The sequence below is a fragment of the Tachypleus tridentatus genome, chromosome 7 (genome assembly GCF_004210375.1).
Source record: "Tachypleus tridentatus isolate NWPU-2018 chromosome 7, ASM421037v1, whole genome shotgun sequence".
Classification (NCBI taxonomy): Eukaryota; Metazoa; Arthropoda; class Merostomata; order Xiphosura; family Limulidae; genus Tachypleus; species Tachypleus tridentatus.
Window position 1 is genome coordinate 103,012,948 of NC_134831.1, and position 72,089 is coordinate 103,085,036.

Genomic DNA, 72,089 nt, shown 5'->3' on the forward strand with positions numbered 1-72,089 from the left:
AACTATTGATAATAACAAATATTATTATGTGTTTTCATAAGTAACTATTGATAATAACAAATATTATTATGTTTTTTCATAAGTAACTATTGATAATAACAAATATATTATGTGTTTTTCATAAGTAACTATTGATAATAACAAATATTATTAACTATTGATAATAACTATTGATAATAACAAATATTATTATGTTTTTCATAAGTAACTATTGATAATAACAAATATTATTATGTTTTTTCATAAGTAACTATTGATAATAACAAATATATTATGTTTTTTCATAAGTAACTATTGATAATAACAAATATTATTATGTTTTTTCATAAGTAACTATTGATAATAACAAATATTATTATGTGTTTTCATAAGTAACTATTGATAATAACAAATATTATTATGTTTTTCATAAGTAACTATTGATAATAACAAATATTATTATGTTTTTTCATAAGTAACTATTGATAATAACAAATATTATTATGTTTTTTCATAAGTAACTATTGATAATAACAAATATTATTATGTTTTTTCATAAGTAACTATTGATAATAACAAATATTATTATGTTTTTTCATAAGTAACTATTGATAATAACAAATATATTATGTTTTTCATAAGTAACTATTGATAATAACAAATATATTATGTTTTTCATAAGTAACTATTGATAATAACAAATATTATTATGTTTTTTATAAGTAACTATTGATAATAACAAATATTATTATGTTTTCATAAGTAACTATTGATAATAACAAATATTATTATGTTTTTCATAAGTAACTATTGATAATAACAAATATTATTATGTGTTTTGATAATAATAAGTAACTATTGATAATAACAAATATTATTATGTTTTTCATAAGTAACTATTGATAATAACAAATATTATTATGTGTTTTCATAAGTAACTATTGATAATAACAAATATTATTATATGTTTTTTCATAAGTAACTATTGATAATAACAAATATTATTATGTTTTTTCATAAGTAACTATTGATAATAACAAATATTATTATGTTTTTTCATAAGTAACTATTGATAATAACAAATATTATTATGTTTTTTCATAAGTAACTATTGATAATAACAAATATATTATGTTTTTTCATAAGTAACTATTGATAATAACAAATATTATTATGTGTTTTCACAAATATTATTATGTATTTTCATAAGTAACTATTGATAATAACAAATATTATTATGTAACTATTGTTTTCATAAGTAACTATTGATAATAACAAATATTATTATGTTTTTTTCATAAGTAACTATTGATAATAACAAATATTATTATGTGTTTTCATAAGTAACTATTGATAATAACAAATATATTACATAAGTAATATTAATAACAAATATGTTTTTTCATAAGTAACTATTGATAATAACAAATATTATTATGTGTTTTCATAAGTAACTATTGATAATAACAAATATATTATGTTTTTCATAAGTAACTATTGATAATAACAAATATTATTATGTGTTTTCATAAGTAACTATTAATAATAACAAACATTATTATGTTTTTTCATAAGTAACTATTGATAATAACAAATATATTATGTTTTTTCATAAGTAACTATTGATAATAACAAAATATTATTATGTAACTATTTCATAAGTAACTATTGATAATAACAAATATTATTATGTTTTTTCATAAGTAACTATTGATAATAACAAATATATTATGTTTTTCATAAGTAACTATTGATAATAACAAATATTATTATGTTTTTCATAAGTAACTATTGATAATAACAAATATTATTATGTTTTTTCATAAGTAACTATTGATAATAACAAATATTATTATGTTTTTTTCATAAGTAACTATTGATAATAACAAATATTATTATGTTTTTTCATAAGTAACTATTGATAATAACAAATATTATTATGTTTTTTCATAAGTAACTATTGATAATAACAAATATTATTATGTTTTTTCATAAGTAACTATTGATAATAACAAATATTATTATGTGTTTTCATAAGTAACTATTGATAATAACAAATATTATTATGTTTTTTCATAAGTAACTATTGATAATAACAAATATTATTATGTGTTTTCATAAGTAACTATTGATAATAACAAATATTATTATGTTTTTTCATAAGTAACTATTGATAATAACAAATATTATTATGTTTTTTCATAAGTAACTATTGATAATAACAAATATTATTATGTGTTTTCATAAGTAACTATTGATAATAACAAATATATTATATTTTTTCATAAGTAACTATTGATAATAACAAATATTATTATGTGTTTTCATAAGTAACTATTGATAATAACAAATATTATTATGTGTTTTCATAAGTAACTATTGATAATAACAAATATATTATGTTTTTTCATAAGTAACTATTGATAATAACAAATATTATTGTGTTTTTTATAAGTAAATATTGATAATAACAAATATATTATGTTTTTTCATAAGTAACTATTGATAATAACAAATATTATTATGTTTTTTCATAAGTAACTATTGATAATAACAAATATTATTATGTTTTTTCATAAGTAACTATTGATAATAACAAATATTATTATGTTTTTTCATAAGTAACTATTGATAATAACAAATATATTATGTGTTTTCATAAGTAACTATTGATAATAACAAATATTATTATGTTTTTCATAAGTAACTATTGATAATAACAAATATTATTATGTTTTTTCATAAGTAACTATTGATAATAACAAATATTATTATGTTTTTCATAAGTAACTATTGATAATAACAAATATATTATGTTTTTTCATAAGTAACTATTGATAATAACAAATATTATTATGTTTTTTCATAAGTAACTATTGATAATAACAAATATATTATGTTTTTCATAAGTAACTATTGATAATAACAAATATTATTATGTTTTTTCATAAGTAACTATTGATAATAACAAATATTATTATGTGTTTTCATAAGTAACTATTGATAATAACTATTGATAATAATATTATGTTTTTTCATAAGTAACTATTGATAATAACAAATATTATTATGTGTTTTTCATAAGTAACTATTGATAATAACAAATATTATTATGTGTTTTCATAAGTAACTATTGATAATAACAAATATATTATGTTTTTCATAAGTAACTATTGATAATAACAAATATTATTATGTTTTTTCATAAGTAACTATTGATAATAACAAATATTATTATGTTTTTCATAAGTAACTATTGATAATAACAAATATTATTATGTTTTTCATAAGTAACTATTGATAATAACAAATATTATTATGTTTTTCATAAGTAACTATTGATAATAACAAATATATATTATGTTTTTCATAAGTAACTATTGATAATAACAAATATTATTATGTTTTTTCATAAGTAACTATTGATAATAACTATTGATAATAACAAATATTATTATGTGTTTTCATAAGTAACTATTGATAATAACAAATATTATTATGTGTTTTCATAAGTAACTATTGATAATAACAAATATTATTATGTTTTTCATAAGTAACTATTGATAATAACAAATATTATTATGTGTTTTCATAAGTAACTATTGATAATAACAAATATATTATGTTTTTTCATAAGTAACTATTGATAATAACAAATATTATTATGTTTTTCATAAGTAACTATTGATAATAACAAATATTATTATGTTTTTTCATAAGTAACTATTGATAATAACAAATATTATTATGTTTTTTCATAAGTAACTATTGATAATAACAAATATTATTATGTGTTTTCATAAGTAACTATTGATAATAACAAATATTATTATGTTTTTTCATAAGTAACTATTGATAATAACAAATAATTATTATTATGTTTTTTCATAAGTAACTATTGATAATAACAAATATTATTATGTTTTTTCATAAGTAACTATTGATAATAACAAATATATTATGTTTTTTCATAAGTAACTATTGATAATAACAAATATTATTATATGTTTTTTCATAAGTAACTATTGATAATAACAAATATTATTATGTTTTTCATAAGTAACTATTGATAATAACAAATATTATTATGTTTTTTCATAAGTAACTATTGATAATAACAAATATATTATGTGTTTTCATAAGTAACTATTGATAATAACAAATATTATTATGTTTTTTCATAAGTAACTATTGATAATAACAAATATTATTATGTTTTTTCATAAGTAACTATTGATAATAACAAATATTATTATGTTTTTTCATAAGTAACTATTGATAATAACAAATATTATTATGTTTTTTCATAAGTAACTATTGATAATAACAAATATTATTATGTTTTTCATAAGTAACTATTGATAATAACAAATATTATTATGTTTTTTCATAAGTAACTATTGATAATAACAAATATTATTATGTGTTTTCATAAGTAACTATTGATAATAACAAATATTATTATGTTTTTTCATAAGTAACTATTGATAATAACAAATATTATTATGTTTTTCATAAGTAACTATTGATAATAACAAATATTATTATGTTTTTTCATAAGTAACTATTGATAATAACAAATATTATTATGTGTTTTTCATAAGTAACTATTGATAATAACAAATATTATTATGTTTTTTCATAAGTAACTATTGATAATAACAAATATTATTATGTTTTTTCATAAGTAACTATTGATAATAACAAATATTATTATGTTTTTTCATAAGTAACTATTGATAATAACAAATATTATTATGTTTTTTCATAAGTAACTATTGATAATAACAAATATTATTATGTTTTTCATAAGTAACTATTGATAATAACAAATATTATTATGTTTTTTCATAAGTAACTATTGATAATAACAAATATTATTATATTTTTTCATAAGTAACTATTGATAATAACAAATATTATTATGTGTTTTCATAAGTAACTATTGATAATAACAAATATATTATGTTTTTTCATAAGTAACTATTGATAATAAGAAATATTATTATGTTTTTTTCATAAGTAACTATTGATAATAACAAATATTATTATGTTTTTTCATAAGTAACTATTGATAATAACAAATATATTATGTTTTTTCATAAGTAACTATTGATAATAACAAATATTATTATGTGTTTTCATAAGTAACTATTGATAATAACAAATATTATTATGTTTTCATAAGTAACTATTGATAATAACAAATATTATTATGTTTTTCATAAGTAACTATTGATAATAACAAATATTATTATGTTTTTTCATAAGTAACTATTGATAATAACAAATATATTATGTTTTTTCATAAGTAACTATTGATAATAACAAATATTATTATGTTTTTCATAAGTAACTATTGATAATAACAAATATTATTATGTTTTTCATAAGTAACTATTGATAATAACAAATATTATTATGTTTTTCATAAGTAACTATTGATAATAACAAATATTATTATGTTTTTTCATAAGTAACTATTGATAATAACAAATATTATTATGTTTTTTCATAAGTAACTATTGATAATAACAAATATTATTATGTGTTTTCATAAGTAACTATTGATAATAACAAATATATTATGTTTTTTTCATAAGCAACTATTGATAATAACAAATATTATTATGTTTTTTCATAAGTAACTATTGATAATAACAAATATTATTGTGTTTTTTATAAGTAACTATTGATAATAACAAATATATTATGTTTTTTCATAAGTAACTATTGATAATAACAAATATTATTATGTTTTTTCATAAGTAACTATTGATAATAACAAATATTATTATGTTTTTTTCATAAGTAACTATTGATAATAACAAATATTATTATGTGTTTTTTCATAAGTAACTATTGATAATAACAAATATTATTATGTTTTTTCATAAGTAACTATTGATAATAACAAATATTATTATGTTTTTTCATAAGTAACTATTGATAATAACAAATATTATTATGTTTTTTCATAAGTAACTATTGATAATAACAAATATTATTATGTTTTTTCATAAGTAACTATTGATAATAACAAATATTATTATGTTTTTCATAAGTAACTATTGATAATAACAAATATTATTATGTGTTTTTCATAAGTAACTATTGATAATAACAAATATTATTATGTTTTTCATAAGTAACTATTGATAATAACAAATATTATTATGTTTTTTCATAAGTAACTATTGATAATAACAAATATTATTATGTGTTTTCATAAGTAACTATTGATAATAACAAATATTATTATGTTTTTTCATAAGTAACTATTGATAATAACAAATATTATTATGTTTTTTCATAAGTAACTATTGATAATAACAAATATTATTATGTGTTTTCATAAGTAACTATTGATAATAACAAATATTATGTTTTATTATGTGTTTTCATAAGTAACTATTGATAATAACAAATATTATTATGTTTTTTCATAAGTAACTATTGATAATAACAAATATTATTATGTTTTTCATAAGTAACTATTGATAATAACAAATATTATTATGTTTTTTCATAAGTAACTATTGATAATAACAAATATTATTATGTTTTTTCATAAGTAACTATTGATAATAACAAATATTATTATGTTTTTTCATAAGTAACTATTGATAATAACAAATATTATTATGTTTTTTCATAAGTAACTATTGATAATAACAAATATTATTATGTTTTTCATAAGTAACTATTGATAATAACAAATATTATTATGTGTTTTCATAAGTAACTATTGATAATAACAAATATTATTATGTTTTTTCATAAGTAACTATTGATAATAACAAATATTATTATGTTTTTTTCATAAGTAACTATTGATAATAACAAATATATGTGTTTTTTATTATGTTTTTTCATAAGTAACTATTGATAATAACAAATATTATTATGTTTTTCATAAGTAACTATTGATAATAACAAATATTATTATGTGTTTTTCATAAGTAACTATTGATAATAACAAATATTATTATGTTTTTTCATAAGTAACTATTGATAATAACAAATATTATTATGTTTTTTCATAAGTAACTATTGATAATAACAAATATTATTATGTGTTTTTCATAAGTAACTATTGATAATAACAAATATTATTATGTTTTTTCATAAGTAACTATTGATAATAACAAATATTATTATGTGTTTTTTCATAAGTAACTATTGATAATAACAAATATATATTATGTTTTTTTCATAAGTAACTATTGATAATAACAAATATTATTATGTTTTTTTCATAAGTAACTATTGATAATAACAAATATATTATGTTTTTTCATAAGTAACTATTGATAATAACAAATATTATTATGTTTTTTCATAAGTAACTATTGATAATAACAAATATTATTATGTTTTTTCATAAGTAACTATTGATAATAACAAATATTATTATGTTTTTTCATAAGTAACTATTGATAATAACAAATATTATTATGTGTTTTTCATAAGTAACTATTGATAATAACAAATATTATTATGTTTTTTCATAAGTAACTATTGATAATAACAAATATTATTATGTAACTATTTTCATAAGTAACTATTGATAATAACAAATATTATTATGTTTTTTCATAAGTAACTATTGATAATAACAAATATTATTATGTTTTTTCATAAGTAACTATTGATAATAACAAATATTATTATGTTTTTTCATAAGTAACTATTGATAATAACAAATATTATTATGTTTTTTCATAAGTAACTATTGATAATAACAAATATTATTATGTGTTTTCATAAGTAACTATTGATAATAACAAATATTATTATGTGTTTTCATAAGTAACTATTGATAATAACAAATATATTATGTTTTTTCATAAGTAACTATTGATAATAACAAATATTATTGTGTTTTTCATAAGTAACTATTGATAATAACAAATATATTATGTTTTCTCATAAGTAACTATTGATAATAACAAATATTATTATGTTTTTTTCATAAGTAACTATTGATAATAACAAATATTATTATGTTTTTTCATAAGTAACTATTGATAATAACAAATATTATTATGTGTTTTCATAAGTAACTATTGATAATAACAAATATTATTATGTTTTTTCATAAGTAACTATTGATAATAACAAATATTATTATGTTTTTTCATAAGTAACTATTGATAATAACAAATATTATTATGTTTTTCATAAGTAACTATTTATTATAAAAAATATTATTATGTTTTTTCATAAGTAACTATTGATAATAACAAATATATTATGTTTTTTCATAAGTAACTATTGATAATAACAAATATTATTATGTTTTTTCATAAGTAACTATTGATAATAACAAATATTATTATGTTTTTTCATAAGTAACTATTGATAATAACAAATATATTATGTTTTTTCATAAGTAACTATTGATAATAACAAATATTATTATGTTTTTTCATAAGTAACTATTGATAATAACAAATATATTATGTTTTTCATAAGTAACTATTGATAATAACAAATATTATTATGTTTTTCATAAGTAACTATTGATAATAACAAATATTATTATGTGTTTTCATAAGTAACTATTGATAATAACAAATATTATTATGTTTTTTCATAAGTAACTATTGATAATAACAAATATTATTATGTTTTTTCATAAGTAACTATTGATAATAACAAATATATTATGTTTTTTCATAAGTAACTATTGATAATAACAAATATTATTATGTTTTTTCATAAGTAACTATTGATAATAACAAATATTATTATGTTTTTTCATAAGTAACTATTGATAATAACAAATATTATTATGTTTTTTCATAAGTAACTATTGATAATAACAAATATTATTATGTTTTTCATAAGTAACTATTGATAATAACAAATATATTATGTGTTTTCATAAGTAACTATTGATAATAACAAATATATTATGTTTTTTCATAAGTAACTATTGATAATAACAAATATTATTATGTTTTTCATAAGTAACTATTGATAATAACAAATATTATTATGTGTTTTCATAAGTAACTATTGATAATAACAAATATTATTATGTGTTTTCATAAGTAACTATTGATAATAACAAATATTATTATGTTTTTTCATAAGTAACTATTGATAATAACAAATATTATTATGTTTTTTTCATAAGTAACTATTGATAATAACAAATATTATTATGTGTTTTTCATAAGTAACTATTGATAATAACAAATATATTATGTTTTTCATAAGTAACTATTAATAATAACAAATATTATTATGTGTTTTCATAAGTAACTATTGATAATAACAAATATTATTATGTGTTTTCATAAGTAACTATTGATAATAACAAATATTATTATGTGTTTTCATAAGTAACTATTGATAATAACAAATATATTTTTTCATAAGTAACTATTGATAATAACAAATATTATTATGTTTTTTCATAAGTAACTATTGATAATAACAAATATATTATGTTTTTTCATAAGTAACTATTGATAATAACAAATATTATTATGTTTTTTCATAAGTAACTATTGATAATAACAAATATTATTATGTTTTTTCATAAGTAACTATTGATAATAACAAATATTATATATGTGTTTTCATAAGTAACTATTGATAATAACAAATATTATTATGTGTTTTCATAAGTAACTATTGATAATAACAAATATTATTATGTTTTTTCATAAGTAACTATTGATAATAACAAATATTATTATGTTTTTTCATAAGTAACTATTGATAATAACAAATATATTATGTTTTTTTCATAAGCAACTATTGATAATAACAAATATTATTATGTTTTTCATAAGTAACTATTGATAATAACAAATATTATTATGTTTTTTCATAAGTAACTATTGATAATAACAAATATTATTATGTTTTTTCATAAGTAACTATTGATAATAACAAATATTATTATGTTTTTTCATAAGTAACTATTGATAATAACAAATATTATTATGTGTTTTCATAAGTAACTATTGATAATAACAAATATATTATGTTTTTTCATAAGTAACTATTGATAATAACAAATATTATTATGTTTTTCATAAGTAACTATTGATAATAACAAATATTATTATGTTTTTTCATAAGTAACTATTGATAATAACAAATATTATTATGTTTTTCATAAGTAACTATTGATAATAACAAATATATATTATGTTTTTTCATAAGTAACTATTGATAATAACAAATATTATTATGTTTTTTCATAAGTAACTATTGATAATAACAAATATTATTATGTTTTTCATAAGTAACTATTGATAATAACAAATATTATTATGTTTTTCATAAGTAACTATTGATAATAACAAATATTATTATGTGTTTTCATAAGTAACTATTGATAATAACAAATATTATTATGTTTTTCATAAGTAACTATTGATAATAACAAAATATTATTATGTTTTCATAAGTAACTATTGATAATAACAAATATATTATGTTTTTTCATAAGTAACTATTGATAATAACAAATATTATTATGTTTTTTCATAAGTAACTATTGATAATAACAAATATTATTATGTTTTTTCATAAGTAACTATTGATAATAACAAATATTATTATGTTTTTTCATAAGTAACTATTGATAATAACAAATATTATTATTGATAATAACAAATATTATTATTTTTCATAAGTAACTATTGATAATAACAAATATTATTATGTTTTTTCATAAGTAACTATTGATAATAACAAATATTATTATGTTTTTTCATAAGTAACTATTGATAATAACAAATATTATTATGTGTTTTCATAAGTAACTATTGATAATAACAAATATTATTATGTTTTTCATAAGTAACTATTGATAATAACAAATATTATTATGTGTTTTCATAAGTAACTATTGATAATAACAAATATTATTATGATAATTTTTTATAAGTAACTATTGATAATAACAAATATTATTATGTTTTTCATAAGTAACTATTGATAATAACAAATATTATTATGTTTTTCATAAGTAACTATTGATAATAACAAATATATTATGTTTTTTCATAAGTAACTATTGATAATAACAAATATTATTATGTTTTTTCATAAGTAACTATTGATAATAACAAATATTATTATGTGTTTTTCATAAGTAACTATTGATAATAACAAATATTATTATGTTTTTTCATAAGTAACTATTGATAATAACAAATATTATTATGTGTTTTTCATAAGTAACTATTGATAATAACAAATATTATTATGTTTTTTTTCATAAGTAACTATTGATAATAACAAATATTATTATGTGTTTTCATAAGTAACTATTGATAATAACAAATATTATTATGTTTTTTATAAGTAACTATTGATAATAACAAATATATTATGTTTTTTCATAAGTAACTATTGATAATAACAAATATTATTATGTTTTTTCATAAGTAACTATTGATAATAACAAATATTATTATGTTTTTCATAAGTAACTATTGATAATAACAAATATTATTATGTTTTTTCATAAGTAACTATTGATAATAACAAATATTATTATGTTTTTTCATAAGTAACTATTGATAATAACAAATATTATTATGTTTTTCATAAGTAACTATTGATAATAACAAATATATTATGTTTTTTCATAAGTAACTATTGATAATAACAAATATTATTATGTTTTTTCATAAGTAACTATTGATAATAACAAATATTATTATGTTTTTCATAAGTAACTATTGATAATAACAAATATTATTATGTGTTTTCATAAGTAACTATTGATAATAACAAATATTATTATGTTTTTTCATAAGTAACTATTGATAATAAGAAATGTTATTGTGTTTTTTTCATAAGCAACTATTGATAATAACAAATATTATTATGTTTTTTCATAAGTAACTATTGATAATAACAAATATATTATGTTTTTCATAAGTAACTATTGATAATAACAAATATTATTATGTTTTTTCATAAGTAACTATTGATAATAACAAATATTATTATGTTTTTTCATAAGTAACTATTGATAATAACAAATATTATTATGTTTTTCATAAGTAACTATTGATAATAACAAATATTATTATGTGTTTTCATAAGTAACTATTGATAATAACAAATATTATTATGTTTTTCATAAGTAACTATTGATAATAACAAATATTATTATGTGTTTTCATAAGTAACTATTGATAATAACAAATATTATTATGTTTTTTCATAAGTAACTATTGATAATAACAAATATTATTATGTGTTTTCATAAGTAACTATTGATAATAACAAATATATTATGTTTTTTCATAAGTAACTATTGATAATAACAAATATTATTATGTTTTTTCATAAGTAACTATTGATAATAACAAATATTATTATGTTTTTTCATAAGTAACTATTGATAATAACAAATATTATTATGTTTTTCATAAGTAACTATTGATAATAACAAATATTATTATGTGTTTTCATAAGTAACTATTGATAATAACAAATATATATTATGTTTTTTCATAAGTAACTATTGATAATAACAAATATTATTATGTTTTTCATAAGTAACTATTGATAATAACAAATATTATTATGTTTTTTCATAAGTAACTATTGATAATAACAAATATATTATGTTTTTTCATAAGTAACTATTGATAATAACAAATATTATTATGTTTTTTCATAAGTAACTATTGATAATAACAAATATTATTATGTTTTTTCATAAGTAACTATTGATAATAACAAATATTATTATGTGTTTTCATAAGTAACTATTGATAATAACAAATATTATTATGTGTTTTCATAAGTAACTATTGATAATAACAAATATATTATGTTTTTCATAAGTAACTATTGATAATAACAAATATTATTATGTTTTTTCATAAGTAACTATTGATAATAACAAATATTATTATGTGTTTTCATAAGTAACTATTGATAATAACAAATATTATTATGTGTTTTCATAAGTAACTATTGATAATAACAAATATTATTATGTTTTTCATAAGTAACTATTGATAATAACAAATATTATTATGTTTTTTCATAAGTAACTATTGATAATAACAAATATTATTATGTGTTTTCATAAGTAACTATTGATAATAACAAATATATTATGTTTTTTCATAAGTAACTATTGATAATAACAAATATTATTATGTTTTTCATAAGTAACTATTGATAATAACAAATATTATTATGTTTTTTCATAAGTAACTATTGATAATAACAAATATTATTATGTTTTTCATAAGTAACTATTGATAATAACAAATATTATTATGTTTTTCATAAGTAACTATTGATAATAACAAATATTATTATGTGTTTTCATAAGTAACTATTGATAATAACAAATATTATTATGTTTTTTCATAAGTAACTATTGATAATAACAAATATTATTATGTTTTTTCATAAGTAACTATTGATAATAACAAATATATTATGTTTTTTCATAAGTAACTATTGATAATAACAAATATTATTATGTGTTTTCATAAGTAACTATTGATAATAACAAATATTATTATGTTTTTTCATAAGTAACTATTGATAATATCAAGTATTATTATGTGTTTTTCATAAGTAACTATTGATAATAACAAATATTATTATGTTTTTCATAAGTAACTATTGATAATAACAAATATTATTATGTTTTTTCATAAGTAACTATTGATAATAACAAATATTATTATGTGTTTTCATAAGTAACTATTGATAATAACAAATATTATTATGTTTTTTCATAAGTAACTATTGATAATAACAAATATTATTATGTTTTTCATAAGTAACTATTGATAATAACAAATATATTATATTTTTTTTCATAAGTAACTATTGATAATAACAAATATTATTATGTGTTTTCATAAGTAACTATTGATAATAACAAATATATTATGTTTTTTCATAAGTAACTATTGATAATAACAAATATTATTATGTTTTTTCATAAGTAACTATTGATAATAACAAATATATTATGTTTTTCATAAGTAACTATTGATAATAACAAATATTATTATGTTTTTTCATAAGTAACTATTGATAATAACAAATATTATTATGTTTTTTCATAAGTAACTATTGATAATAACAAATATTATTATGTTTTTTCATAAGTAACTATTGATAATAACAAATATTATTATGTTTTTCATAAGTAACTATTGATAATAACAAATATTATTATGTTTTTTCATAAGTAACTATTGATAATAACAAATATTATTATGTTTTTTCATAAGTAACTATTGATAATAACAAATATTATTATGTTTTTCATAAGTAACTATTGATAATAACAAATATTATTATGTTTTTCATAAGTAACTATTGATAATAACAAATATTATTATGTTTTTTCATAAGTAACTATTGATAATAACAAATATATTATGTTTTTTCATAAGTAACTGTTGATAATAACAAATATTATTATGTTTTTTCATAAGTAACTATTGATAATAACAAATATTATTATGTGTTTTCATAAGTAACTATTGATAATAACAAATATTATTATGTTTTTCATAAGTAACTATTGATAATAACAAATATTATTATGTTTTTCATAAGTAACTATTGATAATAACAAATATTATTATGTTTTTTCATAAGTAACTATTGATAATAACAAATATTATTATGTTTTCATAAGTAACTATTGATAATAACAAATATTATTATGTTTTTTCATAAGTAACTATTGATAATAACAAATATTATTATGTTTTTTCATAAGTAACTATTGATAATAACAAATATTATTATGTTTTTCATAAGTAACTATTGATAATAACAAATATTATTATGTTTTTTCATAAGTAACTATTGATAATAACAAATATTATTATGTTTTTTCATAAGTAACTATTGATAATAACAAATATTATTATGTGTTTTTCATAAGTAACTATTGATAATAACAAATATATTATTGTGTTTTTCATAAGTAACTATTGATAATAACAAATATATTATGTTTTTCATAAGTAACTATTGATAATAACAAATATTATTATGTTTTTTCATAAGTAACTATTGATAATAACAAATATTATTATGTTTTTTCATAAGTAACTATTGATAATAACAAATATTATTATGTTTTTTCATAAGTAACTATTGATAATAACAAATATTATTATGTTTTTTCATAAGTAACTATTGATAATAACAAATATATTATGTTTTTTCATAAGTAACTATTGATAATAACAAATATTATTATGTTTTTTCATAAGTAACTATTGATAATAACAAATATTATTATGTGTTTTCATAAGTAACTATTGATAATAACAAATATTATTATGTTTTTCATAAGTAACTATTGATAATAACAAATATTATTATGTAACTATTTTCATAAGTAACTATTGATAATAACAAATATTATTATGTTTTTTCATAAGTAACTATTGATAATAACAAATATTATTATGTGTTTTCATAAGTAACTATTGATAATAACAAATATTATTATGTGTTTTCATAAGTAACTATTGATAATAACAAATATTATTATGTTTTTCATAAGTAACTATTGATAATAACAAATATTATTATGTTTTTCATAAGTAACTATTGATAATAACAAATATTATTATGTGTTTTCATAAGTAACTATTGATAATAACAAATATATTATGTTTTTTCATAAGTAACTATTGATAATAACAAATATTATTATGTTTTTTTCATAAGTAACTATTGATAATAACAAATATTATTATGTTTTTCATAAGTAACTATTGATAATAACAAATATATTATGTTTTTCATAAGTAACTATTGATAATAACAAATATTATTATGTGTTTTTCATAAGTAACTATTGATAATAACAAATATTATTATGTTTTTTCATAAGTAACTATTGATAATAACAAATATTATTATGTTTTTTCATAAGTAACTATTGATAATAACAAATATTATTATGTGTTTTCATAAGTAACTATTGATAATAACAAATATTATTATGTTTTTCATAAGTAACTATTGATAATAACAAATATATTATGTTTTTCATAAGTAACTATTGATAATAACAAATATTATTATGTTTTTTCATAAGTAACTATTGATAATAACAAATATTATTATGTGTTTTTTCATAAGTAACTATTGATAATAACAAATATTATTATGTTTTTTCATAAGTAACTATTGATAATAACAAATATTATTATGTTTTTTCATAAGTAACTATTGATAATAACAAATATTATTATGTGTTTTTCATAAGTAACTATTGATAATAACAAATATTATTATGTGTTTTCATAAGTAACTATTGATAATAACAAATATTATTATGTTTTTTCATAAGTAACTATTGATAATAACAAATATTATTATGTTTTTTCATAAGTAACTATTGATAATAACAAATATTATTATGTGTTTTCATAAGTAACTATTGATAATAACAAATATATTATGTGTTTTCATAAGTAACTATTGATAATAACAAATATTATTATGTTTTTCATAAGTAACTATTGATAATAACAAATATTATTATGTTTTTTCATAAGTAACTATTGATAATAACAAATATTATTATGTTTTTCATAAGTAACTATTGATAATAACAAATATTATTATGTGTTTTCATAAGTAACTATTGATAATAACAAATATTATTATGTTTTTTCATATGTAACTATTGATAATAAGAAATATTATTATGTGTTTTCATAAGTAACTATTGATAATAACAAATATTATTATGTTTTTCATAAGTAACTATTGATAATAACAAATATATTATGTGTTTTCATAAGTAACTATTGATAATAACAAATATTATTATGTTTTTCATAAGTAACTATTGATAATAACAAATATTATTATGTTTTCATAAGTAACTATTGATAATAACAAATATTATTATGTTTTTCATAAGTAACTATTGATAATAACAAATAAATATTATGTTTTTCATAAGTAACTATTGATAATAACAAATATTATTATGTTTTTTCATAAGTAACTATTGATAATAACAAATATTATTATGTTTTTTCATAAGTAACTATTGATAATAACAAATATTATTATGTTTTTTCATAAGTAACTATTGATAATAACAAATATATTATGTTTTTCATAAGTAACTATTGATAATAACAAATATTATTATGTTTTTTCATAAGTAACTATTGATAATAACAAATATTATTATGTTTTTTCATAAGTAACTATTGATAATAACAAATATTATTATGTTTTTTCATAAGTAACTATTGATAATAACAAATATTATTATGTGTTTTCATAAGTAACTATTGATAATAACAAATATATTATGTGTTTTTCATAAGTAACTATTGATAATAACAAATATTATTATGTGTTTTCATAAGTAACTATTGATAATAACAAATATTATTATGTGTTTTCATAAGTAACTATTGATAATAACAAATATTATTATGTTTTTCATAAGTAACTATTGATAATAACAAATATTATTATGTTTTTCATAAGTAACTATTGATAATAACAAATATTATTATGTTTTTTCATAAGTAACTATTGATAATAACAAATATTATTATGTTTTTCATAAGTAACTATTGATAATAACAAATATTATTGTGTTTTTTATAAGTAACTATTGATAATAACAAATATATTATGTTTTTTCATAAGTAACTATTGATAATAACAAATATTATTATGTTTTTTCATAAGTAACTATTGATAATAACAAATATTATTATGTTTTTTCATAAGTAACTATTGATAATAACAAATATTATTATGTTTTTTCATAAGTAACTATTGATAATAACAAATATTATTATGTGTTTTCATGAGTAACTATTGATAATAACAAATATTATTATGTTTTTTCATAAGTAACTATTGATAATAACAAATATTATTATGTTTTTTCATAAGTAACTATTGATAATAACAAATATTATTATGTTTTTTCATAAGTAACTATTGATAATAACAAATATTATTATGTGTTTTCATAAGTAACTATTGATAATAACAAATATTATTATGTGTTTTTCATAAGTAACTATTGATAATAACAAATATTATTATGTTTTTTCATAAGTAACTATTGATAATAACAAATATTATTATGTTTTTCATAAGTAACTATTGATAATAACAAATATTATTATGTTTTTTCATAAGTAACTATTGATAATAACAAATATTATTATGTGTTTTCATAAGTAACTATTGATAATAACAAATATTATTATGTTTTTTTCATAAGTAACTATTGATAATAACAAATATTATTATGTTTTTTCATAAGTAACTATTGATAATAACAAATATTATTATGTTTTTTCATAAGTAACTATTGATAATAACAAATATTATTATGTTTTTCATAAGTAACTATTGATAATAACAAATATTATTATGTGTTTTCATAAGTAACTATTGATAATAACAAATATATTATGTTTTTCATAAGTAACTATTGATAATAACAAATATTATTATGTTTTTTCATAAGTAACTATTGATAATAACAAATATATTATGTTTTTCATAAGTAACTATTGATAATAACAAATATTATTATGTTTTTTCATAAGTAACTATTGATAATAACAAATATTATTATGTTTTTCATAAGTAACTATTGATAATAACAATTATTATGTTTTTCATAAGTAACTATTGATAATAACAAATATTATTATGTTTTTTTCATAAGTAACTATTGATAATAACAAATATTATTATGTTTTTTCATAAGTAACTATTGATAATAACAAATATATTATGTGTTTTTCATAAGTAACTATTGATAATAACAAATATTATTATGTTTTTTCATAAGTAACTATTGATAATAACTATTGATAATAACAAATATATTATGTTTTTTCATAAGTAACTATTGATAATAACAAATATTATTATGTTTTTCATAAGTAACTATTGATAATAACAAATATATTATGTTTTTTCATAAGTAACTATTGATAATAACAAATATTATTATGTGTTTTTCATAAGTAACTATTGATAATAACAAATATATTATGTTTTTCATAAGTAACTATTGATAATAACAAATATTATTATGTTTTTCATAAGTAACTATTGATAATAACAAATATTATTATGTTTTTTCATAAGTAACTATTGATAATAACAAATATTATTATGTTTTTTCATAAGTAACTATTGATAATAACAAATATTATTATGTTTTTTCATAAGTAACTATTGATAATAACAAATATTATTATGTTTTTTCATAAGTAACTATTGATAATAACAAATATTATTATGTTTTTCATAAGTAACTATTGATAATAACAAATATTATTATGTTTTTTCATAAGTAACTATTGATAATAACAAATATTATTATGTGTTTTTCATAAGTAACTATTGATAATAACAAATATATTATGTTTTTCATAAGTAACTATTGATAATAACAAATATTATTATGTTTTTCATAAGTAACTATTGATAATAACAAATATTATTATGTTTTTTCATAAGTAACTATTGATAATAACAAATATTATTATGTTTTTCATAAGTAACTATTGATAATAACAAATATTATTGTGTTTTTTCATAAGTAACTATTGATAATAACAAATATTATTATGTTTTTTCATAAGTAACTATTGATAATAACAAATATATTATGTGTTTTTCATAAGTAACTATTGATAATAACAAATATTATTATGTTTTTCATAAGTTTTCATAAGTAACTATTGATAATAACAAATATTATTATGTGTTTTTCATAAGTAACTATTGATAATAACAAATATTATTATGTGTTTTCATAAGTAACTATTGATAATAACAAATATTATTATGTTTTTTCATAAGTAACTATTGATAATAACAAATATTATTATGTGTTTTCATAAGTAACTATTGATAATAACAAATATTATTATGTTTTTCATAAGTAACTATTGATAATAACAAATATTATTATGTTTTTTCATAAGTAACTATTGATAATAACAAATATTATTATGTGTTTTCATAAGTAACTATTGATAATAACAAATATATTATGTGTTTTCATAAGTAACTATTGATAATAACAAATATTATTATGTTTTTCATAAGTAACTATTGATAATAACAAATATTATTATGTTTTTTCATAAGTAACTATTGATAATAACAAATATTATTATGTTTTTTCATAAGTAACTATTGATAATAACAAATATTATTATGTTTTTTCATAAGTAACTATTGATAATAACAAATATTATTATGTTTTTCATAAGTAACTATTGATAATAACAAATATTATTATGTTTTTTCATAAGTAACTATTGATAATAACAAATATATTATGTTTTTTCATAAGTAACTATTGATAATAACAAATATTATTATGTTTTTTCATAAGTAACTATTGATAATAACAAATATTATTATGTTTTTTCATAAGTAACTATTGATAATAACAAATATATTATGTTTTTTCATAAGTAACTATTGATAATAACAAATATTATTATGTTTTTTCATAAGTAACTATTGATAATAACAAATATATTATGTTTTTCATAAGTAACTATTGATAATAACAAATATTATTATGTTTTTTCATAAGTAACTATTGATAATAACAAATATTATTATGTTTTTTCATAAGTAACTATTGATAATAACAAATATTATTATGTTTTTTCATAAGTAACTATTGATAATAACAAATATTATTATGTGTTTTTAATAAGTAACTATTGATAATAACAAATATTATTATGTTTTTTCATAAGTAACTATTGATAATAACAAATATTATTATGTGTTTTCATAAGTAACTATTGATAATAACAAATATATTATGTTTTTTCATAAGTAACTATTGATAATAACAAATATTATTATGTTTTTCATAAGTAACTATTGATAATAACAAATATTATTATGTTTTTCATAAGTAACTATTGATAATAACAAATATTATTATGTTTTTTCATAAGTAACTATTGATAATAACAAATATTATTGTGTTTTTTTATAAGTAACTATTGATAATAACAAATATATTATGTTTTTCATAAGTAACTATTGATAATAACAAATATTATTATGTGTTTTCATAAGTAACTATTGATAATAACAAATATTATTATGTTTTTTCATAAGTAACTATTGATAATAACAAATATTATTATGTTTTTTCATAAGTAACTATTGATAATAACAAATATTATTATGTTTTTTCATAAGTAACTATTGATAATAATATATTAAATAAGTAACTATTGTTTTTTCATAAGTAACTATTGATAATAACAAATATTATTATGTTTTTTCATAAGTAACTATTGATAATAACAAATATTATTATGTTTTTTCATAAGTAACTATTGATAATAACAAATATTATTATGTTTTTTCATAAGTAACTATTGATAATAACAAATATTATTATGTTTTTCATAAGTAACTATTGATAATAACAAATATTATTATGTGTTTTCATAAGTAACTATTGATAATAACAAATATATTATGTGTTTTCCTAAGTAACTAGTGATAATAACAAATATTACTATGTTTTTTCATAAGTAACTATTGATAATAACAAATATTATTATGTTTTTCATAAGTAACTATTGATAATAACAAATATTATTATGTTTTTCATAAGTAACTATTGATAATAACAAATATTATTATGTGTTTTTCATAAGTAACTATTGATAATAACAAATATTATTATGTGTTTTCATAAGTAACTATTGATAATAACAAATATTATTATGTTTTTCATAAGTAACTATTGATAATAACAAATATTATTATGTTTTTCATAAGTAACTATTGATAATAACAAATATTATTATGTTTTTCATAAGTAACTATTGATAATAACAAATATATTATGTTTTTCATAAGTAACTATTGATAATAACAAATATTATTATGTGTTTTCATAAGTAACTATTGATAATAACAAATATATTATGTTTTTTCATAAGTAACTATTGATAATAACAAATATTATTATGTGTTTTCATAAGTAACTATTGATAATAACAAATATATTATGTTTTTTTCATAAGCAACTATTGATAATAACAAATATTATTATGTTTTTTCATAAGTAACTATTGATAATAACAAATATATTATGTTTTTTCATAAGTAACTATTGATAATAACAAATATTATTATGTTTTTTCATAAGTAACTATTGATAATAACAAATATTATTATGTGTTTTCCTGAGTAACTAGTGATAATAACAAATATTATTATGTTTTTTCATAAGTAACTATTGATAATAACAAATATTATTATGTGTTTTCAGTTACTAACTATTGATAATAACAAATATATTATGTTTTTTCATAAGTAACTATTGATAATAACAAATATTATTGTGTTTTTTTATAAGTAACTATTGATAATAACAAATATTATTATGTGTTTTCCTGAGTAACTATTGATAATAACAAATATATTATGTTTTTTGATAAGCAACTATTGATAATAACAAATATTATTATGTTTTTTCATAAGTAACTATTGATAATAACAAATATTATTATGTTTTTTCATAAGTAACTATTGATAATAACAAATATTATTATGTTTTTTCATAAGTAACTATTGATAATAACAAATATTATTATGTTTTTCATAAGTAACTATTGATAATAACAAATATTATTATGTGTTTTCATAAGTAACTATTGATAATAACAAATATATTATGTTTTTTCATAAGTAACTATTGATAATAACAAATATTATTGTGTTTTTTTATAAGTAACTATTGATAATAACAAATATATTATGTTTTTTCATAAGTAACTGTTGATAATAACAAATATTATTATGTTTTTTCATAAGTAACTATTGATAATAACAAATATTATTATGTGTTTTCATAAGTAACTATTGATAATAACAAATATTATTATGTTTTTTCATAAGTAACTATTGATAATAACAAATATTATTATGTGTTTTCACTTACTAACTATTGATAATAAGAAATATATTATGTGTTTTCATAAGTAACTATTGATAATAACAAATATATTATGTGTTTTCATAAGTAACTATTGATAATAACAAATATTATTATGTGTTTTCATAAGTAACTATTGATAATAACAAATATTATTATGTGTTTTCATAAGTAACTATTGATAATAACAAATATATTATGTGTTTTCCTAAGTAACTAGTGATAATAACAAATATTACTATGTTTTTTCATAAGTAACTATTGATAATAACAAGTATTATTATGTGTTTTCATAAGTAACTATTGATAATAACAAATATATTATGTTTTTTCATAAGTAACTATTGAAAATAACAAATATATTGTTTTTTGATAAGTAACTATTAACAATAACAAATATTATTATGTTTTTTCATAAGTAACTATTGATAATAACAAATATTATTATGTGTTTTCATAAGTAACTATTGATAATAACAAATATATTATGTTTTTTCATAAGTAACTATTGATAATAACAAATATTATTATGTGTTTTCAGTTACTAACTATTGATAATAACAAATATATTATGTTTTTTCATAAGTAACTATTGATAATAACAAATATTATTGTGTTTTTTTATAAGTAACTATTGATAATAACAAATATTATTATGTGTTTTTCATAAGTAACTATTGATAATAACAAATATATTATGTTTTTTTCATAAGCAACTATTGATAATAACAAATATTATTATGTTTTTTCATAAGTAACTATTGATAATAACAAATATTATTGTGTTTTTTATAAGTAACTATTGATAATAACAAATATATTATGTTTTTCATAAGTAACTGTTGATAATAACAAATATTATTATGTTTTTTCATAAGTAACTATTGATAATAACAAATATTATTATGTGTTTTCCTGAGTAACTATTGATAATAACAAATATTATTATGTTTTTTCATAAGTAACTATTGATAATAACAAATATTATTATGTGTTTTCACTTACTAACTATTGATAATAACAAATATATTATGTGTTTTTCATAAGTAACTATTGATAATAACAAATATATTATGTGTTTTACTAAGTAACTAGTTATAATAACAAATATTACTATGTTTTTTCATAAGTAACTATTGATAATAACAAGTATTATTATGTGTTTTCATAAGTAACTAGTGATAATAACAAATATTATTATGTGTTTTCATAAGTAACTATTGATAATAACAAATATATTATGTGTTTTCCTAAGTAACTAGTGATAATAACAAATATTATTATGTTTTTTCATAAGTAACTATTGATAATAACAAATATTATTATGTGTTTTCATAAGTAACTATTGATAATAACAAATATATTATGTTTTTTCATAAGTAACTATTGATAATAACAAATATTATTATGTTTTTTCATAAGTAACTATTGATAATAACAAATATTATTATGTTTTTTCATAAGTAACTATTGATAATAACAAATATTATTATGTTTTTCATAAGTAACTATTGATAATAACAAATATTATTATGTGTTTTCATAAGTAACTATTGATAATAACAAATATTATTATGTTTTTTCATAAGTAACTATTGATAATAACAAATATTATTATGTTTTTTCATAAGTAACTATTGATAATAACAAATATTATTATGTTTTTTCATAAGTAACTATTGATAATAACAAATATATTATGTTTTTTTCATAAGTAACTATTGATAATAAGAAATATTATTATGTGTTTTCATAAGTAACTATTGATAATAACAAATATTATTATGTGTTTTCATAAGTAACTATTGATAATAACAAATATTATTATGTGTTTTCATAAGTAACTATTGATAATAACAAGTATTATTATGTGTTTTCATAAGTAACTATTGATAATTACAAATATTATTATGAAAAAGTGCAATAAAGATTTCTTAAATGATTTGTAAGTGTTTGAATAAAACACTATGCTATATAATACGGACAAGTAAATGAAAAACTTTACAACAAAGGAAGTAAACGTATGAAAGGCTGATATCAATCCTTCATAAACAAGATGGTAGCTGTGGTATTTGTATCATGTTTTTACAGAATAGTACAGACACACAGTGTAGTAGAATGTTAACAGATAAAAATAGAATAAATTAAATTCATCTGTGATACCATAGTTATATTATTATATGTTGATTCTTGCCTGTGTAATTATGTAGGAATGACTCACGTAGTATCCCTACTACTTTTGTTGTATTGTTTTTGAGGAACTGATGTTAACCATCTCCACGTTGACTTCGTTTGTGAAAATATTTTCTTCACTTATTTTCTTGCTTTTTAATGTAGAGTTTCAAAAAATATAGGAAGATTATAGGAACTCTGTAATTCCTGTTTCAATATGTTTTTAAGATTTTAAAGGAACATCAAATGTCTTTAAGAAAGCTAACTTTAAAGGGTAATGATAAAACGTTTACATTAGAATTATGTGAAAATTACTACTAGTTATTAATAATGCTTATAAAAGCGCACCCTACGATTGAAACTATGTCATCTTGGTAAAACTGTTTGACATCATTGTGTTGGGTTATTTTTTGTAATCATGTTATAAGAAAGAAGCAGAAGAATCTAAAAGAAACTCAGACTTTTCTCTGTAATATTTACAGACATTACCAGAACTTATAACTCAGTCATTACAGAGATATTGTTATAAGAGAAAATATTATATAGCATTGTAAAGTTACGATGACCTGTTGAGGACATATTTAAAATACCATTTTGATGAAGAATTCGAGCCATCCCAACGGCATGGCCAGGTGGATTAAGGCGTTTGGCTCGTAATCTGAGGGTCGTGAGTTCGAATCCCCGTCGCACCAAACATGCTTGCCCTTTCAGCCATGTGGGCGTTATAAAGTGACGGTCAATCCCACTATTCGTTGGTAAAAGAGTAGCCCAAGAGTTGGCGGTGGGTGATGATGACTAGCTGCCTTCCCTCTAGCCTTACACTGCTAAATTAGGGACGGCTAGCACAGATAGCCATTGCGTAGCTTTGCGCAAAATTAAAAACAAACCAAGTCATCCCTACCAAGGCAATAGTACCGCTTGTTTAAAAGGACCTTTAAAACGCTGCCAGAAATTAAACTTGCAAGTTTCAAATGTATTTTCTATCTTTAACTGTGAAGTTTCGCGTTGTTAGATTCAAATTATTCCACTAGACTCCTAGTCATTTAGTTTGATGACTTGGGCTACTTTTCCCTCACCAGCTTGACAGGATGTAGGTACATTAGGCTTCTTGACTGAAATACATTATATTGACCGTCACATTATAACGCCACCACGGCTGAAAAGGCGAGCATGTTTGGTGTGACGGGGATTCGAACCCGCAACCCTCGGATTACGAGTCGAGTTCCTTAACCACCTGGCCATGCCGGGCCTGTATAAAGAGCAGTCTAAGAGTTGGCGGTGATTAGTTCTAGTTGGCTGGTTTCTCTGTAGTTTATCACTATTAAATTAAGGCCAGCTACCTGAGAGGACATTATTGCTACCATGTAAATTTGCCCGAGAATCACGGATGATACACCAGCATTTAAGATGGCCAACACTCGTAAGCGGCCTCGATACTCAAAAAATATATTCTATACATATTCCAGCATATATAATAAATGTTGCTATGGAAACTGAATCTAACAGTTTTTGTATCTTATATATATATGTATCTTATTTGGATGAAAAATTGGCTACACGCCACTTCAGTTTGAGTGTGTGTGTGTCTTTCTTATAGGAAAGCCATAACGGAATATCTACTGTATCCACTATGAGGAATCGAACCCCCGATTTTAGCGTTCTCCCAGCAGGGGACTCACTTCAGGTAATTAGCATATATATATCATGTATTTTTTACCAAGTATATGAATTATATTATGACTATTTAAATACTTCTCTCTTCTCACTTGAATGTTATTTCATGGAAAAAATGCGTATCTCCCATAAACCTGTTTACATTGATATTAATCATTTTATCTACTCATGCCTTGTTAATTTTAATTTCATTGTTACATATTAACGTGTTTTCTAAGGTTTTATAAAAATCATGTTTCATCACTAGATAACACCTTAAAATTGTCATTTGACTATAGAAATTCACAGGGATTATAATTTTACTATTGTTTTGTCTGTTATTTTTAGTCATGTAGAGATATAACAGTTCTCACTTCGATGAAAATTTTCTCAATAATTTTCAGATTCCTAATAGAATAAAACATTGTTTATAATCAGAGCTAGGCTAACCGCCAGTGTACCAATCTCAACTGATCTTACATGTAAGAATAATAGCAATAAGGACTAGAGGAATGAAACCGAATTTCTGAATATTACCGAACTGGAGAAAGAGAAGCGAAGAATATGAGAGCAAAGTGAAAAACAGTCTTTATTTATTTCCACATATAAATCAAAATAAATGAGTGTACTACATTTAAGACAGCGCTAGTTTTTGAGTATTGAATGCAGTCAATGTCAAAAATAGATCCAATTACAGATGAATAAACTGTGGAGAGAATGTAAATGAGACTGAAAGAATTGGTAAGTACTTAGAGAAAACAATACATTCATCTCTCACAGAGTACATGCTCTGTCCACGTCACGTTAGGCCGTTCCCTAAGCACCAAATAGAGAGTATATAGTTTTAAGACGTCGTCAATCTTCTACATAATTGATCTTACCATAAATACTGCATACGATACCAAATTACACTGTTCTACACTGACATATTCCAAGGGAGAAACTTAAATTACACCAAAAGGAGAATGATTTATGACATCATGTAACCAGTACATTTACCAGTTAGTTGCATACCGTAATCATCTTCTCTGTTCTGAAGCCTATATGCACAAGTAAGAAAGAAATAAAGTATTTGTTATGTGAAATATACTACCCAAACATATATCATTTCTTCGTCAGTGTTTACTATTGATCGCCATTATCTTTTTGATATTTAATTTTTCTTTTGTGACGAGGCTTAACTATTCTCATTCTTTTTCAGTTGTTATATGTCATGAAAATAATGAATTTATTAATAGTCCAGCTTTTTATCATATCAGTCTGATTCTAGAATATACCATTGCTACTGCCTATTTTTGAACCTATTAAAGTCAGAGTTTTTTTTAATAAAGAGTAGTGCTACTACTGCCGTCTATTTGGTATTGGTATTACGTTAGTAACGTTGGAAATTTTGATAAAAGTAGCTACTATTTTTGCCAACTGTTCCATGCATAAGTTATTTCTTAAAGGTTGTCTTACAAATAGCAGGCCAACCCATAAGTAATGTCGAAAATTTTAATACAGAAAGTGCATCATCATTTCTGTCGTTGTAGAAGCTTTAATGACTAAAATATGTAATAGGACGTGTGTAAAATGTTCAGACAAATAAAATAAACTAACCCAACTCCACTTTTCAGATCTATAATCAAATAAACCCTCATGAAGATGGATGTGTCTGAGGAGTACATTAGACATATAATACTTTATGAGTTTTAAAAAGGCAATAGTGCAGCAGAAACTACACGAAATATTCAAGGTGTTTATGGTGCGGAGTCTCTTAATAAAAGAAAATGTCGAAGGTGGTTTCACAAGTTCATTGATGCGCCACATTCAGGTCGTCCTGTTGAGTTTAATGATGACTTGCTGCAGACTGCACTTGATGAAGATTGTGCTGTAACAGTTAAAGAAATGACAAAGAGGCTTAATTCAACCCATTAAACAGTTCACCGTTACTTGCAACAGCTTGGAAAGATGTCAACACTTGGTAAATGGGTCCCCTAATGCTTTGACAGAAGCCAACTTCAGAACAAGAATGGACATTTGCACTTTTCTGCACCCTCGTGAACGTAACTCACCTTTTTTGGACAGGTTAGTGATTGGAGATGAAAAATGAGTGTTTTATAAAAAAATTTAAGCGCCGCAGACAATGGCTCAGTGCAGGTAACCTGACTAAATCACAGCCTCAAATATACCTCCACCCCAGGAAAGCCTTGTTAAGCGTTTGATGGATATTGTTGGTATGATCCATTTTGAGTTGCTGCCACTCAATGTAACGATTACATCAGACTTCTATTGTCAACAGTTAGAGCGCTTGAACGTTGCACTGAAAGAAAAGAGGCCTGCTTTGATCAATCGTAAAGGCGTTGTGTTACACCAGGATAATGCACTGCCCCGTAAAGCAAGGATCACATTTTCAAAGATTGAAGAGCTAGACTGGGAAAAACTTCCACATTCTCCTTATTCTTCAGACCTTACCCCATCTGATTATCATCTATTCCGAAGTTTACAGAACTATCTTTATGGAAAAGAGCTTGGACCATATGAAAATGTCAGAACTACCCTTTTTACATTATTTTCCTCCAAACCCCAAATATTTTATAGAAGTGGCATTCAGAAGCTTGTGAATCGTTGGCAGGAAGTAATTAATAATAATGGAACATACATTATTGATTAAACAACATTAAAAGCGTTTGAAATCCTTTCTCTTTTTCTGAATCTAAAATCGGACATTACTTAAGAGATGACCTGACAGATTGGGAATTACTTTGATAAATTTTTATGCTGCTGTCATTTGTTAGAATAATAATATACTTCAATAAATTTATTATTTTATGCACAAGGTTTAATTAATTTAGTACTTAGCATAAGTACGTCCATTTACGAAATAAAATAATAGAACTGGCCTCACACTTTAATCCGTAAAAGCTCCGACAGAACTGTGTTATTCATAGATAAAAACTGCATTCTACATATAAGCCTAAAATAAAGAAGTAGGAATATTTGAAAGGAAACATTCACAAAAGTAATTAAGTAGAAACTTAATAAATGAAACGAAAACAACTTTTTAAGAGCGTGAACCTACTTTATACCAAATCCTAAGAATACAATAGATTTCAAGGCAGAGAAAGGGAAAAGAAACCGCAACAAATATATTTCAGAGGACAGACAGTTAACTCAGTAAGCAAAAATACATGAGGCTGATCTTACCTGCTTATGAAAAGTTTTCTTTTTCACCTATTTCTTTTTTTATTACATTTCTTAAATTTTTATTTCAATTTCAGATCTCAAAAATTGAAAAGGAAAATTAAGAAAATGAAATGAAGAGAAACTAAATGGGTTAAAAAATACTTTTTAGAAGTAAATTAAGATCAACTATTTAGATTTTAAATTAAGATATTCTACTCCAGTGTCTGAAAATATATGTACTTAACATAGTATTAGCTTGGGACTTCTTAGCGGGAGAGTTATATCAGATAATAATAAATTGTAACCTTATAATACGTAGAACAATCAGTTTTTAAGTAAATACATTTATTCATAATAAAAACTTTATAAGTAATGCCTGGATAAATAAAATTTATTCTTCAACACTGTATATATAATTTCATGTATTGTACGCATCAAAACTCTATAATAACAGCTCCTTTTAACTTTATATATAAATAGAAAATATTTCTAGACCCAAAGTACCCAACCACATACATTGTAACTTTTTCTTTTGACTATAGTCTGTAAAACCAAAATAAAGGATCAAATCACTTTACTTCGTGGGAGCTATCACAAGGTAGTTTTGTGAAAAGTTTCATCCAGATTGGTCGAAGTATAGAGAAACTGCAAGCCAAATAGCCAACACTTGCAAAATAATTTGACCTTTAATCTCTGTAAAATCCAAAGAAAGATACGAATTCCAACGCTGTTTGTTTCAGATTGGTGGAAATATAAAGGAACGTCAGGTCAAAACATTTGATTTTTCGAATGCCTGACCTCTTACCACCTGAAATTATAATGGAACTTAAATCAAGGCATGTGCTTTCCAAGTTCCAGAAGTGACATACACTTGCAACAGTAGGAAAATGAGAAGAAGAAAAAACATGTATAGGAAATACATCATGTTTTTGTGTTTTGTTTTCTAGGCAAGACATAATTACAATAATCGAATAACAGTAGTCATTATGTTATCTTTGCAGCAAAGACAAGCTGAGTTCCTGCTGTATTGACTGCTAATGTGAATACTTCCTTACAAATCCAAGACAAGAGTGATTCTTTTGCATTTCAAAAGAAGATAGGGCGACAATAATTAGTAAACATCACTTTAAATCTTTATAGTTTCGCTTAAATCTCATTAAGCTTATTTGCTTATTAGAGACTAGCACATTAAAATTTATGGGACTGTGTTCCTTCAGATATGCTAGGTATAAATATACACCACACCAACAGGCTAAGCAAACACAATAATACATAGTGTTACTTTTATGGCTGTCTTATGTTTTTCTATGTACCTGTTCTTTAATTAGTTGACTTAAAATCTTAAGCCCCTTACTTTTTGCGTGGCCTTTAACTATTTGTGAATAATACTTAATTTCTTTTATGGATTAATAGTACAGTTTGATGATTCAAACTTTCAAAATAAGAATTATTAGAAATTTAAAATTCTTGCCATCTGGCGGGTGAAAGCAAATTTTCTTCTATAGAGGTCGTCAGATTTGCAGTTCGCGCTGTAACAAATAATCAATTGGAGAGGTATCGCTAACTAGAACTGTTAAAATAGGTTTGTGGTGTCCATAACGCATAATGTGCGTAAAGAAAGTTAGGTTTTTAGACGAAATATTAAACAAATAATAGTTTGAAATTATATAAGTAATTTGTAACATTTAAGTTGACTTAATAATGACGAAGGATCGATTAGCAGCGTTGAAAGCGGTAAGGAACGTCCCATTTTTTGAATTAGAAAAAATGATTTACCGCTGTTTCGACGGTTTCGAGTCACTCTCTTTGCCTTTGGTCTGCAGTACAGACGTATTGCAACACCGTGGGTTTAGAGAGATAACAGTAACATTAAGCCTAACGTTTGATTATCAAATCAGATCTGTTGTTACTATAAAGGAGAGTAAATTAAACTTAACTCCGTACAAGAAATAACTGTTCAGTGGATACTGTAAAGTGTAATCTTCATTAGATCCATTTACATTCGTATCACGTGCTTGTCTTTAGCTTAGGCTTATTTAGACATACAGTCAGACCATATTAATTTTACTATAACTTATAAACTTGTATCAGGTATTTAGATGAATTATATTTTTAGTGGAACATTGTTTATCAGTACTAGATTGGAAGTTTTACTGAAACTTATGATATACTGTTGTAGTGGAATTAAAAGCTCTCTCGTTTACATTAGTGACATTGGGCAGGAATTAAAATATAAAAATCGTAGAATTTAAAACTAGTGTTTCACACTTGAGCAAGATGTGGTCGGGCAGGTGAAAACAAAACACCCTTAGATTATCTCTTTTGTTTCTCCAAAATGATGTAATACAAAACTTTGTAAATGTTTTTACTTTTAGTATATATTTCATCTTATGAAACCCATTTTAAATGCTTTATGTAACTCCCTTTAGTTTTATTTTTAGGCTAGTGATAACTAAATAATAGAGCTAAACTTTGTTATATTTTACAATTTATTTTACAGATAAATTCAGTGTTATCTTTATTGAAATATTGAACAAAAATAATAAATTTTATTTCACAACAATACAAGTGTCATGCTCATTGGAAATCTGTTTTGTTGCTTCCAGTGCTAAAATATAAGTTCTTAATTGACGTTAAAATGTGATTTTGAAAATGTAGGCAGAGAAAAATAGAATAATTTTAGTTTGTACAAAATAGGTTTTGTATAATTATTTGTTACATGATTGCAATTCAACATGACAGAAATTTTTCTGTGACTTATCATAAGATTGTTAATACTTTTGAGTAAATTTGGGTTCTTAATGGATCGGATATTTAGTTTATAAAATAACAGTTGAAGGTGTTGTCTGTGTGTGTATTGTGATGTTACATTATAAAGAAAATATTCATAAACTGGCTATTTTATTTCACATAATATTCAATTTGTGCAAGTTTTTAGAAGTGATCCAACCATTTCAAGTAGAATGAGCAAGAAAACAGTTTGTAAGCATGTATTTCATAGTGTAACTAGTTTTCTTTCAACAAATTGTACTTACAAGTTAATTTGTAGGCTTATTAACAATATAGAAAATTCCAAAATCGTCAGGTATTAACTTATGGCTACTTAATGAAGTAGTTTTAGATAATAGGTAATTATTTTTTTACTTTTTGGGTTTCTCAAATTTAAGTATTACTTGTATCTCTTTATGTATCATTTGATGTGAAATTATAAACAATGGAACATGTATTTTAGAAACTTGTCAATTACCAAATCTTTAAGTAGATTCATACAACTGAAGTTAAATGCCTGACACTGTTGTTTGTATAAGAAACATTTATTACAGAAAATTAAAATTAGTTATCACTGTGCTCAGTAAATTACTAATCCAATCAGAAGTAACCTATCATGTATTGTATTTAGTGGCTTATTTACTGTGTTTTATGTACACATGCTCATTGAATTTTAACCAAATACATAAGTATAATTATATAGTTTGCCATAAAAGCTCTGAAAATCGATTTTAAACAGATGTAAGTATAAATCTAACATATGAGTAAGAGGTAAGGTGTACATTGTAATTAAAATGTATTTATAATCATTATATTTTCAGTCTCAAGGTGACGATGATATTGTTGTCTCTGTTGAAGACACCAGGGTGGAGGCTACATGGATGAATTCTTCCAAGAGGTAGAACCAAAAGTTCTTTCACTGCTTATAATTTACTTTATTGTTGCTTTTAGGTAACCAAATATGGATTGTGATCATCTGAAGTCTGTATTTTAATATAAATGTTGGACTTTGCTAGACCAGTTAGTTCAATAATACAGAGCCACTTGAATGGTGGTAAAGGTAATCTGAGACTGTGAATTTCTTTATTCATAGTGTTTTTGTATGCTACTGAATAAATACTTTGTTAGAAAAAGGTAAGCATACAAAGTTAGTGTGTTCTTGAAATCAGATACTGTATAGAACCCATAAAAGTAACTGTAAGGAAGAAAACGATTTATAACTCAAGTACCTTTAAAGATTGGTCACTTTCTCTGTTTTCTTATCAGGAGGAACAGGGAGAGATATGTCAGTTAAAAAAATATTGTACATGCTTTTCTCACCATGATATTTAAGCAAATAAGTCTCTAGTATTATGTAACAAAATGTTTACTTTTTCTTGTTCCTGGACAGAAAGTGTTATTTCCCAATTGTTTATGTCTAAAGTAAGTGAAAAAGACCTATTTTTCCTCTTCAAACTTTGCTTTTGTGACCTGGGAGCGTATAACAAAAACATGATGGGAGACTATATTTGGGGATGATACGTGAAAGTGATTTACATTACAGTCGCAAATCTTGAAAAACTACTCACTTATAAACATTTTTGTTCATTTTTGTATAACTTTAGTATAAATCTTCATTCATATGTTTTATTCAGACCTTATGAAAATGAAAATGTGCAAATTTGCCTGTTTTTACATAGAAAATAGGTTAATTTCTAAATTTCATTATCCAGGTCACAAAAGCAAAGTTTTAAGAAAATACTGACCATTTTCTGTACTTTTACAACATAAGCAATTAAGAAATAACACCTACTATCCAGGAACAAAATTTGTTACATAATTTAATATTTCTTAAGATTTGGTGATGGACAGTTTTCTTATTCTTCTGGTGAAGAGATAATCTTTTGAAAGGAAAATAGACTGACTTATTACAGGGGTAAATAGTTTTATTTGAGTATTCCTATTTTAGGATGCAAAATTTATGGTTTTGAGAGGTAGAAATGTTGTGTTTATTACTTGAGTAAGGAATTACGTTAGGCCAACACAATAATAAGCAGGCAATTAATGATTTATAAGCACAAGGAAGAATATTTTTGATTGTGTAACATGTAGTTATGTTACACCATCACTGAAAGTCTTTGTTTATAAATTAGTTTGCTTATCTGTTTACTGTGTATTAATCACTCATTCAGCTATATCAACCCCTGTAAAAATGTTTTCTCTACATATGACATGTTCAGCAGGAAGAGCTATTCAAAGAAGTTACTAACTCACACATTTATAGAAATGTTGATGGTTTTTGTATTATCTTTGTTGTAATGTTTGCACGTGTCACTGCAATCAGTATTTACACAGTTTGTTATTTAGATCATTTATAATATATTATCAATAGAAAAAAACTTTGTAGAAACCAGATTTTACTTTTGAAAAGTAGTTTAAAGACTATCTGGGGTGGGTATTGTGCAATTCGCTAGTCACTGATAATCCAAAAAATATAAAATTATTTAAATATTATAATTCAAAAATTGAACTTCATTTATTTCTTAACTTTCGATCAGTGGATTTTTCTGTATTTTTGAAACATAGGTTAAAGATGTTTTTTTTCTTAAACATACCATTATAATGACTTTAGTAAAACATCAATGACTGAATGTAATTATTTAATGGTTCTTTTTAAATGTAATAATTTAAATCACAAGATAAGTTTTAAAACTACCTTAAAAAGCATTTAAAATGGAACTAATAGTATTGTGCAAAAGTAAAATACCAGTCAAGTAAAAATTATTTGTTAAAGATGACACTTAGAAGTAAAAGTTTGTATTTTCCTTGTATACAATATTTGCTTCAGTAAACTAAAAGTAAATCCATGAAGTTTTACCTGGAGGTACACTGCCCTTTTGTCAGTAGTAATAGTGAAAACCAGGTTTCTTGATCTTTGCAAGATTTTCTGTTTTATCCCTGCCAGTTTTATTGTTTACTATATATATATGTTAACTCTAGTTACTTACAGCAAACTGGTTGTACATGCATTGTTCATATGTTTATTGTATTTATGTAATTTTTAATTACAATACATTTTCAACCCAGAAGAGAAAGCAAATAACATAAAATCTCATGTTTTTAATCACTGAAATATATAAACATAAGAGTACTTGTTGTGTTTAAGTTTCAATGAATTTTGCAGCATTGGTTTGTGTCATTTATATAATGTGTTTGATTTGCAAGTTCAGTAAGGTTGTACATGGAACTTGAGAACTGAAGCATCACAAATGTCCTGCGTGTTGCCCACTGATTTTAAATTGTGATGTTTGGGGACGACACGTGCTGTACATTAGTGGTGCTACAGTTCACTACTTACTGTGTGCATACACATGGATTATGATGTTTGATTAACCTCATGTAATGTGCTTCAATTAAGCTGTTATAAGAACTAGTTAAAACAGATCTGTTATAGGTATAATGCAAGTTAAGAAAAATTACCATACTTTTAAATGTGAACCTCTTAGAACTTTTTTGAATTTGTTGAAACATTTATATTGGTTTTAAGATAATTTTGGCATGGGACAATTCCTTTAGACTATATCAGTCACTTTTCAAAAATGTAATCTTTGTTCTAACATAATAATTGTTTTTAATAATGTACATTTAATTACGTATATCAAAATATACATTACCGATAGACTTCACCTGTACTTTTCTTTCAAACCTTTTGATTTTGTTTTGTAATGTGTTTGGGATTCCACTTTGAAATATTTTAATTTGGTAGTCAAGAAATTCTTTTCTAATGAAACTTGTTTAATAGAACTTAGGCTTTCAATACTCAAAAGATATTCATTCAGGTAATAGTTTTGTAAGGTCCTTGTAGTGAATCATTAAACTTTATGATCAGGTATTATATTTGTAGAATTTTGTAGTGCATCCTTAAAGGTGAATTTTCAACAAAGTTAATAATTGCCTGATAAACTGTACTTTGGTTAGGTATAATTCCTGTGAGGTTGCCATATTTTTAAACTTTAGTTTTTGAGTAAAAAGTGAAACAAAATATGCACGTCCTCGAACTCAAGTTCCTCTCGGTCGTTTAGCTGTTTCCGTGACGTTTCACAACTATGACGTAATAGTTGCCAAACACGCTTTGTTGCGTACCGACCATTATGTTCCTTTCAGTGCTGGTGTTTTATGTAAATCTATCAGTGCTTTTTTCTGGACTTCATACTTTGTGAGACTATTTTTTGTCTTGATATTGCTACTTTATGTTTGTTTTATGATAACATGGTTTACTACATTGCTTATGGTTGTAAAAACGGTTCGCATCGGGCAAAAGCTTCTTTTCATTTCTGTGCAAGGAGAAGGAACCGCAAGGTGGCGACAGTGGGTGTGAATGGTCAATAGGAAGAACTGGATTCCTTCACACTATTCAAAGCTTTCTCAAGATCACTTTGAACGCTCATGTTTTGTGTCGGATCCCACTGTTTTGATTCCGTGGGTTACAAGCCAGGCAGGTTGAGACTGAAAACCATCGGCAGTAGACAGGATTGTCCCCACCATCTTTCCTTGTGTAGAGCTGAGGACTGATCTCAGCCTGCAGTGTACAGGTTCCACCCTCTGAAGCCATCCCTTGCCATCACCAAAAGAACAAACTTAAAGGTATGTGTGCAGTATAAAGTGATAAACAATAACCAGTATAATATAATAATTTAAAAGTACAAGTTTTTGAAGAATGTAACTAGACATACACATTTCACTTTCATGAGCGTGTTTTGCATTTGTGGCACCTGAAAGTCAGTGAAACCTTGATTTCATAGTCTAGACAGTGGACAAATCTATCCCAAACAGAGTATATTCCAAGTTTAAAACTGGTAGATCATTCAGTAGATGTTTTTGTATCATTTTTAAATATGGAAAAGTTTGAAGAACACCATTTTTCAAATTTAATATTTCAAGATAAATTGAAATAAGACTGTCTTGAACATGTTGAAGTAATCAAGTACATGTTATGTATTTAAAACAAACATTGTAGACTTGTAAACAATCAAATATAAACTCCATAACAATTTCCATAACTCATCATAATAAAATTAATCTTAACACAGTACTTTGACATTGTCATATTAAATGTAAATCTCATAAACCTCATAAAGCATGTTGTTTTAATCTATAATCTTATTTCTTTAGTATCACTTACAGTTCCGCTTCTCTCGCTCATGGAACTGTCCTCATCACTAGAACTTGTCAGATCTGTGTCAAAAGTAACTGTTCTAGGTTCGTTCAGAGTAGGTTCGAATTGATATGGTGCTACTCGACATTGTTCAGAACACAAAGTCAAAACACACTCCACCTCTGTTTCTCCTGCACGCACTGGCCATGTTTATTTACATTCAACGTGCTGGCGTTGGCAGTTTGTTTGGCAACTATTATGTCACAGTACTTTTCCTAGTGGCAAACGTAAAAACTAAAACGTTTGGATTGCTGTTCAGAAATGGCTCTTTCTGCGACAAGTTCTATGTTTCATTTATTAGCACATATGTTTTATAAAAAATGTGAACCTACAAAATTAATCAGTATGAGTAGTTCTTTTGAGTGCAAAGTTTTCTTTTTTTCTGTAAAATTCACCTTTAAACTATAGAATCAAGTACTTGTTTTGTATCTAAATAATTACTGTCTATTCACTGAAGTAAGAGAAAGATAATCATGTTATTTTACAAAACTGGATATTAAGAAAATGCCAGAATTACTATTTTACAAAAATGTTTACATGAACATTTCTATGAGTATAATTCATTCACATTAATATATTTAGAATGTGATTGTGGTGATTGCAGGAACATGACTAAATTACTTATTTTACAGACTGTCAACTTCCAGATAGATTCTGTACCTGAATATGAAAGTTGAGAAAGAGTACATGTTGAAGAAAGGATATAATATACACACTTTCACTTTGTGACAATAACTATGTGTACAGATTTTCCCTACACGAAACATTCTGTATCATTGAGTTGTAAGTTTCTGGTCGTTCTTACACTCATCCTTGACCTGTGATAACAGATTTCTAGGCTGTTTTTGACAGGAAGATAACTAACACACTTCCAGAGTGAAGTCTTCATTAATAAAACTGAATCTAAAATATAATAGTTTATAATAGTTTGTGTCATGTGAGTACCAAATATTACCTACACAATGTTCAAATATTTCACAGTAAAGACTGTTTAGATAATTATATTTGTCTACATATATAAACACAGTGTTTCAGTAAAGATGTCCAAGTGATTGTTTTGTAAAGATGCTTAAATGGATGTTTGTTGGACCATTAGTCTAATCTTTAACAAAGGTCACTGGGGTCATTGTAAAGATGAACAGGTTTTAAAGATTCTTAGCCCAGGTAAATAATCATATATACACATTACAATCTAACAGCTCTTAAGACTGTTCACTCAAAACACAATTCATTTTCTTACTTTAATGAACATGTTTTACATTGTGCCAACTGTTGAGACTATTCATTGAAGACTGCTCATGTTCTGACCTTAATGTATGTTTTATTACACTACCCTGCATCTGGAAACTTTTTCCTGCTGATTCAGTGTTAAGACCTGATTATAGTTAATTTGATGGTCCTGAATTCAGAAATGACTTTCATTTTTCTCTATCAGGTTTGAGTATTTCACAAATTACATTTGAAAAAATGATAGTATAGTAAATTTACATTGTACTTGAATACATAATGACTGATTACCTCTGCTTGCATATTTCTAAATGTACAAAGTAACATATTGACAGTATATACTATACTACATGACGGTACTGCACATTCTGCGATCCATTATACCACTGTAATTATTGCAGGTAAGTTTCAAAACTCAATCTGAAAAACAAAACAAACTAGTTATTACTAAAAGTATAATTAACATGAAAATGTAATTAATATTAAAAATATAATTATAATTAATTAAAAAATAAATGAAATTTCTAATTTTGTGGGAAAAATTGAACTAAGAAACTAAAGTCATTTTAAGATTCAGTGTAGTTTTTTTCAAAATATAAACCGTTACTTTCAAGTCAGTAAAAACTAAGCAGAGCAGTGTTGTCTGTCAGCTGTCCAAACTGTTCACTGAAAACAGTTAATATCCTATAAGTAAGGCTTCTCTAATTTTGCGTTTGTTTGTTTCTTTATTTAGTATTTGAGTGTTTTCTATGGTTATGTTGTGTTTATTTGATTTGCAGTGTTCGTAAACGTCTGAAGATGACTTTTATGTTCATTGAATCTGATTTCCATTTTTCTACTTGTTTCTCCAATATAGAAGTCGTGGCAGTTATCACATTGTATTTTATAAATAATGTTGGTGTGATGTTTGTCAGTGTAGTTTTTACATAGTATAGACCTCAGTTTTGTGCCTGGTTTTTGAATACATTTGGTATTAACTGGAATGCCATATTTTGTTGCTAGTTTTTGACAAATGTTTGATATTTGTCTGCTGATGTCAGGAATATATGGTATGCAGCAGTACATGCTTTCGTGATTTTTTGATTCGTGAGATATATTTACTTTTGTTGGTTGATTTTGCTTTCTGTCTAGGTGTGTGCGTATAATGTTTTCTACGGTTTGTGGAGGAAACTTATTGATCTGTTTATTATGAGATTAGTCATTCTTAGTGTTGATTTGGTTTATGTTTCGTTGTATAAGTCCGTAAATCTCTGGTTTAATGCAGCATGCCAGTTGATGGTCTAGGTTCATTTTTTTGTTTTTGACTTACGAAAACAAGAGATTTACGGACTTGTACAACAAAACATAAACCAAATCAACACTAAGAATGACAGAGACAAAAAGATCTGCCACAACAAAAAACTAGAAAAACTAAGATGCAAACAACAGAAAAGACACCAACACGACAAACCGTTGGCTAACCTCATAATTAACAGATCCGACCGACAATTAAAAACAGATGAGATGCATCTACTTAACAAAGGACTCAACTTCGCAATAGCACCTAGGAACATTCCAACCTTAGAAATCAAAACATGTTTAGAATATCTAGCCAGGAGACTTGTGGTACTTTCTACAGAAAACAAGAAAATAACCAACAGAAAGAAGACAACTTAGACAATTTTATTGACATTCAACAGCCAAACTTCCTAGGAAAAATTAAAAATTAATATTTTCCAGAAACACCTAAAAACAACATCTTAAACGAATTTTTTCAAAGCATTTTCTAACAAAACCATCAACATTATTTCACAAAACAGAAAGCTAAAAAACAATCTTATAAAAAGAGACATTAATTCCATTAAAAACCTAAAACAAGACAAAGACATAATAATTCTAAAAGCAGATAAAGGTAACGAACACGAATGAATACATCCAAAAAATGAAGAACATCCTATCAGACACTAACAAATTTAAACCAATACACACAAATCTAACAAAGACACACGAAATGCAACTAAACAAAATATACTCTTCAAAACAAGAAACGCAAAAGGGATATTTTTGTTATTTTAAAGAGAAATATATGTAATAACGTTACAAGCTCAGAGTATGTGACGTTACTCGTGTTAAGGCACTGATTGTCAGACCAAAATGACAATAAACGCTGTGCACTTTGAAAACGGAGGAAAACATCGAATTTTTCGCCAAAACGCATGCGTGTCCAATAAATTTGTTTGAGAGATCTGCATGTTCTGTAAGTGCAACATGTGCAAAATCCCTATAAAAGTGACGGGTTCTCGGTTTCCATAGCTCAGTGTTAAGCCACCGACACGCAATACAGTTACGCCAAAACTGACTGAAGCACAACGCAACAACGCCATTGGTCGCTTGGAAGCAGGCGAATCTCGATCAGATGTTGCCAGAGCTGTGAATGTCCACCCAAGCACCATCACAAGGCTAGGGAATCGTCACCAACAACATGGATCAACTCGTGACCGTCCACGATCTGGCAGACCTCGTGTGACCACGCCCGCACAAGACCGCAACATCCGGTTACGTCACCTTCGTGATAGGATTACCACTGCGACGTCTACTGCCTCAACCATACCAGGACTGCGTAGGATTTCCGATCAGACCGTACGCAACCGTCTACGAGATTCTTAGGCCCCATGTGCAACCCATCATGGTGAACGTCAACGACGTTTTTCAACATGACAACGCCCATCCTCACACAGCCCGACTCACCTCTGTCTTTTTGAGATACCACAACATCAACGTTCTTCCCTGGCCCTCCAAATCACCAGATTTAAACCCCATCGAACATCTTTGGGACGAGTTGGACCGATGTCTGCGACGGCGACAACCTCAATCGCAGACTCTACCTCAGGTTGCAGCAGCTTTGCAGGCTGAGTGGGCAGCCATTCCACAGGATGTGATTCGTCATCTCATCGCTTCCATGGGCAGGAGATGCCAAGCAGTTATTGATGCTCACGGGGGGGCATACTCGTTATTGACGTTGAGTGACGTTAAACTTCACCTAGTGAGCGTGGACTTCGCCTTTGCAGACTTTGGACGTTCAGCAGTGAATGTGCAAAGTTTCACACATGTCATACAGAACTACCCGGAATAAACTTGTTAACAATTTTCTCATATTTTGCCTTTTGCGTTTCTTTTTTTGAAGAGTATACTACTAAAAATGAAAATCCAACACAATTTCACAAACAATTTATTCCTACCTACGTAAAACCGACTCACGCACACCACAAATATACGGCATCCTCAAACCTCATAAACCAGATTGTCCATTACGACCAATAATGTCCACATATGAATCGTTTAATTACAATCTTGGTAAATACATAGCATGGGCTTTTTCCAAATATGCAACATCAGCCAAATTATTAATCAAAGACTTTTAATTTCAAGTCTAATCTAAATCAACTTAATCATAAAGCTTTAATGGCCTGTTTCGATGTTATATCCCTCTTTACAGAAGTTCCAACCACTGAAGCCTGCAAGATAGCCTTAGAACTCTATAACCGAGACCCTAACCCATCTATGGACATTCCCAGCAACCAATTAACAACCCTTATAGAATTCACCACGATGAAGCTAAACTTCATGTTCAACAACCACAGCTATATATAAACAAATGGCCTAAGCATAGGCAACCCAGTATCACCAGTTCTAGCCAATATTTTTATGACACAAGTTGAAACACAAGCAATTAACATAGCATTACATCCACCACTATACTGGTACAGATATGTAGATGACACGGTTGCGGGATTCAAATCTGCAGAACACACACTTAAGTTTTCAATCACATTAACTCTATATCCCAACATTAACTTCACATGTGAACAAGAAGAAAGCAATCAAATAACATTTCTTAACTTCAGAATTACAAGAACCGACACACAATTTAAAACAGAAATCCACCGAAAAATCACCCATACTGGACTATACATTCATTGGGACTCAGCACATGAAACAAAATAAAAACTCAACATTCTAAGAAACCAAATAAACACAGCCATAAAACTATGCTCACCAGATAAAATTAACGATGAATTAGACACAATAAAACAATACTTCATCAACATCAATAAGTTTCCTCCACAAACCATAGAAAACATTATACGCACACATTTATACATAAAGCAAAATCAACCAACAAAAGTAAATATATCTCACGAATCAAAAAATCACGAAACCATGTACTGCTGCATACCATATATTCCCGACATCAGCAGAAAAATAACCAACATTTGGCAAAAAACTAGTAACAAAATATGAAATTCCAGTTAATACCAAATTTATTCAAAAACCAGGCACAAACTGAGGTCTATACTATGTAAAAACTACACTGACAAACATCACACCAACATTATTTATAAAATACAATGTGATAACTGCCACGACTTCTATATTGGAGAAACAAGTAGAAAAATGGAAACCAGATTCAAAGAACACAAAAAGTCATCTTCACACGTTTTTGAACACTGCAAGTCAAATAAACACAACATAATCATAGAAAACACTCAAATACTAAATATAGAAACAAACATAAACAAACGCAAAATTAAAGAAGCCTTACTTATACAATAACTTAAGCCCAAAATAAACCAATACAAAGGAACACCTTTTTATCTATATTAAAAAAATAATATAATAAATAATAATAATAAAATAATATAAAATTATATATTCAAACATCTAAGCCCGCCCTCTACATTCCGACACCAATTACACAACGCCTTTTAAACATGTGGTCAGCTTCCGGTCAGTTACCTTTTTCTTTCTTTGTGAACCTGACGATGACCGAAGAAGGTCGAAACGTTGTTGACTCCTCTACGTAAAAAAAAAAAAAAAAAAATAACAACCCAAACGAGCCGTTTTTACAAATATATTTAGTGATATGTGTTAGTTTATTAGAATTTTAAGTTGGTTTGGGTCACTTTAAAATACGTTGTTGATTTGTTTTTGTTTGTGAGTTGGGGAAATATGTGTGTGTGTGTGTATATATATATATATACACAAACACATTAAAATTAAACAAAATACGCTCCATAAAAAAGAAAGAAAAACAGATATGTTTCTAACACAGCCCTTCCTTGTGATTTTGATTACTTATTTAACTTCATTTAAATGTGTGTGTGAGTGTATTCTCAATAGGTAACATCTAGGTAGAAATAATTTTGTCTTAGCGGTGCGAATTAACGACTAAACGTTTTGAAGTGTGAGATACAGTCATGTGAAAAAGTTAGGACACCCTATGAAAGCCTTGTATTTTTGTAACATTTTTGGATATATAGATATTTAATCTCAATTTTAACAATACTGAGAGATTATGGGAATATAACAAACAATTAAAACTGAAGAAAAGGCTTTTCAAGATCTTCTGTAAATGTAATTCTACAAAAATGCAAATTCTAACTGAGGAAAAAGTTAGGACACCCTACCCCCTAATAGCTAGTGTTACCCCCTTTGACTGTAATAATTGCAGTGAGGCGCTTCTTGTAGCCATCTACCAGTCTCTGACATCGGTCTGAAGAAAGTTTGCCCCACTCCTCTATGCAGAATTCTTTCAGCTGCGAGATGTTTGAGGGGTTTCTTGCATGTACAGCCCGTTTCAAATCAACCCACAACATCTCAATGGGATTAAGATCTGGGCTTTGACTCGGCCATTCCAGGACTCTCCATTTCTTAATTTTCAGCCACTCCTTGGTGAATTTACTGGTATGTTTTGGGTCACTGTCGTGTTGCAGGGTCCAGCTCCGCTTCAGCTTTAATTTTCGTACAGGTGGTTTCACATGATCCTCAAGCACCCTCTGATACACAGTAGAATTCATGGTGGATTCTATGATTGTGAGCTGTCCAGGTCCTGCTGCAGCAAAGCAGCCCCAAACCATCACACTTCCACATCCATGCTTCACAGTTGGTATGAGGTTCTTTTCCTGGAATGCTGTATTTGGTTTACGCCAAACATGTCCTCTGTTCTGGTGTCTAAATAATTCAATTTGGACTCATCTGTCCAAAGAACATTATTCCAGAAGTCCTGGTCTTTGTATACATTCTTTCTGGCAAACTTTAGGCTGGCCTTGATGTTTCTCCCAGAGAGCAAAGGTTTCCTCCTTGCACACTTCTCATGCAAGTTAAACTTGTGCAGTCTGTCTGATTGTAGAGGCATGCACTTTCACATCAACAGTACCCAGAGCCTGCTGTGGGTCTCGTGATGACATGTTAGGGTTTTTGGAGACCTCTTTTAGCATCTTGAGGTCTGCTCCCGGGGTGATCTAGCTTGGCCGACCAGACCTGGGCATGTTGGCAGTTGTTTTGAAAGCCCTCCACTTGTTGACTATTTTCCGGACAGTAAAATGGCTGATTTTAAAATCCCTTACCAGACTCATAAGCTGCTACAATTTTCTTTCAGAAGGCCTCAGACAGCTCTTTTGTTCTCACCATGGTGCTCACTCTTACTTTAACAGTCAGGAGCACACCAAACTAAATGTCTGAGGTTTAAATAGGGCAATCCACATTCAAAATGCTGAGTAAGGATCTTTTAATCATGTGCACCTGGTGCGATACACCTGTGTGTGAGTTGAGCCACTTTAAGTGGGAATAAATGTGGGGGTGTCCTAACTTTTTCCTCGGTTAGAATTTGCATTTTTGTAGAATTACATTTACAGATGATCTTGAAAAGTCTTTTCTTCACTTTTAATTGTTTAGTTATATTCCTATAATCTCTCAGTATTGTTAAAATTGAGATTAAATATCTGTATATCCAAAAATGTTACAAAAATACACAGGCTTTCATAGGGTGTCCTAACTTTTTCACATGACTGTATGTTTCAGCTAACTATCCCTCCTCTAACTAACTGACCGTATTTTAGGTTTTATATCAAACAAGCCCCGAGGCGTTTAAGATGCAACTAGGCCGCTAAGAACTGTTGTTTCTCTTTATCCCCTCGCGCAAAAGTAAGGTTTAATCCCCTCCCTACAGATACTATATTATTAGTGACTGTGAATCATCGGACCTATCTAACCCACATTTATTTAATGGGGTGGGGGTGCCCGGCTAAGTCAAAGTGATTTCAAGCTATGGTGTTATATAACATAGATTTTGCGCATTACATAAATATTCCTTTACTTCGAAATAGCAGCAAACGTTAAGAAAATTTATCTTTTGTCGTACTATTTTAAAGCCCCCTAGTGGCACAGCGGTATGTCTGCGGACTCACACTGCTAGAAGACGAGTTTCGATACCCATGGTGGGCAGAGTACAGATGGCCCACTGTGTTGCTTTGTACTTAATCTTAAACAAAATCTAAATTTTAAAATCATAAAACTAAAAACTAACTGATTTATTCCTTTTATTTGTCATTGATTTTCAACAGACTCGTAGGAACGTACAAAACATTGGGGGGGAGGAAGAGTTATAACTGAATAAACGTTGTCCTACAACCAACGATTTTACACAGTAATAAGGATTTTTCGGCTGCTTTTGTAAAAAAAACTACACATTAAATTGTTTGATGGCTACTAAAAAACCTTATTTCTCGTACCTTTGCTTCGTCATGCATATTTGATATGGTATGCTTTTGGATATCAGTTTGTCTTTACTGACTGTTAAAAAAAGACTAAATAAGAAATTGTTTGTGCTCCCCCCCCATGATAAATTAGGTAACGTGTCAGGAAAGAGAGGAAGTTGTTTATTATTGTTCTTATTATATTTCTAATGTTTTAGTTAGGGGGCGCTTGACGTTTAGATGCAGTAAATTTGTGCGAGTAGGCCTAATATGTTTCAGTTGACGTCATTAAAATCTAAACTTTACAGAATATTTAGGAACATGTCTACATTATTAGGATCTGCTAGCATTGAGTTATTTTTCCAGTCATTCCGGTCATTAAATTCAATTTAGTGAAATATTTGGATCAGTTTAGGTATCGCTTATATTCACTTAATCGAGTAGCCATGAAATTGTACAAGTAGGTTTATTTTTAAACCACTGACGGTGGTTTTTGAACTTACCTGTTAGTCTTCCTGACGAGTTATGATAATTACAATTATGCTGCAGAAAGTCCTTTACAACTTGTATTACTGTAGTTTTTATTCTTAACACTGTAACCTAGATGTAAACATTGGTTTTATGCTATTTATGTTTTTGTAAACTTTGTTTTGTTTTACCTTAATTTACTTTTATGAATTTTACTAAATTTACTTTAACTTTTAACCGGATGTTTGGCACAGTTAGCCTAGCTGCTTTGTGCCATAAAACATTAACTCAACCAACCGACGAAGGTTTATTTTTACGTAGTACCATTAACGAGGTATTTTCATTTGAACTTCATTTGTATACTTAGGCCTATAAGTTACAAGTGTGTGCAACTGAAAGCAGCTTGTAGAAACGCTAAGGAAGATATAAACAAATTTGTTATCGTTACGCGGATTGAGTTTTCCCTACTCTTATCTCAATAATTAAAAAAAACAACAACAACACCCAAGGACAAGACAACATTATGTATATAAATATGTGAACACTATTTATATAGATAATTTTTCTAAATAAATCTATAAACAGTAGTGGAACTTTAGCAATAAACGTCCAAACAGTAATAATCTTTTATGCTGCAAAGTATGACTAGTATTAGCTATCATTGGGATTCATTTAGATTGTCTGTAGGCATGGAAACATCAATGAATTTTATTTTAATAGAATAACCATCAGCTTAATGAACCCTTAATGAATTTCTTGTGTGCCCTTACCGTTAGCAAGTTTCCTGGAGAGAGACTACATGTATAGTAACAGCGAATAAAACTGTTTGGAAGTAATGAATATAGAACAAATGGAACGAAGCAAGTGTTTCTATCATTATTAAAGCACGTGCAATTTCATCTAAATGTACTGATACTTATTGGTGAATTATGTAAATTCATTGTTTCCGCTTGTCACTTACTGAAACTATTTGCATATGGGAATGCTTATTAGAACTTGTATTTTGAGTGGAGTTCATTCTAAAGAAACAATCATTTTGCGTGATACTACAAGCTACTTTCATGTATAGTCCATTAATAAATTAATTTTACGAGACACTCATGTAGATTATTAGAAACTTGGTTGTAAATAAAGGTTATTAAATCTGGTTCCTTGTAGGTTACTGTATGCAAATTATTAAGGTACTTATATAATACTGTAACTAACCGAAATTGTCTCACAATTGTGAAATATTAGTATTAGTGAAAATCATGACCTTGGCCTGGTAGTGAGAACGCTTGACTCGTATTATGCGGGTCAAGGATTCGAACCTCATTATTGAACATGTTCGTCCTTCAAACTGTAGGGACGTTATAAGGTGCGGTTAGTATCACTGTTTGCTGGTAAAGGAGTAAACAAAAGGTTAGTGTTAGCCTTCCTCATCACTACTAAATTAAGGACTAGTTTTGTGTGAAATTCAAAAATAATTAACATATTTTCACATGTAATAGAGGAAAGAAACGTTTTCTTTAATAATCAAGTATACAGATCCATTTATAGCTTGGAATCACGTGGCTCAGAAAATAACACTAAATGAAATCCTTCAAATTGGCGTTCTATTAGTAGTGAATAATAGTGGGTAAGCCTAAAACCTTATCAGCGATAGTGGTTCCAAAAATTTGTCAAGTTTCAGACAGTATATTATTTCTACTGTGTTTCCAGGTTTCATTTAATCTTCTACACATTAGGCTAATCACCGAACATAATACATTGAACTTTAAATGAGTATAATACCAATACTCGTATTTCTAGTACCACGTACAACAAAACCGGTGTTCTACTTCCCTGACCTTGTTTTTGTTGTCGAAACTAGTGGGTTATTTAAACAGCAATAAGTACCTACTAAATTTTGACAGAAGTAGAATGATATAGATGCAAGCTGACTGTATAATAACTTCATACTTATGCAGTATAAAACTAGTTTAAACATTTTATTTTAGTACAGTAAACCTTCTAAAGTTAATTCACGATGTCAGAAAAACACGTGGGTTAAAGAGGTCTTGTTACACAGTGATAAAAACCATATAACCCGAACGATTTTAAAAGATGGGCCTTTCTTCTTCAGAGGCAAACTTTCTTAAGTCAATATATTTCTAATTTACAATTAAATGAAAGCATATCAGATATAGGTACTAACAAGTTACATTAAGGTAGCCAAGGATGATGCGTGATGCAAGTCTCTTCATCAATTTATAAATGAAAGTTCAAGGCTTAACATTAACCCTTAAATGGCGGCCATCATCAATTGATGCTGCTATCTACAACATTCTCGCTGTTTAAGGGTTAAGAAACTTTTAGCTCCAGGTTAACTTTGTTTGAAGCGTTACCAGTAAATAAACGCTTAGTAAGTATAATTTCACATATATATTGGTACCATTCTGATTAAGACATAAAAAACTCTACTAAAACAAATGTTCGCAATTTTACCTGTGATCAAAGTGTTTTTTTTTTTTTTTATGGAGAACTTTACGTCCTGATGGACTCTACCCACGTAGATAAAATTGACCAAGTACTGCTATTATTTGCAGAATGTCCCAAGAATTAGTTGCCTGGGTACAATATTAATTTATTTTCATCTATTTTAAAACAATTTATGAGATTGTGTAACAATAATCATAGTCCGAAAGTGCTGCAAATCGAATGTTATTCACACAGGAGCCCCCATACCTCAGTGGTTCGGCGATAAGCCTGAAGTCTTACAACGATAAAATCCTCGTTCAGTGCCCTTTGTGTAGCTATGCGCTTAACGAAAAATAAACTACACAAAATGGCTGAAGTGTGAAGGAAAATGAACTTCCAGGTGGTCGTGCAGATCTAGTTGTCTGATCTTGTGACTTTTTAATTTAAGATGTATTGAGCACGTGTTGATGACACACTTTACAATAATTCATGTAGAACTGGTCATATTTTTTTATTAAAAAGGTAGGATTTGTGACAGTCATTTGTATCAAAATAATAACTACGCATAATTTTGGTCGTTTACATTTCTGCAGTGTTTCAGTTGGCGGAAGCAGGCAACGGATCATCGAATACCGTAGCGCAAGTACGTCTTCTCCAACTAATTAATGGTAGTTTTATGCCAAGCTAAACTATGATTTACAGTGTAATTTAAATAATAAAAAGGGGTCGACTTCAAGCTTACGGTTCTTTTCCCCGAAGAAAAGAAAGAAAACAACCCTACTTTATCATTAATTTCGTGTAATGATTTCAAACACCTCTATTCACTCGGAACTTGTTCACACATGTTAGTGATAACAATGCGTGAAAACCGTGAACGTGTATGGAGTTTACAGACTATGGGCAGGCACACGAAAGTGTCAGTAGAGACCCAGAAAATACTCGCAATATGTGGTACTCTTAAGGTACTGTACTCGTTATCTATAGATTTATTGGGTGGAGTTGGTGGATTCAGTCAGAATATGGGATGTTCTGGCATGCTTTGTGCTGAAGAAAGTTAGATGGTCAACTCCGTTTTTGTACTGATATAGCTAGAAACTGGGTTTTGATACTCGTAGAGGGCAAAACACAGATAGCCCATTGCGTAGCTTTGTGCTTAATTCGATACAAACAAAACCTTGCAGGTTTCTATAGTTTATGCGAAAATCGGAAACAAATTGAAAACTATTAATCTGTAAAATGGCTCAGACAAAACATCAATGTTTTCTCTCTCTTGCGAAAGAAAAATAAAAGTGTCAAGATAAACAAATAAATCTAGAATTCAACACTTGTAATAAAGTTTATACATTTCAAAACTTAACGTAAATCAAGCTTCTATCCCCGTTTGCGTTTATTACAAACCAAAGCCGTTTGCCTGTTTGTGTTTATTATCAACTAAGTTTCTATCCCCGTTTGCGTTTATTATCAACCAAGTTTCTATCCCCGTTTGTGTTTATTATCAACCAAGTTTTTATCCCCGTTTGTGTTTATTATCAACCATGTTTCTATCCCCGTTTGTGTTTATTATCAACCAAGTTTCTATCCCCGTTTGCGTTTATTATCAACCAAGTTTCTATCCCCGTTTGCGTTTATTATCAACCAAGTTTTTATCCCCGTTTGTGTTTATTATCAACCAAGTTTCTATCCCGTTTGTGTTTATTAACAACCAAGTTTCTATCCCTGTTTGTGTTTATTAACAACGAAGTTTCTTTATTATCAACCAAGTTTCTATCCCTGTTTGTGTTTATTATCAACGAAGTTTCTATCCCCGTTTGTGTTTATTATCAACTAAGTTTTATCCCCGTTTGTGTTTATTATCAACCAAGTTTCTATCCCCGTTTGTGTTTATTATCAACCAAGTTTCTATCCCCGTTTGTGTTTATTATCAACCAAGTTTTTATCCCCGTTTGTGTTTATTATCAACCAAGTTTCTATCCCCGTTTGTGTTTATTATCAACCAAGTTTCTATCCCCGTTTGTGTTTATTATCAACCAAGTTTCTATCCCCGTTTGTGTTTATTATCAACCAAGTTTCTATCCCCGTTTGTGTTTATTATCAACCAAGTTTCTATCCCCGTTTGTGTTTATTATCAACCAAGTTTCTATCCCCGTTTGTGTTTATTATCAACCAAGTTTCTATCCCCGTTTGTGTTTATTATCAACCAAGTTTCTATCCCTGTTTGTGTTTATTATCAACCAAGTTTCTATCCCCGTTTGTGTTTATTATCAACCAAGTTTCTATCCCCGTTTGTGTTTATTATCAACCAAGTTTCTATCCCCGTTTGTGTTTATTATCAACCAAGTTTCTGTCCCCGTTTGTGTTTATTATCAACAAGTTTCTATCCCCGTTTGTGTTTATTATCAACCAAGTTTCTATCCCCGTTTGTGTTTATTATCAACCAAGTTTCTATCCCCGTTTGTGTTTATTATCAACCAAGTTTCTATCCCCGTTTGTGTTTATTATCAACCAAGTTTCTATCCCCGTTTTTGTTTATTATCAACCAAGTTTCTATCCCCGTTTGTGTTTATTATCAACCAAGTTTCTATCCCCGTTTGTGTTTATTATCAACCAAGTTTCTATCCCCGTTTGTGTTTATTATCAATCAAGTTTCTATCCCGTTTGTGTTTATTATCAACCAAGTTTCTATCCCCGTTTGTGTTTATTATCAACCAAGTTTCTATCCCCGTTTGTGTTTATTATCAATCAAGTTTCTATCCCCGTTTGTGTTTATTATCAACCAAGTTTCTATCCCCGTTTGTGTTTATTATCAACCAAGTTTCTATCCCCGTTTGTGTTTATTATCAACCAAGTTTCTATCCCGTTTGTGTTTATTATCAACCAAGTTTCTATCCCCGTTTGTGTTTATTATCAACCAAGTTTCTATCCCCGTTTGTGTTTATTATCAACCAAGTTTCTATCCCCGTTTGTGTTTATTATCAACCAAGTTTCTATCCCCGTTTGTGTTTATTATCAACCAAGTTTCTATCCCTGTTTGTGTTTATTATCAACCAAGTTTCTATCCCCGTTTGTGTTTATTATCAACCAAGTTTCTATCCCCGTTTGTGTTTATTATCAACCAAGTTTCTTTCCCTGTTTGTGTTTATTATCAACCAAGTTTCTATCCCCGTTTGTGTTTATTATCAACCAAGTTTCTATCCCCGTTTGTGTTTATTATCAACCAAGTTTCTATCCCCGTTTGTGTTTATTATCAACCAAGTTTCTATCCCCGTTTGTGTTTATTATCAACCAAGTTTCTATCCCCGTTTGTGTTTATTATCAACCAAGTTTCTATCCCTGTTTGTGTTTATTATCAACCAAGTTTCTATCCCCGTTTGTGTTTATTATCAACCAAGTTTCTATCCCCGTTTGTGTTTATTATCAACCAAGTTTCTATCCCCGTTTGTGTTTATTATCAACCAAGTTTCTATCCCTGTTTGTGTTTATTATCAACCAAGTTTCTATCCCCGTTTGTGTTTATTATCAACCAAGTTTCTATCCCCGTTTGTGTTTATTATCAACCAAGTTTCTATCCCCGTTTGTGTTTATTATCATCCAAGTTTCTATCCCCGTTTGTGTTTATTATCAACCAAGTTTCTGTCCCCGTTTGTGTTTATTATCAACCAAGTTTCTATCCCCGTTTGTGTTTATTATCTGTCCCGTTTGTGTTTATTTTTTATCCCCGTTTGTGTTTATTATCAACCAAGTTTCTATCCCCGTTTGTGTTTATTATCAACCAAGTTTCTATCCCCGTTTGTGTTTATTATCAACCAAGTTTCTATCCCCGTTTGTGTTTATTATCAACCAAGTTTCTATCCCCGTTTGTGTTTATTATCAATCCAAGTTTCTATCCCCGTTTGTGTTTATTATCAACCAAGTTTCTATCCCCGTTTGTGTTTATTATCAACCAAGTTTCTATCCCCGTTTGTGTTTATTATCAACCAAGTTTCTATCCCCGTTTGTGTTTATTATCAACCAAGTTTCTATCCCCGTTTGTGTTTATTATCAACCAAGTTTCTATCCCCGTTTGTGTTTATTATCAACCAAGTTTCTATCCCCGTTTGTGTTTATTATCAACCAAGTTTCTATCCCCGTTTGTGTTTATTATCAACCAAGTTTCTATCCCCGTTTGTGTTTATTATCAACCAAGTTTCTATCACCGTTTGTGTTTATTATCAACCAAGTTTCTATCCCCGTTTGTGTTTATTATCAACCAAGTTTCTATCCTCGTTTGTGTTTATTATCAACCAAGTTTCTATCCCCGTTTGTGTTTATTATCAACCAAGTTTCTATCCCCGTTTGTGTTTATTATCAACCAAGTTTCTATCCCCGTTTGTGTTTATTATCAACCAAGTTTCTATCCCCGTTTGTGTTTATTATCAACCAAGTTTCTATCCCCGTTTGTGTTTATTATCAACCAAGTTTCTATCCCTGTTTGTGTTTATTATCAACCAAGTTTCTATCCCCGTTTGTGTTTATTATCAACCAAGTTTCTATCCCCGTTTGTGTTTATTATCAACCAAGTTTCTATCCCCGTTTGTGTTTATTATCAACCAAGTTTCTATCCCCGTTTGTGTTTATTATCAACCAAGTTTCTATCCCCGTTTGTGTTTATTATCAACCAAGTTTCTATCCCCGTTTGTGTTTATTATCAACCAAGTTTCTATCCCCGTTTGTGTTTATTATCAACCAAGTTTCTATCCCCGTTTGTGTTTATTATCAACCAAGTTTCTATCCCCGTTTGTGTTTATTATCAATCAAGTTTCTATCCCCGTTTGTGTTTATTATCAACCAAGTTTCTATCCTCCGTTTGTGTTTATTATCAAACAAGTTTCTATCCCCGTTTGTGTTTATTATCAACCAAGTTTCTATCCCCGTTTGTGTTTATTATCAACCAAGTTTCTATCCCCGTTTGTGTTTATTATCAACCAAGTTTCTGTCCCCGTTTGTGTTTATTATCATCCAAGTTTCTATCCCCGTTTGTGTTTATTATCAACCAAGTTTCTATCCCTGTTTGTGTTTATTATCAACCAAGTTTCTATCCCTGTTTGTGTTTATTATCAACCAAGTTTCTATCCCCGTTTGTGTTTATTATCAACCAAGTTTCTATCCCCGTTTGTGTTTATTATCAACCAAGTTTCTATCCCCGTTTGTGTTTATTATCAACCAAGTTTCTGTCCTCGTTTGTGTTTATTGTTTGTGTTTTGTTTATTATCAATCAAGTTTCTATCCCCGTTTGTGTTTATTATCAACCAAGTTTCTATCCCTGTTTGTGTTTATTATCAATCAAGTTTCTATCCCCGTTTGTGTTTATTATCAACCAAGTTTCTATCCCCGTTTGTGTTTATTATCAACCAAGTTTCTATCCCCGTTTGTGTTTATTATCAATCAAGTTTCTATCCCCGTTTGTGTTTATTATCAATCAAGTTTCTATCCCCGTTTGTGTTTATTATCAACCAAGTTTCTATCCTCGTTTGTGTTTATTATCAACCAAGTTTCTATCCCCGTTTGTGTTTATTATCAACCAAGTTTCTATCCCGTTTGTGTTTATTATCAATCAAGTTTCTATCCCCGTTTGTGTTTATTATCAATCAAGTTTCTATCCCCGTTTGTGTTTATTATCAACCAAGTTTCTATCCCTGTTTGTGTTTATTATCAACCAAGTTTCTATCCCTGTTTGTGTTTATTATCAATCAAGTTTCTATCCCCGTTTGTGTTTATTATCAACCAAGTTTCTATCCCTGTTTGTGTTTATTATCAACCAAGTTTCTATCCCCGTTTGTTTATTATCAACCAAGTTTCTATCCCCGTTTGTGTTTATTATCAACCAAGTTTCTATCCCCGTTTGTGTTTATTATCAACCAAGTTTCTATCCCTGTTTGTGTTTATTATCAACCAAGTTTCTATCCCCGTTTGTGTTTATTATCAACCAAGTTTCTATCCCCGTTTGTGTTTATTATCAACAAGTTTCTATCCCCGTTTGTGTTTATTATCAACAAGTTTCTATCCCCGTTTGTGTTTATTATCAACCAAGTTTCTATCCCCGTTTGTGTTTATTATCAACCAAGTTTCTATCCCCGTTTGTGTTTATTATCAACCAAGTTTCTATCCCCGTTTGTGTTTATTATCAATCAAGTTTCTATCCCCGTTTGTGTTTATTATCAACCAAGTTTCTATCCCCGTTTGTGTTTATTATCAACCAAGTTTCTATCCCCGTTTGTGTTTATTATCAACCAAGTTTCTATCCCCGTTTGTGTTTATTATCAACCAAGTTTCTATCCCCGTTTGTGTTTATTATCAACCAAGTTTCTATCCCCGTTTGTGTTTATTATCAACCAAGTTTCTATCCCCGTTTGTGTTTATTATCAACCAAGTTTCTATCCCCTTTTGTGTTTATTATCAACCAAGTTTCTATCCCCGTTTGTGTTTATTATCAACCAAGTTTCTATCCCTGTTTGTGTTTATTATCAATCAAGTTTCTATCCCTGTTTGTGTTTATTATCAATCAAGTTTCTATCCCCGTTTGTGTTTATTATCAACCAAGTTTCTATCCCTGTTTGTGTTTATTATCAACCAAGTTTCTATCCCCGTTTGTGTTTATTATCAACCAAGTTTCTATCCCCTTTTGTGTGTATTATGAACCAAGTTTCTATCCCCGTTTGTGTTTATTATCAACCAAGTTTCTATCCCCGTTTGTGTTTATTATCAACCAAGTTTCTATCCCCGTTTGTGTTTATTATCAACCAAGTTTCTATCCCCGTTTGTGTTTATTATCAACCAAGTTTCTATCCCCGTTTGTGTTTATTATCAACCAAGTTTCTATCCCCGTTTGTGTTTATTATCAACCAAGTTTCTATCCCTGTTTGTGTTTATTATCAACCAAGTTTCTATCCCTGTTTGTGTTTATTATCAACCAAGTTTCTATCCCCGTTTGTGTTTATTATCAACCAAGTTTCTATCCTCGTTTGTGTTTATTATCAATCAAATTTATGACCCTGTTTTTTATTATTTGTGTTTATTATCAACCAAGTTTCTATCCCCGTTTGTGTTTATTATCAACCAAGTTTCTATCCCCGTTTGTGTTTATTATCAACCAAGTTTCTATTTTCCGTTTTTGTGTTTATTATCAACCAAGTTTCTATCCCCGTTTGTGTTTATTATCAACCAAGTTTCTATCCCCGTTTGTGTTTATTATCAACCAAGTTTCTATCCCCGTTTGTGTTTATTATCAACCAAGTTTCTATCCCCGTTTGTGTTTATTATCAACCAAGTTTCTATCCCCGTTTGTGTTTATTATCAACCAAGTTTCTATCCCCGTTTGTGTTTATTATCAACCAAGTTTCTATCCCGTTTGTGTTTATTATCAACCAAGTTTCTATCCCCGTTTGTGTTTATTATCAACCAAGTTTCTATCCCCGTTTGTGTTTATTATCAACCAAGTTTCTATCCCCGTTTGTGTTTATTATCAACCAAGTTTCTATCCCCGTTTGTGTTTATTATCAATCAAGTTTCTATCCCTGTTTGTGTTTATTATCAACCAAGTTTCTATCCCCGTTTGTGTTTATTATCAACCAAGTTTCTATCCCTGTTTGTGTTTATTATCAACCAAGTTTCTATCCCCGTTTGTGTTTATTATCAACCAAGTTTCTATCCCCGTTTGTGTTTATTATCAACCAAGTTTCTATCCCCGTTTGTGTTTATTATCAACCAAGTTTCTATCCCCGTTTGTGTTTATTATCAACCAAGTTTCTATCCCTGTTTGTGTTTATTATCAACCAAGTTTCTATCCCCGTTTGTGTTTATTATCAACCAAGTTTCTATCCCTGTTTGTGTTTATTATCAACCAAGTTTCTATCCCTGTTTGTGTTTATTATCAACCAAGTTTCTATCCCCGTTTGTGTTTATTATCAACCAAGTTTCTATCCCCGTTTGTGTTTATTATCAACCAAGTTTCTATCCCTGTTTGTGTTTATTATCAACCAAGTTTCTATCCCCGTTTGTGTTTATTATCAACCAAGTTTCTATCCCCGTTTGTGTTTATTATCAACCAAGTTTCTATCCCCGTTTGTGTTTATTATCAACCAAGTTTCTATCCCCGTTTGTGTTTATTATCAACCAAGTTTCTATCCCCGTTTGTGTTTATTATCAACCAAGTTTCTATCCCCGTTTGTGTTTATTATCAACCAAGTTTCTATCCCCGTTTGTGTTTATTATCAACCAAGTTTCTATCCCTGTTTGTGTTTATTATCAACCAAGTTTCTATCCCTGTTTGTGTTTATTATCAACCAAGTTTCTATCCCGTTTGTGTTTATTATCAACCAAGTTTCTATCCCCGTTTGTGTTTATTATCAACCAAGTTTCAAGTTTGTGTTTTTATTATCTATCCCTGTTTGTGTTTATTATCAACCAAGTTTCTATCCCCGTTTGTGTTTATTATCAACCAAGTTTCTATCCCCGTTTGTGTTTATTATCAACCAAGTTTCTATCCCCGTTTGTGTTTATTATCAACCAAGTTTCTATCCCCGTTTGTGTTTATTATCAACCAAGTTTCTATCCCCGTTTGTGTTTATTATCAACCAAGTTTCTATCCCCGTTTGTGTTTATTATCAACCAAGTTTCTATCCCTGTTTGTGTTTATTATCAACCAAGTTTCTATCCCCGTTTGTGTTTATTATCAACCAATTATCGTTTGTGTTTATTATCAACCAAGTTTCTATCCCGTTTGTGTTTATTATCAACGAAAATTCTGTCCCTGTTTGTGTTTATTATCAACCAAGTTTCTATCCCCGTTTGTGTTTATTATCAACCAAGTTTCTATCCCCGTTTGTGTTTATTATCAACCAAGTTTCTATCCCTGTTTGTGTTTATTATCAACCAAGTTTCTATCCTTGTTTGTGTTTATTATCAACCAAGTTTCTATCCCTGTTTGTGTTTATTATCAACCAAGTTTCTATCCCTGTTTGTGTTTATTATCAACCAAGTTTCTATCCCGTTTGTGTTTATTATCAACCAAGTTTCTATCCCCGTTTGTGTTTATTATCAACCAAGTTTCTATCCCTGTTTGTGTTTATTATCAACCAAGTTTCTATCCCCGTTTGTGTTTATTATCAACCAAGTTTCTATCCCTGTTTGTGTTTATTATCAACCAAGTTTCTATCCCTGTTTGTGTTTATTATCAACCAAGTTTCTATCCCCGTTTGTGTTTATTATCAACCAAGTTTCTATCCCCGTTTGTGTTTATTATCAACCAAGTTTCTATCCCTGTTTGTGTTTATTATCAACCAAGTTTCTATCCCCGTTTGTGTTTATTATCAACCAAGTTTCTATCCCTGTTTGTGTTTATTATCAACCAAGTTTCTATCCCCGTTTGTGTTTATTATCAACCAAGTTTCTATCCCCGTTTGTGTTTATTATCAACCAAGTTTCTATCCCCGTTTGTGTTTATTATCAACCAAGTTTCTATCCCCGTTTGTGTTTATTATCAACCAAGTTTCTATCCCTGTTTGTGTTTATTATCAACCAAGTTTCTATCCCCGTTTGTGTTTATTATCAACCAAGTTTCTATCCCCGTTTGTGTTTATTATCAATCAAGTTTCTATCCCCGTTTGTGTTTATTATCAACCAAGTTTCTATCCCCGTTTGTGTTTATTATCAACCAAGTTTCTATCCCCGTTTGTGTTTATTATCAACCAAGTTTCTATCCCCGTTTGTGTTTATTATCAACCAAGTTTCTATCCCCGTTTGTGTTTATTATCAACCAAGTTTCTATCCCTGTTTGTGTTTATTATCAACCAAGTTTCTATCCCTGTTTGTGTTTATTATCAACCAAGTTTCTATCCCCGTTTGTGTTTATTATCAATCAAGTTTCTATCCCCGTTTGTGTTTATTATCAACCAAGTTTCTATCCCTGTTTGTGTTTATTATCAACCAAGTTTCTATCCCTGTTTGTGTTTATTATCAACCAAGTTTCTATATTCTCCGTTTGTGTTTATTATCAACCAAGTTTCTATCCCCGTTTGTGTTTATTATCAACCAAGTTTCTATCCCCGTTTGTGTTTATTATCAACCAAGTTTCTATCCCCGTTTGTGTTTATTATCAACCAAGTTTCTATCCCGTTTGTGTTTATTATCAACCAAGTTTCTATCCCCGTTTGTGTTTATTATCAACCAAGTTTCTATCCCCGTTTGTGTTTATTATCAACCAAGTTTCTATCCCCGTTTGTGTTTATTATCAACCAAGTTTCTATCCCCGTTTGTGTTTATTATCAACCAAGTTTCTATCCCTGTTTGTGTTTATTATCAACCAAGTTTCTATCCCCGTTTGTGTTTATTATCAACCAAGTTTCTATCCCCGTTTGTGTTTATTATCAATCAAGTTTCTATCCCCGTTTGTGTTTATTATCAACCAAGTTTCTATCCCCGTTTGTGTTTATTATCAACCAAGTTTCTATCCCCGTTTGTGTTTATTATCAACCAAGTTTCTATCCCCGTTTGTGTTTATTATCAACCAAGTTTCTATCCCCGTTTGTGTTTATTATCAACCAAGTTTCTATCCCCGTTTGTGTTTATTATCAATCAAGTTTCTATCCCTGTTTGTGTTTATTATCAACCAAGTTTCTATCCCCTGTTTGTGTTTATTATCAACCAAGTTTCTATCCCCGTTTGTGTTTATTATCAACCAAGTTTCTATCCCCGTTTGTGTTTATTATCAACCAAGTTTCTATCCCTGTTTGTGTTTATTATCAATCAAGTTTCTATCCCCGTTTGTGTTTTTATTATCAACCAAGTTTCTATCCCCGTTTGTGTTTATTATCAACCAAGTTTCTATCCCTGTTTGTGTTTATTATCAACCAAGTTTCTATCCCCGTTTGTGTTTATTATCAACCAAGTTTCTATCCCCGTTTGTGTTTATTATCAACCAAGTTTCTATCCCCGTTTGTGTTTATTATCAACCAAGTTTCTATCCCTGTTTGTGTTTATTATCAACCAAGTTTCTATCCCTGTTTGTGTTTATTATCAACCAAGTTTCTATCCCCGTTTGTGTTTATTATCAACCAAGTTTCTATCCCCGTTTGTGTTTATTATCAACCAAGTTTCTATCCCTGTTTGTGTTTATTATCAACCAAGTTTCTATCCCCGTTTGTGTTTATTATCAACCAAGTTTCTATCCCCGTTTGTGTTTATTATCAACCAAGTTTCTATCCCCGTTTGTGTTTATTATCAACCAAGTTTCTATCCCTGTTTGTGTTTATTATCAACCAAGTTTCTATCCCCGTTTGTGTTTATTATCAACCAAGTTTCTATCCCCGTTTGTGTTTATTATCAACCAAGTTTCTATCCCCCCGTTTGTGTTTATTATCAACCAAGTTTCTATCCCCGTTTGTGTTTATTATCAACCAAGTTTCTATCCCTGTTTGTGTTTATTATCAATCAAGTTTCTATCCCCGTTTGTGTTTATTATCAACCAAGTTTCTATCCCTGTTTGTGTTTATTATCAACCAAGTTTCTATCCCTGTTTGTGTTTATTATCAATCAAGTTTCTATCCCCGTTTGTGTTTATTATCAACCAAGTTTCTATCCCCTTTTGTGTTTATTATCAACCAAGTTTCTATCCCCGTTTGTGTTTATTATCAACCAAGTTTCTATCCCCGTTTGTGTTTATTATCAACCAAGTTTCTATCCCCGTTTGTGTTTATTATCAACCAAGTTTCTATCCCCGTTTGTGTTTATTATCAACCAAGTTTCTATCCCCGTTTGTGTTTATTATCAATCAAGTTTCTATCCCTGTTTGTGTTTATTATCAACCAAGTTTCTATCCCCGTTTGTGTTTATTATCAACCAAGTTTCTATCCCCGTTTGTGTTTATTATCAACCAAGTTTCTATCCCCGTTTGTGTTTATTATCAACCAAGTTTCTATCCCCGTTTGTGTTTATTATCAACCAAGTTTCTATCCCTGTTTGTGTTTATTATCAACCAAGTTTCTATCCCCGTTTGTGTTTATTATCAACCGAGTTTCTATCGCGTTTGTGTTTACTTATGAACCAAGTTTCTATCCCGTTTTGTGTTCATAATTAATCAAGTTTCTGTCCCGGTTTGTTTTTATTATCAACCAAGTTTCTATCCCTGTTTGTGTTTATTATCAACCAAGTTTCTATCCCTGTTTGTGTTTATTATCAACCAAGTTTCTATCCCCGTTTGTGTTTATTATCAACCAAGTTTCTATCCCTGTTTGTGTTTATTATCAACCAAGTTTCTATCCCTGTTTGTGTTTATTATCAACCAAGTTTCTATCCCTGTTTGTGTTTATTATCAACCAAGTTTCTATCCCCGTTTGTGTTTATTATCAACCAAGTTTCTATCCCCGTTTGTGTTTATTATCAACCAAGTTTCTATCCCCGTTTGTGTTTATTATCAATCAAGTTTCTATCCCCGTTTGTGTTTATTATCAATCAAGTTTCTATCCCCGTTTGTGTTTATTATCAACCAAGTTTCTATCCCCGTTTGTGTTTATTATCAACCAAGTTTCTATCCCCGTTTGTGTTTATTATCAACCAAGTTTCTATCCCCGTTTGTGTTTATTATCAACCAAGTTTCTATCCCCGTTTGTGTTTATTATCAACCAAGTTTCTATCCCCGTTTGTGTTTATTATCAACCAAGTTTCTATCCCTGTTTGTGTTTATTATCAACCAAGTTTCTATCCCTGTTTGTGTTTATTATCAACCAAGTTTCTATCCCCGTTTGTGTTTATTATCAACCAAGTTTCTATCCCCGTTTGTGTTTATTATCAACCAAGTTTCTATCCCCGTTTGTGTTTATTATCAACCAAGTTTCTATCCCCGTTTGTGTTTATTATCAACCAAGTTTCTATCCCCGTTTGTGTTTATTATCAACCAAGTTTCTATCCCCGTTTGTGTTTATTATCAACCAAGTTTCTATCCCCGTTTGTGTTTATTATCAACCAAGTTTTCGTTTGTGTTTATTATCAACCAAGTTTCTATCCCCGTTTGTGTTTATTATCAACCAAGTTTCTATCCCCGTTTGTGTTTATTATCAACCAAGTTTCTATCCCCGTTTGTGTTTATTATCAACCAAGTTTCTATCCCCGTTTGTGTTTATTATCAATCAAGTTTCTATCCCTGTTTGTGTTTATTATCAACCAAGTTTCTAATCAAGTTTCTATCCCGTTTGTGTTTATTATCAACCAAGTTTCTATCCCCGTTTGTGTTTATTATCAACCAAGTTTCTATCCCTGTTTGTGTTTATTATCAACCAAGTTTCTATCCCGTTTGTGTTTATTATCAACCAAGTTTCTATCCCCGTTTGTGTTTATTATCAACCAAGTTTCTATCCCCGTTTGTGTTTATTATCAACCAAGTTTCTATCCCCGTTTGTGTTTATTATCAACCAAGTTTCTATCCCTGTTTGTGTTTATTATCAACCAAGTTTCTATCCCTGTTTGTGTTTATTATCAACCAAGTTTCTATCCCTGTTTGTGTTTATTATCAACCAAGTTTCTATCCCTGTTTGTGTTTATTATCAACCAAGTTTCTATCCCTGTTTGTGTTTATTATCAACCAAGTTTCTATCCCTGTTTGTGTTTATTATCAACCAAGTTTCTTTCCCTGTTAGTGTTTATTATCAACCAAGTTTCTATCCCCGTTTGTGTTTATTATCAACCAAGTTTCTATCCCTGTTTGTGTTTATTATCAACCAAGTTTCTATCCCCGTTTGTGTTTATTATCAACCAAGTTTCTATCCCCGTTTGTGTTTATTATCAATCAAGTTTCTATCCCTGTTTGTGTTTATTATCAACCAAGTTTCTATCCCCTGTTTGTGTTTATTATCAACCAAGTTTCTATCCCTGTTTGTGTTTATTATCAACCAAGTTTCTATCCCCGTTTGTGTTTATTATCAACCAAGTTTCTATCCCTGTTTGTGTTTATTATCAACCAAGTTTCTATCCCTGTTTGTGTTTATTATCAACCAAGTTTCTATCCCCGTTTGTGTTTATTATCAACCAAGTTTCTATCCCCGTTTGTGTTTATTATCAACCAAGTTTCTATCCCTGTTTGTGTTTATTATCAACCAAGTTTCTATCCCCGTTTGTGTTTATTATCAACCAAGTTTCTATCCCCGTTTGTGTTTATTATCAACCAAGTTTCTATCCCCGTTTGTGTTTATTATCAACCAAGTTTCTATCCCCGTTTGTGTTTATTATCAACCAAGTTTCTATCCCCGTTTGTGTTTATTATCAATCAAGTTTCTATCCCCGTTTGTGTTTATTATCAACCAAGTTTCTATCCCTGTTTGTGTTTATTATCAACCAAGTTTCTATCCCCGTTTGTGTTTATTATCAACCAAGTTTCTATCCCTGTTTGTGTTTATTATCAACCAAGTTTCTATCCCCGTTTGTGTTTATTATCAACCAAGTTTCTATCCCTGTTTGTGTTTATTATCAACCAAGTTTCTATCCCCGTTTGTGTTTATTATCAATCAAGTTTCTATCCCCGTTTGTGTTTATTATCAACCAAGTTTCTATCCCCGTTTGTGTTTATTATCAACCAAGTTTCTATCCCCGTTTGTGTTTATTATCAACCAAGTTTCTATCCCCGTTTGTGTTTATTATCAACCAAGTTTCTATCCCTGTTTGTGTTTATTATCAACCAAGTTTCTATCCCTGTTTGTGTTTATTATCAACCAAGTTTCTATCCCCGTTTGTGTTTATTATCAATCAAGTTTCTATCCCTGTTTGTGTTTATTATCAACCAAGTTTCTATCCCCGTTTGTGTTTATTATCAACCAAGTTTCTATCCCCGTTTGTGTTTATTATCAATCAAGTTTCTATCCCTGTTTGTGTTTATTATCAACCAAGTTTCTATCCCCGTTTGTGTTTATTATCAACCAAGTTTCTATCCCTGTTTGTGTTTATTATCAACCAAGTTTCTATCCCTGTTTGTGTTTATTATCAACCAAGTTTCTATCCCCGTTTGTGTTTATTATCAACCAAGTTTCTATCCCCGTTTGTGTTTATTATCAACCAAGTTTCTATCCCTGTTTGTGTTTATTATCAACCAAGTTTCTATCCCTGTTTGTGTTTATTATCAACCAAGTTTCTATCCCCGTTTGTGTTTATTATCAACCAAGTTTCTATCCCCGTTTGTGTTTATTATCAACCAAGTTTCTATCCCCGTTTGTGTTTATTATCAACCAAGTTTCTATCCCTGTTTGTGTTTATTATCAACCAAGTTTCTATCCCCTGTTTGTGTTTATTATCAACCAAGTTTCTATCCCCGTTTGTGTTTATTATCAACCAAGTTTCTATCCCTGTTTGTGTTTATTATCAACCAAGTTTCTATCCCCGTTTGTGTTTATTATCAACCAAGTTTCTATCCCCGTTTGTGTTTATTATCAACCAAGTTTCTATCCCCGTTTGTGTTTATTATCAACCAAGTTTCTATCCCCGTTTGTGTTTATTATCAACCAAGTTTCTATCCCTGTTTGTGTTTATTATCAACCAAGTTTCTATCCCGTTTGTGTTTATTATCAACCAAGTTTCTATCCCTGTTTGTGTTTATTATCAACCAAGTTTCTATCCCTGTTTGTGTTTATTATCAACCAAGTTTCTATCCCTGTTTGTGTTTATTATCAACCAAGTTTCTATCCCGTTTGTGTTTATTATCAACCAAGTTTCTATCCCCGTTTGTGTTTATTATCAACCAAGTTTCTATCCCCGTTTGTGTTTATTATCAACCAAGTTTCTATCCCCGTTTGTGTTTATTATCAACCAAGTTTCTATCCCTGTTTGTGTTTATTATATTATCGTTTGTGTTTATTATCAAGTTTCTATCCTCGTTTGTGTTTATTATCAACCAAGTTTCTATCCCCGTTTGTGTTTATTATCAACCAAGTTTCTATCCCCGTTTGTGTTTATTATCAACCAAGTTTCTATCCCTGTTTGTGTTTATTATCAACCAAGTTTCTATCCCCGTTTGTGTTTATTATCAATCAAGTTTCTATCCCTGTTTGTGTTTATTATCAACCAAGTTTCTATCCCTGTTTGTGTTTATTATCAATCAAGTTTCTATCCCCGTTTGTGTTTATTATCAACCAAGTTTCTATCCCCGTTTGTGTTTATTATCAACCAAGTTTCTATCCCCGTTTGTGTTTATTATCAACCAAGTTTCTATCCCTGTTTGTGTTTATTATCAACCAAGTTTCTATCCCTGTTTGTGTTTATTATCAACCAAGTTTCTATCCCCTGTTTGTGTTTATTATCAACCAAGTTTCTATCCCTGTTTGTGTTTATTATCAACCAAGTTTCTATCCCTGTTTGTGTTTATTATCAACCAAGTTTCTATCCCTGTTTGTGTTTATTATCAACCAAGTTTCTATCCCCGTTTGTGTTTATTATCAACCAAGTTTCTATCCCTGTTTGTGTTTATTATCAACCAAGTTTCTATCCCTGTTTGTGTTTATTATCAACCAAGTTTCTATCCCTGTTTGTGTTTATTATCAACCAAGTTTCTATCCCTGTTTGTGTTTATTATCAACCAAGTTTCTATCCCTGTTTGTGTTTATTATCAACCAAGTTTCTATCCCTGTTTGTGTTTATTATCAACCAAGTTTCTATCCCCGTTTGTGTTTATTATCAACCAAGTTTCTATCCCTGTTTGTGTTTATTATCAACCAAGTTTCTATCCCTGTTTGTGTTTATTATCAACCAAGTTTCTATCCCCGTTTGTGTTTATTATCAACCAAGTTTCTATCCCCGTTTGTGTTTATTATCAACCAAGTTTCTATCCCTGTTTGTGTTTATTATCAACCAAGTTTCTATCCCTGTTTGTGTTTATTATCAACCAAGTTTCTATCCCCGTTTGTGTTTTTATTATCAAGTTTCTATCCCCAAGTTTATTATCCCGTTTGTGTTTATTATCAACCAAGTTTCTATCCCCGTTTGTGTTTATTATCAACCAAGTTTCTATCCCTGTTTGTGTTTATTATCAACCAAGTTTCTATCCCTGTTTGTGTTTATTATCAACCAAGTTTCTATCCCCGTTTGTGTTTATTATCAACCAAGTTTCTATCCCTGTTTGTGTTTATTATCAACCAAGTTTCTATCCCTGTTTGTGTTTATTATCAACCAAGTTTCTATCCCTGTTTGTGTTTATTATCAACCAAGTTTCTATCCCTGTTTGTGTTTATTATCAATCAAGTTTCTATCCCTGTTTGTGTTTATTATCAACCAAGTTTCTATCCCGTTTGTGTTTATTATCAACCAAGTTTCTATCCCCGTTTGTGTTTATTATCAACCAAGTTTCTATCCCTGTTTGTGTTTATTATCAACCAAGTTTCTATCCCTGTTTGTGTTTATTATCAACCAAGTTTCTATCCCTGTTTGTGTTTATTATCAACCAAGTTTCTATCCCTGTTTGTGTTTATTATCAACCAAGTTTCTATCCCCGTTTGTGTTTATTATCAACCAAGTTTCTATCCCTGTTTGTGTTTATTATCAACCAAGTTTCTATCCCTGTTTGTGTTTATTATCAACCAAGTTTCTATCCCCGTTTGTGTTTATTATCAACCAAGTTTCTATCCCCGTTTGTGTTTATTATCAACCAAGTTTCTATCCCTGTTTGTGTTTATTATCAACCAAGTTTCTATCCCTGTTTGTGTTTATTATCAACCAAGTTTCTATCCCTGTTTGTGTTTATTATCAACCAAGTTTCTATCCCCGTTTGTGTTTATTATCAACCAAGTTTCTATCCCGTTTGTGTTTATTATCAACCAAGTTTCTATCCCTGTTTGTGTTTATTATCAACCAAGTTTCTATCCCCGTTTGTGTTTATTATCAACCAAGTTTCTATCCCTGTTTGTGTTTATTATCAACCAAGTTTCTATCCCTGTTTGTGTTTATTATCAACCAAGTTTCTATCCCTGTTTGTGTTTATTATCAACCAAGTTTCTATCCCTGTTTGTGTTTATTATCAACCAAGTTTCTATCCCTGTTTGTGTTTATTATCAACCAAGTTTCTATCCCTGTTTGTGTTTATTATCAACCAAGTTTCTATCCCCGTTTGTGTTTATTATCAACCAAGTTTCTATCCCTGTTTGTGTTTATTATCAACCAAGTTTCTATCCCTGTTTGTGTTTATTATCAACCAAGTTTCTATCCCGTTTGTGTTTATTATCAACCAAGTTTCTATCCCCGTTTGTGTTTATTATCAACCAAGTTTCTATCCCTGTTTGTGTTTATTATCAACCAAGTTTCTATCCCTGTTTGTGTTTATTATCAACCAAGTTTCTATCCCCGTTTGTGTTTATTATCAACCAAGTTTCTATCCCCGTTTGTGTTTATTATCAACCAAGTTTCTATCCCTGTTTGTGTTTATTATCAACCAAGTTTCTATCCCTGTTTGTGTTTATTATCAACCAAGTTTCTATCCCTGTTTGTGTTTATTATCAACCAAGTTTCTATCCCCGTTTGTGTTTATTATCAACCAAGTTTCTATCCCTGTTTGTGTTTATTATCAACCAAGTTTCTATCCCCGTTTGTGTTTATTATCAACCAAGTTTCTATCCCTGTTTGTGTTTATTATCAACCAAGTTTCTATCCCCGTTTGTGTTTATTATCAACCAAGTTTCTATCCCTGTTTGTGTTTATTATCAACCAAGTTTCTATCCCTGTTTGTGTTTATTATCAACCAAGTTTCTATCCCTGTTTGTGTTTATTATCAACCAAGTTTCTATCCCGTTTGTGTTTATTATCAACCAAGTTTCTATCCCTGTTTGTGTTTATTATCAACCAAGTTTCTATCCCTGTTTGTGTTTATTATCAACCAAGTTTCTATCCCTGTTTGTGTTTATTATCAACCAAGTTTCTATCCCTGTTTGTGTTTATTATCAACCAAGTTTCTATCCCTGTTTGTGTTTATTATCAACCAAGTTTCTATCCCTGTTTGTGTTTATTATCAACCAAGTTTCTATCCCTGTTTGTGTTTATTATCAACCAAGTTTCTATCCCGTTTGTGTTTATTATCAACCAAGTTTCTATCCCTGTTTGTGTTTATTATCAACCAAGTTTCTATCCCTGTTTGTGTTTATTATCAACCAAGTTTCTATCCCCGTTTGTGTTTATTATCAATCAAGTTTCTATCCCTGTTTGTGTTTATTATCAACCAAGTTTCTATCCCTGTTTGTGTTTATTATCAACCAAGTTTCTATCCCTGTTTGTTTATTATCAACCAAGTTTCTATCCCCGTTTGTGTTTATTATCAACCAAGTTTCTATCCCTGTTTGTGTTTATTATCAACCAAGTTTCTATCCCTGTTTGTGTTTATTATCAACCAAGTTTCTATCCCTGTTTGTGTTTATTATCAACCAAGTTTCTATCCCTGTTTGTGTTTATTATCAACCAAGTTTCTATCCCCGTTTGTGTTTATTATCAACCAAGTTTCTATCCCTGTTTGTGTTTATTATCAACCAAGTTTCTATCCCTGTTTGTGTTTATTATCAACCAAGTTTCTATCCCTGTTTGTGTTTATTATCAACCAAGTTTCTATCCCCTGTTTGTGTTTATTATCAACCAAGTTTCTATCCCCGTTTGTGTTTATTATCAACCAAGTTTCTATCCCTGTTTGTGTTTATTATCAACCAAGTTTCTATCCCTGTTTGTGTTTATTATCAACCAAGTTTCTATCCCTGTTTGTGTTTATTATCAACCAAGTTTCTATCCCTGTTTGTGTTTATTATCAACCAAGTTTCTATCCCCGTTTGTGTTTATTATCAACCAAGTTTCTATCCCTGTTTGTGTTTATTATCAACCAAGTTTCTATCCCTGTTTGTGTTTATTATCAACCAAGTTTCTATCCCTGTTTGTGTTTATTATCAACCAAGTTTCTATCCCTGTTTGTGTTTATTATCAACCAAGTTTCTATCCCTGTTTGTGTTTATTATCAACCAAGTTTCTATCCCTGTTTGTGTTTATTATCAACCAAGTTTCTATCCCCGTTTGTGTTTATTATCAACCAAGTTTCTATCCCTGTTTGTGTTTATTATCAACCAAGTTTCTATCCCCGTTTGTGTTTATTATCAACCAAGTTTCTATCCCTGTTTGTGTTTATTATCAACCAAGTTTCTATCCCTGTTTGTGTTTATTATCAACCAAGTTTCTATCCCTGTTTGTGTTTATTATCAACCAAGTTTCTATCCCCGTTTGTGTTTATTATCAACCAAGTTTCTATCCCTGTTTGTGTTTATTATCAACCAAGTTTCTATCCCTGTTTGTGTTTATTATCAACCAAGTTTCTATCCCCGTTTGTGTTTATTATCAATCAAGTTTCTATCCCTGTTTGTGTTTATTATCAACCAAGTTTCTATCCCCGTTTGTGTTTATTATCAACCAAGTTTCTATCCCCGTTTGTGTTTATTATCAACCAAGTTTCTTTCCCTGTTTGTGTTTATTATCAACCAAGTTTCTATCCCCGTTTGTGTTTATTATCAACCAAGTTTCTATCCCTGTTTGTGTTTATTATCAACCAAGTTTCTATCCCTGTTTGTGTTTATTATCAACCAAGTTTCTATCCCTGTTTGTGTTTATTATCAACCAAGTTTCTATCCCTGTTTGTGTTTATTATCAACCAAGTTTCTATCCCTGTTTGTGTTTATTATCAACCAAGTTTCTATCCCTGTTTGTGTTTATTATCAACCAAGTTTCTATCCCTGTTTGTGTTTATTATCAACCAAGTTTCTATCCCTGTTTGTGTTTATTATCAACCAAGTTTCTATCCCCGTTTGTGTTTATTATCAACCAAGTTTCTATCCCTGTTTGTGTTTATTATCAACCAAGTTTCTATCCCTGTTTGTGTTTATTATCAACCAAGTTTCTATCCCTGTTTGTGTTTATTATCAACCAAGTTTCTATCCCTGTTTGTGTTTATTATCAACCAAGTTTCTATCCCCGTTTGTGTTTATTATCAACCAAGTTTCTATCCCTGTTTGTGTTTATTATCAACCAAGTTTCTATCCCCGTTTGTGTTTATTATCAACCAAGTTTCTATCCCTGTTTGTGTTTATTATCAACCAAGTTTCTATCCCTGTTTGTGTTTATTATCAACCAAGTTTCTATCCCCGTTTGTGTTTATTATCAACCAAGTTTCTATCCCTGTTTGTGTTTATTATCAACCAAGTTTCTATCCCTGTTTGTGTTTATTATCAACCAAGTTTCTATCCCTGTTTGTGTTTATTATCAACCAAGTTTCTATCCCTGTTTGTGTTTATTATCAACCAAGTTTCTATCCCTGTTTGTGTTTATTATCAACCAAGTTTCTATCCCCGTTTGTGTTTATTATCAACCAAGTTTCTATCCCTGTTTGTGTTTATTATCAACCAAGTTTCTATCCCTGTTTGTGTTTATTATCAACCAAGTTTCTATCCCTGTTTGTGTTTATTATCAACCAAGTTTCTATCCCTGTTTGTGTTTATTATCAACCAAGTTTCTATCCCCGTTTGTGTTTATTATCAACCAAGTTTCTATCCCTGTTTGTGTTTATTATCAACCAAGTTTCTATCCCTGTTTGTGTTTATTATCAACCAAGTTTCTATCCCTGTTTGTGTTTATTATCAACCAAGTTTCTATCCCTGTTTGTGTTTATTATCAACCAAGTTTCTATCCCTGTTTGTGTTTATTATCAACCAAGTTTCTATCCCTGTTTGTGTTTATTATCAACCAAGTTTCTATCCCTGTTTGTGTTTATTATCAACCAAGTTTCTATCCCTGTTTGTGTTTATTATCAACCAAGTTTCTATCCCCGTTTGTGTTTATTATCAACCAAGTTTCTATCCCTGTTTGTGTTTATTATCAACCAAGTTTCTATCCCTGTTTGTGTTTATTATCAACCAAGTTTCTATCCCCGTTTGTGTTTGTGTTTATTATCAACCAAGTTTCTATCCCTGTTTGTGTTTATTATCAACCAAGTTTCTATCCCTGTTTGTGTTTATTATCAACCAAGTTTCTATCCCTGTTTGTGTTTATTATCAATCAAGTTTCTATCCCCGTTTGTGTTTATTATCAACCAAGTTTCTATCCCTGTTTGTGTTTATTATCAACCAAGTTTCTATCCCCGTTTGTGTTTATTATCAACCAAGTTTCTATCCCTGTTTGTGTTTATTATCAACCAAGTTTCTATCCCTGTTTGTGTTTATTATCAACCAAGTTTCTATCCCTGTTTGTGTTTATTATCAACCAAGTTTCTATCCCTGTTTGTGTTTATTATCAACCAAGTTTCTATCCCTGTTTGTGTTTATTATCAACCAAGTTTCTATCCCTGTTTGTGTTTATTATCAACCAAGTTTCTATCCCTGTTTGTGTTTATTATCAACCAAGTTTCTATCCCTGTTTGTGTTTATTATCAACCAAGTTTCTATCCCGTTTGTGTTTATTATCAACCAAGTTTCTATCCCTGTTTGTGTTTATTATCAACCAAGTTTCT

General features: G+C 27.2%; 1 long non-coding RNA gene across 1 annotated transcript; it reads left to right on the forward strand.

Annotated features, from left to right (window-relative positions):
• Positions 1–31,454: 31,454 nt before the first annotated feature.
• LOC143258074 (uncharacterized) lies at positions 31,455–38,946 on the forward strand. The gene is made up of 3 exons (XR_013032129.1): positions 31,455–31,690; positions 33,547–33,623; positions 38,552–38,946. It is a non-coding gene; the product is annotated as an uncharacterized LOC143258074 (long non-coding RNA).
• Positions 38,947–72,089: the final 33,143 nt, after the last annotated feature.